The sequence below is a fragment of the Zingiber officinale genome, chromosome 6B, assembly GCF_018446385.1.
Source record: "Zingiber officinale cultivar Zhangliang chromosome 6B, Zo_v1.1, whole genome shotgun sequence".
In the NCBI taxonomy this organism is placed as follows: domain Eukaryota; kingdom Viridiplantae; phylum Streptophyta; class Magnoliopsida; order Zingiberales; family Zingiberaceae; genus Zingiber; species Zingiber officinale.
In genome coordinates, this window is record NC_055996.1 from 62,909,055 (window position 1) to 62,981,143 (window position 72,089).

A 72,089-nucleotide genomic window follows, 5' to 3' on the forward strand; every position below is an offset into this window, starting at 1 on the left:
TGGCTAACACGTTGCATCACGCTACCCATGAGCGGACCAATGAAGCCAAACAAAGTCCCTACTGCAACACACATTGCCTGAATCGACCACTAACCCATGAGTGGTGGTGTGTGCAGTTTCATGTAACTGGCGATGTGCTCAACAATAATGGAGCAGACTATCGCACAACATGCAATCATGATGCATGACACTAAGCATAGCAATAAACTGATCAACATAACCATATCCATATATATAAAATGAGTACCGTAATATCGATGGTCAAATACGAAGATCTAAAGTATACAGGTCAGATAAGATATCAAAACCTAGGTCCTCAACATAACAAGTATGGTATGTCACTATCTCTCTGAGCATATATATATATAATCATGTGGGTACTAGCATAAAATGCATATCAAGTGAGCAAACAAACATGTAACAGGTATCCGGTAGTGACGTACCGAAACAAGGACGAACATAATTATTACTAAAGGCTATAACCTACTAGACATATCAACAAGACATATCAAAAAGATAAGTCAAGGTACCCGCCTCCGATAAGAGGATCGTATCCGGTCCAACCCGATGTCAAGATGCTCGTCTCGCGTCAAAGTCCTGTGTCACCAATATATATACATTTTTATTTAGCTACAACTCAAACGAATAGCTAAATAAAAATCCTTAAGAACAATTTAGGGAAAAACCCTAATCAATATAAACATTAACCCTAGCTAAATTTAATCCTTTGTTCAACTAGGATTAGTTTCCTCAACCCGGATCATTCAATTATACAATTTAATTTAAATCTAAACCTAACTTCACTTGAACCACCAACTATATAATGAATCAAACTTATTCAAACAAACTCACCCAAATGTTTCATGAGCATACACTTTACCTTATCCTCAGTCGTTCTTGAGCAAAAAAAAACTGCTGGATGGGGGGTTTTGCCGCATAGTTAGGGTTGTTGGCTGCTAGAAACAAAACAAGCAACCCAAATCAGTAAATTCCCTTCCAAATCAGGTTCCCAAACTAAACTAAGATAGGTCATCAAAGCTTGTATCAAGAATTCATTACCCAATTGACCTCCTCCTCCGGTTGTAACCCACTGTTGCTGGCAATAGCGTCACCTGCAGTGGTCGGCCAGTGACCACAATCCACGACGTTGATCAGAGCAGAAATGGGGAAAAACTAAGGCACGGCTTGGTCCTCCCTGATGACCAACAACCGGCGCTGAGGCAGAGGAGTGGCACCCGACGGTGCTAGGGCACAGGCAGGAGTGGTCAGTGGCAAGGGGAAATCGGGATGTCAGCACTAGGGCAGAGAACCCGGTTAGGAGAAGAAAAGGGCAATGTCCGGCTGATCAAATCTAGGGCTCGGCTCTCCAGTGAAGAGGAGGCGGCCGGTGCTAGGGCGGAAGATAGCAATCAGCATCTGCGTTGGCTAGAGGAGAGGAGAGGTGGCTCTTGTCGCCGGCGGCAGAAGAAGAAGGGTTCGGCCGGCTGCCGGCGCTCGAGAGAAAAGAAGAAGAAATCGCCGCAGCGGTTAGGGCTACGGCGTCGGCAGAGGAGAGGAAAAGGAAGGGACCGGCTGCTGGCGATGGATCGTCGAAGGTGTGTGGGCGGTGGCGGCTGAGGAGGGTGTCGGGGAAGAGATGGCGTACGTTTAGGGCAAAAGGGAAACGACGATTAGGGGGAAATAGAAAAGAAAAAGGAAAAGATAAAAATAAATAAAAAAAAACTTTTCCTTGCTTAAATGGGGTAGCCTAAACAGGCTTTCCCGGGCCCCATTTTTATCCCCGTTAACTCGTCCATACGAGCTCCGAAAAATTCCTGAAAAATTTCTAAAAATTTTAAAAAATTCCCTTATCATTATTCGCCATTTTTTGATATTTTACATTCTCCCCCACTAATAAAAATTTGGTCTCCAAATTTTGATATCTACCATCAGCAAGTACTAGCAAATGCTAAACAGTATAAATGCTGAACGGAACCATTAAATCACATACCTCAAGTGAAAAGATGGGGGTATCGAGCTCGGATCATATCCTCGAGCTCTCAAGTAGTCTCCTCGTCCAAATGATGTTGCCATCCGACTTTAACCAGCCGGATAGTCTTGTTCCGCAACTGACGCTCTTCCCAGTCTAAAATCAGTACCGGAATCTCCTCATAAGTGACGTCGGGCGGAATAGGAACTGAGATATCTGTCAACACATGTGTCGGGTCCGGTATATACCTCCTCAGCCTAAACACATGGAATACGTTATGAACTACTACCAGGGACGATGGTGGTGCCAACCGGTAACCTACCGCTCCAATTCTTTCCCAGATCTGGAAAGATCCAATGTATCGTGGAGCTAACTAATCTCTGCAGTCAAAACTCTCCACCCTTTTCATGGGTGAAACCCGCAAAAATACATGGTCGCCTGCAGAGAACTCTAAGAGTCTCCAACTCTGGTCTGCATAACCCTTCTGGCAGTCTTATGCCTCTGACATCCTCCGTCTGATAGTATGGACCAACTCTGCCTCACGCTGAGCTTTATGAGGTACCCACAACTGGGCCTCCCCAACCTTATCCCAAAGGATAGGTGTCCGACAAGACCTACCATACAACGCTTCAAACGGTGCCATCTGGATAGCCGAATAAAAGCTATTGTTGTAGGCGAACTCTACCAATGGCAAATGGTCCTCCCAACTACCTCCAAAATCCAATACACATCACCTCAGCAAATCCCCTAGAGTCTGAATGGTCCGCTTTGACTGTCCATCTGTCTGTGAATGGAAAGCTATATTGAAACGGAGCTGAGTGCCTAAGACCTTCTTTAGACTCTGCCAGAATCGAGACATGAACCGTGGTTCTCTGTCCGAAATAATAGTCAACGGAACACCATGTAATTCGATGATCTTTCGGTAATACAGATCAGCCAATCGATCCAGAGAATCAGTCTTTCGGATCGCTAAGAAGTGCGCAGATTTGGTTAATCGATCGACGATTACCCAAATCACGTCATGACCTCGTCGTGTCCTCGGCAAACTCATCCCAAAGTCCATGGTAATATGTTCCCATTTCCACTCAGGAATAGGAACCCGCTAAAATAATCCGGCAGGTATCTGGTGCTTTGTCTTCACCTGCTGACAGACAAGACCTCTCGCTACAAATTACGCGATGTTTTTTTTTTTCATACCGTTCCACCAATAGAAACGCCTCAAATCTTGGTACATACGGGTACCGCCTGGGTGGACAGCAAATCATGAGCGATGAGCCTCCGGAAGTAACTCCTATAAGACCGGATGAGACTGAAGTACGCATAATCTGCCTCGGAAGTGTATAACACCCTCCTCGTCTCATGTGAACTCGGTCTGCTGCCCGTAAGCAATCTGGCTGCAAATAAACTGCAAATACTGATCAGCAGCCTAGGGCTCTCGGATCCTCGTCCTGATCGACGACTGAGCAACCATGGTAACCAAAGTACCCTGCTCTGTCTGTCCTTACCCCTCAAGGCCCAACTTGGAGAAACCTTGAATCACGTCTGTGACCACAACTCGGTGGCAAGCTAAAGTCCCTCTGGACTTCCTGCTAAGTGCATCGACAACCACATTAGCTTTTCCTCGGGTGATAGCTAAAGGTCCAGACATAGCCTTCAGGAACTTCATCCATCTCCTCTGTCGGAGATTAAGTTCCTTCTAAGTAAACAGATACTTGAGACTCTTATGGTTAATGAGAATCTCAAATGTAACGTCATATAAATAATGTCGTCCAAATCTTCAGGGCAAAAATAATGGCGACTAGCTCTAGATCATGTACAGGGTAGTTCTTCTCATGCTCCTTCAACCGACGAGAAGCATAGGAGACTACTCTATTGTGTCGTATCATAATAGCGCTCAAATCTTGAATAGATGTGTCGGTGTAGAGAACATATCCGTCCTCTACAGAAGGTAAAACCAAAATCGAAGCCGACACTAGTCTCCGCTTCAGTTCCTAGAAACTGGTCTTGCAATCCTCAGTCCAAGTGAACTTCACGCCTTTCCTGGTCAGGCGTGTAAGTAGCATAGCAATCCGTGAGAAACCCTCAACGTATCTCCGGAAATATCGAGCCAAACAAAGGAAGTTGCGAGCCTCTTCTATAGACTCCGTCTACTACCAACAGTAACAACCTCGATCTCCTGTGGAATCACGGTATACTCCTACTGGTCACCATATGTTCCAAAAATCTCACAGAAGACAATCCCAAAACGCACTACTGAACTTCGCATATAGATGTTCCCATCGAAACATATCTAGAACTATGCAAAATAGTGTGTGTGACTCACCGCGGATCCGAAATAGTTCACAACATCGTCAACAAAGACAATGGAAACCGATCCAAACATTCTGGGAATACCAAAATCATCAAGTCTCTGAAAACATCTAAGGCTCCACAAGCCCTAATGGTAAAACCGAGACACATAATGTCCGTATCACAGACATTCCTAACCATAAGATCTCTGATAATAAATTGGAAATCTAATCACCAACAACATAAATCACCTAAGAATAGATCCTCTAGTGTGAGAGCAACGCTCCATCACACAAAATACCACATATATGGAAGCAACGCTCTACCACAAGAAATCCTCCATATGTGGGAGCAACGCTCAACCACAAATAATCTGAAATAGGTATCTGTAATAAATATGGGAGCAATGCTCCGCTATAAGCAATCCACAATAGGGGGGAGTAACGCTCCACCACAGACAATCCATAACATGTGTGGGAGCAACGCTCCACCACCAACAATACATAAGTGCCCAAGGCACCAAACTATCCAGCTAGAGACTGCACGAGATCTCTCTACCACAGATCACTGTGGGTATCCTAGGGTATAACAACCTAGTAAGCGAATCAAATCCATAGCCAACTCTATCATCATCCTAGTGGGTCAGTCACCCACTAATAGGAGAAGTAGTTGACAGGGTAACACAAACAATAACATAATGTAGACACCAAGCATTCTACATTCAACATAGGTAGAATCCTCATGATGCTACCCACCATACACCTGGCATACACAACACATGTATGATCGACATAATCCTCCAATTAATACACACTAAACATACACATAACACAGGTAAAAAAAATCAGTGTGATACCCTCAACATTACATACCGAACTCGTGTGCATAAATCATCGTAGGTATAACCGACAATACACCTCAAACAACACTCACATGACATATATACGCCTATGCCAAGAGTATAATCAACATCAACTTCCAATAAAGCATACTAAACCCAGGTGCACTCACATATCAAACATAAGCAACAAGATACCTCAGATACCACACCAAACACATCTCAGATTAAATCGATACGATACCTCCAATAAAACACTCAAACACATGTGCACATATCACGACACAAATTAAATTGATAAGATACCTCCAGTAAAACACCTAACCACAGGTGCACATCCCACAACATAGATTAAATCGACAAGATACTTTCAATAATCAAATCAGACACGTACAACAACCACTTAGGTATAATCCACTAGAAGCCTACAATAACCACAACTGGATGTAAATACTCATACTAACTGCAAATGAACTATCTATCACACAACACATACTAATCATGTATACACACAACGTAGACATGCATAATCAACATACTAGCTCAACGATACAATCAGACAGCCTACCATAAAACTCTTACAACACATAATAAGCATATGTACACCACATAGATATGCATAATCAGCATATTTAATCCAATCTACCACACAAACCCTATGCCGCATTCTAAGTTATCCTACAAGGTACATACAGTCTAAATTTAAAGTACCCACGGAATAGGATAAATCAATCCTCTAAAGACTGACCAAACCTACAACGATATACGGCTAATTCAGTCTTTTCCCACGTCAGTAAAAGTCATGTACTCCAATGTGCTCATAATATCCAACTAAGCACAAATATCCCAAAAATCAACATCGCTACAAAAAATATAGAGTATGACAGTCCTCTACTAATCGGACCAACAAAACTAAATCGGTCATTACTAACTAATCAAGAATACACTAATTCTCCACAAGCAGCTAAGGTATATCGATCCACGACTACCCAATCAATAAGTGCAAAACAGACTTCTACTTACCGATCTAACATGAGTAAATCAATTATCTACTAACTAAAATAGAATGGTATTCTACTGGCTAAGTCAAGCATGAATATATAAATACTATCCACTACTCAGCTAATAATAGTAGAGGCTGGTATGTGCCTCCATCTCCTATCCAACTAGTAATAACAGAAACTAAAACTACAGGGGGTATGATATGAAAATTACCAGAGACTGTAACCCTTAATCTCTATCAAGGTCGATCATCATCAGGGTTTTACCTAATACATAAAATATATGCTATCTCAACTAGACAGGTACTAGTAAAGAGGGCTAATACATGCCATAAACTGCAATAGTCAACGGTGCATATACTAACAAAAAGGTAGGATAACAGTATACCAACATACCTCCTATAGCTTGGAGATGTCCTGCCGCTGCCAGGTCCCAAATCTGAAAAGTCACATCGAGAAAACCAAATCACGAAATCCGAAACACAAGGAAAATAAGACTCGTAAGTCGAGCTCTGATACCAAATAAATTGGTATCAGATAAATCTCGAAAATCCAAAACACATAGCAAGTATCGTATACCTGCTCTGATACCACTAAATTGTCACACCCCGAGGGAGTCCCTGTCCGAAGAAATTTCGGCAGCACCTCCCCTGTACGGGTGACAATCTGAAGCAATTCTACATACAAAATATACATCAGCAACAAGCGGCTGAAATATACACACAACCACGCAGTTTGTATCATCAGCCCACTCGGCTGGAACAAAAATAAACAACCACGCAGTTATATATATATTTAACAGCCTACTAAGCTGTACTAAAAACCACAAACACAACGGAAAAGGACAACACATACAACCCAAAACTAAAACTGCTAGCCGGCTAGGCATACACAACACAACAATATAACAACTCCGGAAACAAAATCGGAATACTACACTAATTACACCAATTATAAATACCGAAGTAAAAATACACAAAAGCGTAGATATGTTTTCTGATGTGATGTGGGGACCGGCAGCCAGGATATTTCAAGCGTCTCCATAAACAACCTAGTACATGAAAAAGATAGTGTCCACGGGGGTGAGTTCAACAACTCAGCAGATACCTAGTTGACATGTATAGTAATCTATAACAAATAGTAATAACTATGGAGTACAGTCTCCTGAACAAAAGAAGGTAATGCATAATAGAAAAGGATGAAGAGTACTGTACTCACCAGGGCCACCTATCCGAATAATCAGGTCGTCAGACCGGAAGTGTCATAAATCCTCTATGCATGTTAAACATATGCATCCATCCAAATGCAACATATAAGTGCAGCAAACACAAGCAGTAAATGCATAAATACGTATGATGCCAATGATGCATCCTGGTCACCCCTTACGTCAGTCAGTCATCTCACACACAATGGTGAGACCGAGTGGGTAGGGCTGTGACAACCATGCACTCTGTCGTCACTACTCCTGATGAGTGACCGAGTGGACGGATGCTGTCGGAGTACATCTATCCTCCTACCCCAAATCATAAATGGGGGAGCGCAATGCTCTTAACTCCCGGTACACGATGTCAGGGAGGAATCTCTGCTGGCTAACACGTTGCATCACGCTACCCATGAGCGGACCAACGGAGCCAAACAAAGTCCCTACTGCAACACAGACTGCCTGAATCGACCACTAACCCATGAGTGGTGGTGTGTGCAGTTCCATGTAACTGACGATGTGCTCAACAATAATGGAGCGGACTATCGCACAGCATGCAATCATGATGCATGACACTAAGCATAGCAATAAACTGATCAACATAACCATATCCATATATATAAAATGAGTACCGTAATATCGATGGTCAAATACGAAGATCTAAAGTACACAGGTCAGATAAGATATCAAAACCTAGGTCCTCAACATAACAAGCATGGTATGTCACTATCTCTCTGAGCATATATATATATATATATATATAATCATGTGGGTACTAGCATAAAATGCATATCAAGTGAGCAAACAAACATGTAACAGGTATCCGGTAGTGACGTACCGAAACGAGGACGAACATAATTATTACTAAAGGCTATAACCTACTAGACATATCAACAAGACATATCAAAAAGATAAGTCAAGGTACCCGCCTCCGATAAGAGGATCGTATCCGGTCCAACCCGATGTCAAGATGCTCGTCTCGCGTCAAAGTCCTGTGTCACCAATATATATACATTTTTATTTAGCTACAACTCAAACGAATAGCTAAATAAAAATCCTTAAGAACAATTTAGGGAAAAACCCTAATCAATATAAACATTAACCCTAGCTAAATTTAATCCTTTGTTCAACTAGGATTAGTTTCCTCAACCCGGATCATTCAATTATACAATTTAATTTAAATCTAAACCTAACTTCACTTGAACCACCAACTATATAATGAATCAAACTTATTCAAACAAACTCACCCAAATGTATCATGAGCATACACTTTACCTTATCCTCAGTCGTTCTTGAGCAAAAAAAAACTGCTGGATGGTTTGCCGCACAGTTAGGGTTGTTGGCTGCTAGAAACAAAATAAGCAACCCAAATCAGTAAATTTCCTTCCAAATCAGGTTCCCAAACTAAACTAAGATAGGTCATCAAAGCTTGTATCAAGAATTCATTACCCAATTGACCTCCTCCTCCGGTTGTAACCCACTGTTGCTGGCAATAGCGTCACCTGCAGTGGTCGGCCAGTGACCACAATCCACGACGTTGATCAGAGTAGAAATGGGGAAAAACTAAGGCACGGCTTGGTCCTCCCTGATGAGCAACAACCGGCGCTGAGGTAGAGGAGTGGCACCCGACGGTGCTAGGGCACAGGCAGGAGTGGTCGGTGGCAAGGGGAAATCGGGATATCAGCACTAGGGCAGAGAACCCGGTCAGGAGAAGAAGATGGCGATGTCCGGCTGATCAAATCTAGGGCTCGGCTCTCCAATGAAGAGGAGGCGCCCGGCGCTAGGGCGGAAGATAGCAATCAGCATCTGCGTTGGCTAGAGGAGAGGAGAGGTTGCTCTTGTCACCGGTGGCAGAAGAAGAAGGGTTCGGCCGACTGCCGGCGCTCGAGAGAAAAGAAGAAGAAATCGTCGCAGCGGTTAGGGCTACGGCGTTGGCGCGCGTCGGTAGAGGAGAGGAAAAGGAAGGGATCGGCTGCCGGCGATGGATCGTCGAAGGTGTGTGGGCGGTGGCGGCTGAGGGGGGCGTCGGGGAAGAGATGGCGCAGGTTTAGGGCAAAAGGGAAACGACGATTAGGGGGAAATAGAAAAGAAAAAGGAAAAGATAAAAATAAATTAAAAAAAAACTTTTCCTCGCTTAAATGTGGTAGCCTAAACAGGCTTTCCCGGGCCTCATTTTTATCCCCGTTAACTCGTCCATACGAGCTTCGAAAAATTTCTGAAAAATTTCTAAAAATTTCAGAAAATTCCCTTATCATTATTCGCCATTTTTTGGTATTTTACAACAACGCTCGTGAACAATGTTCGTGAACAACATTCGTGAATTATATTCGTGAACAATGTTCACGAACCATATTTATTAATAAACCTTTTTCAATATGATAAATAAACAATAAAATAAAAAAAATAAATAAATTTAAATTATCAATCTTAATAACCAATCAAATAATTAAAAGTTTCAAACAAACTTGAATCGAAAGCTTGATAACATCTAAACAAATCAAGCTCAAGGCAAGCTCAAGCCAAGCTTGAATTGAGAGCTTGATAACATCTAAACTAACCAAGCTCAAATCAAGTTTTAAACAAGCTCAAACTCATAAAAAATAAACCAAGCTAAGTTTGAACACTCATTTCAAAAGTTTGGTTCATTTTAAGCTCGACTTGGTTCAGCTCGACTATCTTATTAAACAAGCTTGAACACCCCAAAGCTCGGCTTGGCTCGGCCTGTTTACGACCCTAATTTTCCCTAATATTTGTTTTCGCTTTTGTTTCCACATGATTATTTTTTTTTCTCTTTAAGTTATTTCATTTTTCAATCTGCCAAATTTATATCTGACAAATTTTGATTTATACTAATTTAAATATGTAAAGAAATTACGAGTGTGATCTAAGTAACAATTATAATGGTTTTAAAATAATTTCAACCAATTTAAAATAATTTTAATAAAATTTAAATAATTTTAATTAAGTTGATAAAAAATATTTTGATATAATAGTATTCTTTGTATACTAATTGTGATAGTTGATTTTTTTTTTTTTTTGTATTACATAGAGCGTTCTTTTATTTTTATTTTTTAAATATCATTTTCCTGATTTTCATAATTTATTTGATTTTTGCTTAACTTTCTTAACAATTTCACTGGAGGGTAAAATGTAAATTATCAAACTATGAGTATAAATGACAACATTTGAAACATTTCACGGAACAATATAAACACGCTAGGGTTTTTGGGAAGAGAAGATCGAAATCTCTGAAGGAGAGACGATGAAGAGGCTATATCATGCCTCCTTCTTCTGCAAAACCGTGTCTTCCACTCGTTCTCCTCTCTCCCACGATGCTGCCCTCCTCTTTGCCGTCTTCCCTTACTCGGCCTCTGCCACCGCCGCCGGCACCGCATCCACCACTGGGAATCACATGTTCATGGCCCAATACCTCATCGACTCATGTGGCTTCAACCAGGAGAAGGCTACTGAGGCCTCGAAGCTTCTCAACGGCATCCAATCCAGGCAGCAGCCCGACTCCGTCCTTGCTTTCCTCAAAAGTTACGGCTTCGATGACGCATCAGTAAAAAGGCTCCTACTTTACTTCCCCAAATGTCTTCTTTTGGACGTAGAGAAGGCACTTGCACCAAAATTCCGAGCTTTCGAAGATCTGGGTCTCTCCCCATCAGACATCGTCCACCTCGTCTGGTCGAATCCCTCCACTGTCAAATGCAAACACGAACGCACTGTATCTAAGATCGAATTTTGGCAAGGCCTTCTCAGGTCCAAGGCTGCGCTGGTGAAGTTGTTCAAGGAAAACCGAGGGATTCTTTCATGCAATATTGAGAAGAAGATCCAGCCCAACCTTGATTTGCTTCGGGAATGCGGCTTGGACGGCCCAAAGCTTGCCTCTATCTTGTGGCATCGCCCACTGATGGTGGCACAGAATGCTGATTTCTTGAAGTCGTTGATCAGTCGCGCTGAGGATTTGGGAGTGCCACGGACATCGGGGATGTTCCATCGCACTCTCTGTGCACTCTTCACGGTCAGTCCAGAGAAGTTCAAGAGGCAAATGGAATTGTTCCGGAGCTTTGGGTGGTCAGAGGATGATTTTGTTGTGGCATTCCGGAAATGTCCTACCTTCCTACAGAAGTCTTTGATGACTTTGCAGAGAAAAATGGAGTTCCTGATAAATGAGGCTGGATATGCTTCTTCTTACATAGCTATACGTCCAATTCTATTGGAGAGAAGGTTGATTCCGAGACATCGGATCTTGGCAACCTTGAAGTCTAGGGGGTGCTGTGAAAGTGATTACAAAGTTGCAACATACATGGTGATTTCAGAGGCCAAATTCATAGAGAAGTACATTATGGTCTACAAGGACAGGTATCCAGATCTGAGTGAACTCTATGCAAGCTTAAAGCACTCTAATGCTTCTGATTCTGGACTTCAATGAGGTAAGTCATTTTTCCCGCTATGAGTTATAGTTCATGTTGTCATTTTTCACTGAATGGCTTCTCCTCTGTCAAACTGTAAGCTAATATTTATGCCAACAAGCATGAAGATAAGAAGCATTCACAGAATCATGATCTTGATTTTGCTTGTCAACATGCACGAAGATAAGAACAATTCATAGGATCATGATCTTGATTTTATGTGTCAATTGAGCCAAAAGCTCTCAGATTCATCACTTGCTATGTTAGACAATTGTTACTGCAAGAGACATCCTTCCTTTATGAACATTGAGTCATCTCTCCTTGTTTGAGTTGTGGTTACTCATTGATAGGCTCTGTTGAATGTTGCATGGTTGTCTCCTAACATAATTTTATTAAAGGGAGAGAAACCACTGCCACATTGATGAAATGATTCGAACAAGAATCGACACATTGGTTCTTTTTTCTCCATTTCATTTTGAATTTGAACTGTATTCATCCAAAGGTGCATGTATGGTTCCTAATGGACTAAAGAATAGGATTTTGTCCTAATCAACCGACTTTATTGAGAAAGATTATCTTTTTTAGGACAAGAGGTCAACGAGAAGATCTCGAATACTATTGTTGGTGTCATGGTATATCTCAGTAAAGAAGATTAGACTAGGGATCCTTATTTATTTATAAACTCTCCGATGAGTAATATTAGGAATAGCTATTTTTATATGTTTGATACTGAATAGCTCTAATCTTTTAGAACACTACACTACTTGTGAGTTTGTGACTTAACAATCCTAGATTAATAAAAGGCGACTTGGAACCCTTGGGAACACTACCCTACTTGCAATATGGATTAACTTGAGTCAAATTACTGTTATAAATTCTAATGATGTTTTATGTTACCTAGCTGACCTTTTTTAGAAGGTTTTACTAATTTTAACTCATTTAAAATTATTTAAAAATATATAATTGATAGTAATCAGATGATCTCCTGAGCACCCAACCTTGGTGCTCAGGTTTCAGGTTCCACCGAGCACCCAACCTTGGTGCTCAGGTTTCAGGTTCCACCGAGCACCCAACCTTGGTGCTCAGGTTCCAAGATAGACTGAGCACCCAACCCTTATGCTAAGATTTCAGGTTCCACTTAACACTCAACGCCAGTGCACAGATTTTGAGTTCCACTTAACACCCAGCCTCGGTGCTCATATTCTAGGTTCCACTAAGAATCCAGTGTTAAGATTCTAAGTTAAACCAAACACCCGTATTATAGGAAAATAGTCTTTCTTCGTACAAGCAGAGGCGGCTCTTCTCTAAGAAGCTCTTCTTATTTTCCAATCTTTTGCTTCTTATTCTTCTTCCCGTAAAATCTAGATCTCTCTTATCGATGATTAACTTGAACATCGGAATGATCATACTGATTGAGTCAGTCAATCCCTAATCTGTGTTATCTCTCACACTACCGGATTTCATCGGCAATCTCACTTCTCGAAGAGGAGCCCGAGCAATCAAGAAAGAGACACCATTAATAATTATTTTATATTAGAATTTATTGGCCTAAATGTGATATCATACCGTTACTTTGGATTTATAAGGTTTTTTTTTCTCTTAATTGCTGCAAAAAGGTTGGAACCGTCAACCCAGCGGCCCCCTCACCCCGGCCCCACAAGTATGAGAGGGAGTAAATCACGGTGAATACGGGCCCAGCTATGACATGACGGTCTCAGGTGTTTAGCACGGACAGATATTGATGTTATCGCAATTGCTGCCGCAGACCCTCGACCTCTCGACTCATGCTGCAAGAATCCATGTCATAACCAGTTGATCCCGCCCGTGGGGGCCTTTTTTTTTCTCTTAATTGTTTATATATCTAGGGGATTTTTAAGTTCTCATATAATGAAAAAAAATGATACTTTTTCAAAGGTTAAATTGCAAAATATAGTAAATTTAGAGAAAGCAAGGTAAGATGGAAGTTGGGACTTTGCTTTATAAGTTTTATAGACAATTAATTATAGATTTGTGGCCATAAATAATAATAATAATAATAATAATAATAATAATAATAATAATAATAATAATAATTATTATTATTATTATTATTATTATTATTATTGATCTGGTGGTAAGGGTGGAACCCGCCTTATAGAAGGTCATCGCCATATGGAGGGTCATAGTCAAAGTGATCAATGTCCTGGGCACTCGTCCAATCGGGGGAACCAGCTTCCCGGTCGGCATGAAGAATAACCGATTCGACGCTTCGACAGCTCGACCAAATATTGAGCTTTCGATGCTCAAAAAGCTCAAGCTTGGAAGGACGAAGGTCGAGCGACTGTCTCGCTCGGTTAAACGGTAGACGCAACCCCGACCAAGCAGGCAGGGCTCCCTTCCTCGACAGGACGGAGCCGGACAGCAGACCATTGGCCGAGCGGACGCTCGGCTCGACCACGATATCGCCCGGACAACGGACTGGCCGAGCGACTCTCCTGCTCGGCCCAATAACGGACAAAAGGAGCAGTTGGGAATATCTTCCTAGGGTCTAGTGTCGCCGACAGGCGGCATGGTTGACAGCATGGTCAGACAGAGAATCATACGGTGGAAGCTTCCACTGTCACGTCAGGGATATGCTCGGGCTGTTAAGGTATGACGTCAGGCACGCTTTTCTGACACATCCTTTCCAAGTATGCCCTGAGAAGCGTGCACGCTTAGGGAAGCATGCATGTGCCTATCGGGAGCCCTATATAAGGACCCCCGACTTCGACGGAGGTATGTTCACTTTGACTATAGCTATAGTTACATTGCTACTCTTTTTCATTCGCTTGTCGCTGGTGACTGACTTGAGCGTTGGAGGATCATCGCCGGGGAAGTCCTCCCAGGCTCGGCACTAATGACTTGTGGTTGCAGGCTTAGCTCGTCGAAGGCCCACGTCATTTTTAGTCTACGTCCAGTCAATGTGAGCGCCATCTCCCCAACGCCTGTCGAATCGACTCTCGGACAGGATTAAATTTGGCACCGTCTGTGGGAAAGTGCCTGCATCCGAGTCGAGAAGATGGAAGAAGCTGGACAATTTCACACCGTGACGCTCACTCAGGAGGAGCTCGACACACTCATACAAGTACGAGCGACAAAAATAGTCGAGCAGCAGTAGCAAAGTGCATTGGTCGATCGGCTAGTGCAATAGGCGACATCAGCCTCGGGAGGCCGAGCGGCGCAGGAAGACCGGTCGGAACAACTGTCCATCTGGGGACAGAATAAAGGGCCGACCGACACGCAAGGGGAGGCACCGCCCACCCCAATTCCATTCCACCGGGCTTTGTTCCAGATACCCTCTGAGATCGCGCAAGCGAACCAAGAGCGAGGTTCTTCGTGAGATGAAGCACCCGTTCGAGACGCGAGGAAAGGCAAAGCGCCGAAAGCTGATTTGTCTTTCGAGCATATCAACCGTCAATTCTCCGAAGCGATACTACAAGATCTGCTACCGGGACACTACGCTTCTCTGGCGTTTGGAGAGTATAACGGATCAACCGACCCAGACGACCATCTTGGTAAGTTCGACAACGCCGCTACTCTTTATTAATACACGGATGGAGTCAAATGTCAAGTCTTCCTCACTACATTATCCGGCTCGACACAACGCTGGTTTCTGGTTTCGGAGGTTGCCGGACGGGTCGATTCGGAGTTTTAGGAACTTCCGAACGACTTTCCTCCACCACTTTGCGTGCAGCAGGCGCTATCAGAAGACAAGCGTCAGTTTGTTCTCCATGAAGCAAGGGCCAAGAGAGACTCTCCGAGCTTACATCCAACACTTCAACCAGGTAGCGATGGATATTCCCTCAGTCTCGTCCGAGACCATGATGAACGCGTTCACGCAAGGGCTCGTGGGCGAGGACTTCTTCCAATCGCTCGTCAGGAAGCCGCCCCGAGATTATGACATATGTTGAAGAAGACCAACGAATATATAAACGTGGAGAAAACCCAGATGACCAGAAGGAAGGAAATGCCATCAAAACCATCGGTGTCGGCCGAGTGAAGGTCGTCGACCAGCCACCAGTCGTCAAGAGGGCCTCGAGCCGAAAGAGCACTGCCACATCAGGAAGCAATGCCACACGTCATCCAGCATGTGGCCTTTGAGTGGCTAAAGCCAAAGGGAAAGGTATGGACTCCTATGTTCTGTGCTTTCCATCAGTCGGTAACCCACAACACCCGCGATTGTCGCGGATTCCCCTCGGTCGCTCAAACGACCCCTAGAAGTTATCATCGTCGATCGCCTTCCCTCGACTGACGACATAGGCGTCAGAGCACCAGACGACGGGTGGAGACCAGATGATCACCCGAGCGGCAGCACCATCATCAACCAAGGAGTGACGACCATCTCCGAGCATCACATGAACGAGGCAGATCATCTGCTCGGGAGGATGAGAACAGAAACAATGCCGCTCAGGGGAGATCAACATCATAGTTGGTGGACCGACCAGCGGAGACTCCAATCGAGCCCGAAAATCATACACTTGGAGGCTGGAGATCCACGCCGTAGGTTGCAGTCAAGAGAGGGCAAGCAGACCCGAGATCAGCTTCAACCCCAGGGATCTCGAGGGAATTGAAGTGCCGCACGAAGACACCCTCGTTATCCGAGCAGTAATTTTCAACTATACTATTCACCACATATTCATTGACACAGGAAGCTCGGTCAACATCATTTTCAAGAAGGCGTTCAATCAGCTCTAGATCGACCGTGCCGAGTTGCTGCTGATGACGAACCCTCTGTACGGGTTCACCGGCAATGAGGTTCAGCTGATCGACCAAACAAGGTTGGCCATATCACTCGGAGAGGAGCCACTTCGGAGGACGCGAACTTCCAACTTCATCGTAGTAGACGCTCCCTCCGCCTACAATGTCATTCTGGGTCGACCGACCCTCAATGAGTTCCGAGCGGTAGTGTCAACCTACTGCTAGAAGATCAAGTTCCCAGTCGAAAACCAGGTCGGGGAAGTCAAAGGGGATCAGCTGGCTGCTCGACGCTGCTACGTGGAGATGGTCAAGACAGAAGCCAAGTCTGCTCGGAAGACACTGTTGGGACAGATGTGCCCGCTAGAGGGGGGGTGAATAGCGTCTCACCCAAAACTTTACTTCCTATAATGTTAGTGCACAGCGGAATACAAAAACAAAGTAACAAATACAAAAGTTAACCTAAAAACAATAAAGAAGAAGACAACAAACCAAACACAAACCCTAACACAAGGCGTTTACGTGGTTCGGAGATAACTTGCTCCTACTCCACGGCGTGTCCGTAAGGTGGACGATTCCTCAATCCGTCGGTGGATTAGTCCCCGGCAAACTCCGGCTAGCTCAACCTCCTTGTGGGTGGAGAAACCTCACCACAACTCCAACCAAGATCTCTTGGACACAAGGGAAACCTTGAGCACTTAGTGACTACTAATTAGACTTTAACCAAGTCTAATTTCGTCAGCTCAAACCAAGCTCCCAAGCTTTGGTTTTATAGCCCGCGGGTTGAAAACCCCGCCTACCAGTCGACTGCTAAAACATGCAGTCGACTGTCCTCTGTGGAAATTTGACCGTTACACCTCAACGACTCGATTTCACACATTCTGTTTGCTGCCAGTCGACTGCTACAGTAACGCTACAGTACTGCTACAGTAACGCTACAGTACTGCTACAGTAAACCCTAATTTTTGGGATTTTATCTCGAGTACATTCACTCAGCACTCGTTCTCACTCGACCAACCTAGACCTAGCCTTCTAGCCTCCTCCATCAGCTTTGCGTCCCTCGGATGCCTCCCCATCCTTCACGTCTTGCCTTCTGGAGCTTCCATCGACCTTGTCATTATTGTCGGGTCTTCCTTTGCCAAGAGGTCGTGCCTCCGGGACTTCATCCATTACCAAGTCACACTTGGACTTACGTTGCCAAGACTACATGCTTGGACTTACACCGCCAAGACTCATCCTTGGACTTTCCTCCTTTGTCAAGATCACACTTGGACTTACGTTGCCAAGACTACATGCTTGGACTTACACCGTCAAGACTCACCCTTGGACTTTCCTTGTTGTACCTGTATCCTGCACACTTACAATGCATATCAAATACAACAATAAACCTAACTTAAACCTTTGCCCAAACATCAAAACCTAGGGCCACTAGATTGCTCCAACAGACACCTCGGCTAGAGGTATACGCCATAACCGAAAAACCTCTTAGTTTGGTTTATGAGGAAAAGGAAGAAGTGCAGATACATATTGGCCGAGTGGAGGCGACGACCTTTATAGCGTCCGATATGGGGGCCGAGCAAAAAGCCGAACTGATCAACTGCCTCAAGTAGAACCATGACGTTTTTGCATGGTCAATGCACGAGTTGCCCTGCATCTCTCCGAGCGTCGCGCAACATGAACTCCACGTTCGACCGGACGCTAGACCGTTAAAGCAGAGAAAAAGAGACTTCAGTGCTGAACAGAACTTGATCATTCGGGCGGAAGTTGAGAAGCTCCTGGAGGTCGACCACATATGGGAGGTTCAGCTCCTGAGCTGGCTCGCGAACGTGGTGCTCGTCTCCAAGCCAGGCAACAAATGGCGGGTTTGCATCGACTTTCGGGACTTAAACAAGGCATGCACGAAAGACTTCTATCCCTTGTCCCGGATCGATCAGATGGTAGACTCCACTGCCGGGTGCGAGCTGATATGTATATTGGACGCGTATCAGGGGTACCACCAAGTGCCGTTCGCCAAGGAGGATCAAGAGAAGATTAGCTTTATTATGGCTGTTGGAACCTACTGTTATAACATGATGTCGTTCGGACTGAAGAACGCCGGAGCTACCTATCAGAGGCTGATGAACAAGGTGTTCTGGCGGCAGATCGAACGCAATATGGAGGTATATGTCGATGACATATTGATCAAATCCCTCTGTGTGGCTGACCTCTGCGTAGATATTAGGGAAACCTGCCAGACACTTAGGACTTACAGAATCAAGCTAAATTCGAACAAGTGTCTGTTCGACGCAAGAAGCGGGCGTTTCTTGGGCTATATAGTCACCGAGCGGGGCATTGAGGCGAACCCCATCAAAGTAAATGCACTGCAAGATATGCCGCCTTCAAGAAATTTAAAGGAAGCTCAGCGTCTCATCGGTCTGATAACAACATTATCTCGGTTCATCTCCAAGTCATCCAATCGGAGCCTATCCTTCTTCAAGATATTACGTCAAGCCACCAAATTCCAGTGAAACGAAGAGTGCGACCGAGCCTTTGAGGAACTCAAGGCGTATCTGAACTCGCTGCCTGTACTGGCTAAGCCAACTGTCGGTGAGCCACTTCGAATCAATCTGTCCTCGACCGAGCATGCTGTCGGCTCGGCGTTGGTTCGGTAGAACGGTGAAGAACAACCAGTGTATTTCCTGAGTCATATTTTAAAAGATGTTGAATCCCACTACACTAGTCTCGAGAATTTTGCCTTTGCGTTTGTTCTGGCCGCTCGAAGGCTATGTCCATATTTCCTCGTGCACATAATCATCATGATGACCAACAGTCCTCTGGGGAGAGTCCTCCTCAATCTAGAAGCGTCAGGACGGCTGATCAAGTGGACAACAGAACTCAGCGAATTTGACATCCAGTATCAGCCCCGAACGACCATTAAGGTGCAGTCCTTGGCGGACTTCGTTACTGAAGTACAGAATCCCGAGCCAGAAGCTACTTGGAGGATATATGTGGATGGATCGTCCACTCGGCAAGGAAGCGAGATTGGTATACTACTGATCTCCCCCAGGAAGAGCGGATGCATTTGTTCGTTCGGCTGGATTATCGAGCGACCAACAAAGAGGCCGAATATGAAGCACTCATAGCAGGCTTGCAGGCCGCCCGACATGTTGGAGCCGTCGATGTTTTAATTCACTCGGATTCTCAATTAGCCGCTCAGCAGCTTATCAGGACATTCGAGATAAATAACACTCGGCTCAAGCTCTACGTGGAGGTCTTCGAAAAGCTGAAGGCCAATTTCTGAGAGGTATTATACAAAAGATTCCCCGAGCAGAGAACCAGACGGCGGACGAGCTGGCCAAACTAGCCAGCTCACTATCATCCATTGTTATCACAAAGCCGATTGAGCAGGTGTCTTTGGTGGCGCATATTGATCGGATGGAGGGACTTACTTTCCTAGGCGATTGGAGGACGACATTGATAGAGTTTTTACGATCGGGAGCTACATCGTTCGATCAAGAGGAGGCCTGACTAAGAAAAAGGGTCAGTCGGTTCACACTGGTTGGGGACCAGCTCTACAAGAAGGCTTTTTCTAGGCCGCTGCTTAAGTGCGTTGGATCGGAAGACACCGACTACATACTACAAGAAGCACACCATGGCTCCTGTGGAGGACATCTGGGCGGTCGGTCGCTGGCGAGGAAGATCTTGCTGCTTGGATATTTCTAGCCGACCTTACAAGCAGACGTCGTTCGGACAGTGGTCACCTGCCCGTCCTGTCAGAAGTACCATAACCTTTCGCACCGACTTACTGAAGAAATGAAGGCTTCCAGTATTATGCCCGTTCGACCAATGAGGTATGGATATCGTGGGGCCCTTATCCATGGCGACAGGGCAGCGGAAGTTCTTGCTTGTCGCAGTGGATTATTTATCCAAATGGGTCGAAGCCGAGCCGCTGGCGAGAATAACCGAGCAGATGGTCCAGAAGTTTATTTGACATCACATCATCTGACGGTTCGGGATTCCGCATCGTCTCGTCTCAGATAATGGTAGACAGTTCGTCGGGCAGAAACTTAAAGAATGGTGCGAGGGGTATGACATTCAGCAGACCTTCACCTCCGTAGCATACCCTCAAAGCAACGGACATGCCGAAATCGCCAATCGGGAGATCCTGCGGATCTTGCAGGTTCAGCTCGACCACGTCGGAGAAAGCCGGGTGGACGAGCTCCCCGACGTGCTATGGGCAATCCGCACGACTCCGAAGGAAGGTACGGGAGTAACCCCATTTCACTTGGTGTATGGAGGCGAAGCGGTCGTCCCCGTCGAGATCGGAGTCGAGTCCGACCGGATACAGAACTATAGCGAGGACAACGCCGAGCGGAGGCTATTGGAGCTGGACTTGGTGGATGAGGTGCGCGCTAAGGCCGTTGTTCGGTTGATAGCCTACAGGCAAAGAATGCGACAAAACTACAATAGGAGGGTGATTCTGAGGTCGTTCCAGGTCGGGGACCTTGTATGGAAGAAGGTAAAGTCGGTCGGCGATGTCACCAAACTGGAGGCTCCCTAGGTCGGACCCTTCAAGGTCGTGGAAAAGCTCCGCTCGAACGCATATTACCTAGAGGATGAGGGCGGGAGGCGACTTGAGCGTCTATGGAGCGCAAACCATCTTCAGTCGTACCGAGCCGGATGAGAGGTGCGCTGATGTAATTAATGTATTTTCTATATCCCTACGCCCTTTAAAATGTAGGGTTGAAATCAAAAGCAAATGCTTGCCAAAGTCTTTGTCGATCGACAACACAAATCGTCGAGCGGCGACGTTAAACCCAGGTCTCCACTGACGGTCGAGCGACGACCTTAAACTCCTGCCTTAGAAGACCGTCGAGCGGCGACGTTAAATCTTAGAATCGAGCGGTGACTATAAACCCCAGAGGTGTGACCCTAATGAGTTCAATAATGGATATGTATCGTCCATCCGGGATTGAAAGACCAAAAGCTTAATCAGAAGGCAAGCAAATATGTGAAAAATCGCCAAACAACTTTATTGATAACGAGCAAAAAGCTGCCGAGTGGCAGTTAAACATGTAACACTTTGTTACAGAAGCCCTCCTCGAGTTACAGAAGCCCTCCTCACTCGATGTAATCAAAAGCTTCGTCAGGAATAGAGTTGAGGAGTTGGATGTGGTCGACAGCGTTAGCAGGCAAGGCTTCAGGGAGATGGTCGTTCGCCTTCAGCTGGGTGATCGTCGCGTCGATGGCCAATTCAAACGATCGGATGATCCGTGTGGACGCCTTCACGAGGAACTGGTCTGAGCGGAGGTATCCCTGCTTCATGGCCGTGAAGCGGCTCAGCTCGACGTCCTGTTAAGTCTTCAGGGCCGTGCGGGAAGTCTCCAGAGAATCCTCAAGGGCCTTCACTTGCCCTTGAAGAGCGGTCTCCCGTGTTGAACGACTCTCTCGCTTGACAGCCAAAAGGTTCTCTACCCTCTTGAGCTTCTCGGCTAAGTTCTGAGCTTCCTGGTTCTTCAAATCCAGGTCAGCTATAATTCGATTATTTTTTGTGGTGGCCAGCTCGATCTTCTGGTCACAGGATTTCACCTGGATCTCAAGCCGACCCATCATGATCGTCCGGTCAGAGGAGATCTTTTGCTCAGCCTCCAGAAGCTTCTTGGTCTTGGCCAGATCGGGGCCTGCAGCTTGGCAATTGAAGGCCCTTGGGAGGAAGAAGCTCCACGAAAAATCTTGAGCTTCTTAAGCTCCTCCTCTACCAGCGCCAGGCGGTTGCACATCGCAACACTCTCCACCCAGTACTGCATTCGAACGGAAGAATGTTAGTGCTGAACGAAGGTAAATCATGAATAGATAGAAAACTTACGCCGGTGGCCATTTGCATGTGGCTGTTGCCAAGCAGCCCGGGAGGCATCGTCGCAACACGCCTCCTGGCTTCCTCCCAGACCTTAGCGAGCGGCCCGCGGATGTGTATCTGATGTTCGGGAGTCTACGGTTAATCGTTGGTCGCCAGGAACTCCTCCGTTGGGAGGTGGAGAATGAACGTTACGGATCGGCGGCCACTCGGAGCTGACTGAGAAGAAACCGCGGGGCCAGAAGCTTGGGAGGTCGAGGCCGGAAGGATGCCAGATCGTAAGACCCTCTGCCGAGCCGGAGGAAGAGAGGAAAGTGGTTGGACTGCGATCGGTTCAGGCGGTAGATCGACAAACAAGGGGGTTCGATCGAAGGAAATGACCTCGACTGTCTCAGGAACGATTGGAGAGGAGGTGCCACCTCGCTCGGGAGAGCGCACCACCGAAGTAGCCGATCGGGATGGGGTGGTCGTGCGGCGTCTCTTGCGCCCAATCAAGGGAACATCGCCAGAAGACCCCAACCCTTCTTCCCAAGCGGCAGGCTGGGACTCAAAAGGAAGCGGATCCCCGGCTGGTTCTGTGTGGGGCGTCTGGCCGGCGACACCCTCTTCTTCAGTTTGTGCTGCCTCGCTCTCACCCTCGTGAGAGCCGACCGAAGTCAGACTGAGGCTTGCCATCTCTTTTGCTGTTGATGTCTCGTTCTCGACCTGCTTGACCTTCATAATCCCGACGGCTAAGGAGCGCATCATGATATCGACTGCAGAAGAAAGAAAGAATCAGTTAGACTCGAAAGAAGAAAGAAGAGAAAATTTCATACCTAGGCTGCTCGGGGGTTTTGTCCGGATTGGACTCAGCCCGAATGTATACATCACCCCCTCCGGCAGCAACTAATGGATGTTGAATTTCTGGCCGGCCAGCAGGTTGGCTGCATGGAGATAGTCTTGTAGGCTCTTATACTTCAGTAGTTTTGGTTGAGGCGGGAGCCCGACTTGCCACATGGTCCGGAAGCTCGGCCACTCAGGGAGACGCATATAGAAAAAGTAATCTTTCCAATGTTTATTGGAAGATGACATTTTGTCGAAGAAGACCAAGCCGACCCGAGATTGGAAGAGATAGGTGCCCATCTCGGACTGGTTAGGGTAATAGAAGTAGTGGAATACATGAGGTGTGAGGGGAATACCATGCACCTTGAACAGTACAACGACACCGCACAAGAGGCGAAAAGAATTAGGGATGAGCTGCGCCAAAGGGACACGAAAATAATTGTAGACTTCGGTTATGAAAGGATGGATTGGGAAGCACAGACCGGCCACGAATTGGTCGCGGAAAAAACAGACAGTGCCGATCGGCGGGTCATTGGGCCGATCGGATGGGGAGATTAGGATTATTTCATGGTCAGAAGGAATGTCAAAGGCGTTAACGAGGCTCGCAGCGTCGTCCGCGTTGAACAGAGTCTCCATGGTGTTGTATCAGAGATCGGTAGCGGGGTCGGACGACCGCGATGAACTAGCCATCGTCGGTAAACAAAAAAACAGGAAGATGGACGGAAAAAGGGGACGGGAAAACTCCAAAGCTGGAGCAAGGAAGCAACTGACGGAGCAAGAAAAAGAATCAGGCAGGAGTAAGGTCAAAGAGCTTACAGACGGGGATCACTAGGGGAAGAAGCCGAGGTTTGCCGGAGCACTCGACACGCGCAGTATCGCCGGAGCACACGGGAAAGACGCCAACGATCGAGCACACAATCCAAAGTACATATCCGACCGTTGAATTTGAACTGTTGAACGTCACATCACCCCTGTCGCTTCGATCGTGCGGTGATGGCGGTAATACCACATGGCACCCACTTACAGGAAGGCTTTAATGGCGGAATTTGCATGAATTCCGAGGAGATTTGGACGAGGTTAGCATTGACCGCACGGGTCACGCCCATCCGAAGACGCCAAAGGAGAAATTACCCAAGTGTAAATCCTCATGGTGTCGAACGACCTAGGAGATCAGCCCTACGTGGGCCGATCGGGACGCAACCAGCCCTTGGCCGATCGGCCAATCGGCCACCAAACTACTTGTCCAGTTAGTCGGACTTGCAACCTCCTTCGATTAGACTTGAGAGGGAGGCACGTGATCTGGTGGTAAGGGTGGGGTCTGCCTTTTAGAAGGTCATCGCCATATGGAGGGTCATAGTCAAAGTGGTTAACGTCCTGTGCACTCGTCCAATCGGGCGAACCACCTTCTCGGTCGGTATGAAGAATAGCCGATCCGACGCTTCGATAGCTCAGCCATATATCGAGCTTCCGACGCTCAAAAAGCTCAAGCATGGAAGGATGAAGGCCGAGCGACCGTCTCGCTTGGTTAAACGGTGGACGCAACCCTGACCATGCAGGTAGGGCTCCTTCGCTCGACAGGACGGCGCCGGACAGCAGATCATTGGCCAAGCGGACGCTCGGCCCGACCACGATATCGCCCGGACAACGGATTGGCTGAGCGGCTCTTCCGCTTGGTTCAATAACGGACAAAATGAGCAGTTGAGAATATCTTCCTAGGGACCAGTGGGCATGGTCAGACAGAGAATCGTATGGTGGAAGTTTCTACTGTCACGTCAGGTATATGCTCGGGCTGTTAAGGTATGACGTCAGACACACTTTTATGACATATTCTTTTTAGGTATGCCCTGAGAAGCGTGTATGCTTGGGGAAGAGTGCATGCCCCTCTCGGGAGCCCTCTATAAGGACCCCCAGACTTCGACGGAGGTATGTTCACTTTGACTGTAGCTATAGTTACATTGCTGTTCTTTTTCATTCGCTTACCGCCAGTGACTGACTTGAGCATCGGAGGGTCATCGCCAGGGAACCCCTCCCTGGCGATGCACTAACGACTTGTGGTTCCAGGCTTAGCTCGTCGGAGGTTCACGTCATCTTCAGTCTATGCCCAGTTAACATGAGCGTCATCTTCTCAACATCCGTTGACTCGACTTTCGGACATGATCAATAATAATGAATAGTTTTAAAGGGAGTTGTTGTCAATTATAAATTATCATTATTATTAGATAATCTTCCTCTGACTCGTTTAAATCTTGATTCTCATGGGCATAAAATATTAATTTTGACATGGAAGAAATTGGAAATAAAAAATTACTACCTCCGTTTCGTCGAGATAAAGAAATAAACATAATTTTTATTTATGTAAAGGTGTAAGTAAGATTAAAGAAAAATAATTTATTTTTAAGTCAAAGATTGATTTGATAGATTTGTTATGTATATAGTATATTAATAATATATTTGTTAAGTTTGAAAATTGTTATACATTTACTAAAATTTGTTTTTAAAAAGCAAAAAATGTAACTTTTAAGATAAATTTAGTATTTCAGTAGGTGTAAAATGTAAATTATTAAATTCTATAGATAGAATGATGAATTTTCTCAAAAATAAAATAAATGAAAAGACAAACAAGTATCGTCTTTGACCTCAACCCGCAGCATGCCAACCTAGGGTTTTGGAAGAATAAATCGAACTATGGAAATAGTAAATATTGATGGAGAAATATTAAAATAGTAAATATTGTAAATATTGATGGAGAAGCTGTATTACTTCTCCCTCTTCTCCGCAACCCTCGCTCCATCGTTCCACCAGCAGCGGCATCGCATCCTCCACCGCGAAGCACATGCAATATGACAGAAACTCATATGCTATCTCGTGGACAATCTGCGAAAAGATGAGAATGAGAGGATAGGATGATCATTATGAGAGGATCAACTTCCAATAAAAATAGAATTGATTAACTAATGATATTACTTAATCATAAGAGTATGTTTAGTTCAAGGATATCACATGTAATCTAAGATATCTGTGTTTGTTTCGAGATTTTTCTTGATTTCAAATTTTTTTTCGAATTTGAAACGTTAGCAAAAATCATCAATTTTGGCATCAAATCTGGGATTAGAAAACCATGGGTCATCTAAAGTTTTTCTCGACTTGGAGGTTAAATAATTTTTTTTTTTTTAAATTACCCTCGGAAGGATTGGAGCACAACAAGGCAGTGCGGTGCGAAGATTCGCTCCGAAGCTTCATGTGGCATGCGGTGGAGTGGTGGCCGGAGGTGGCGGTGGCGGGCGGCAACAGTGGGTGGTGGGCGGTGTCAGATCGACAACGGGGTGGTGCGGAGGTGGCAGCAGGTAGCGGCGCTGCATTCCTTCACGCGTGCAGATCATTGCAAAGCTTTGTGGGGTCGGAGATGGTAGCAACGGCAGTGGGCGGTAGGCGGTGGGTGGCAGTGGCCCGTGGAAGTGGCAGGGGCAACTGTGGGTAGCGACGGGCTGGCGGTGGGCAGTGGCAGCACAATGGCCGTAGGTGGCAGCGACGGACGATGGTGGGTGGCGAGCGACGAGCGACAGCAGGCGACGGGCAGTAAGTGGGTGGTGAAGGGACAGCGGAAGGGGAGGAAGATGAAGATGGTATTTTTTGTTTTTTGTTTTTAATTTTTGAACTTAGGTATTTAATTAAAACTTTAGTTAATTATATCAATCAACTTCTATATATAATTGGTGATATGGATTATGATAGGTCGGTCTGTTAGATGACGTAGAGGTCACAGTTGAGAGAGAAAGGAGAGTCTCATAGCTGGGTGAATGTATGATTAATAGGATAATGACCAAATAAAATGTTTTCCGCAGGCACTTGGTCGGACAAAGCCCGACCGAGCGTAAAGACACTTAGAAATTGTGAAAGTTAGTTAAATTTGATTGTCGAATTTGATGATTTATTGTCATGATTGGATTCTTGGATTACATGTGATTACAACTTGATGATGGATTTCATGTTGGTAGATTGAGATGATAATTGTTTATATACATAGTGAGGATATTTTTGAGCCTATTATTCCTATTGATGTGCGATGCACTTGTGGTTAATGCTACTCTAGAACTTGCTTAATTCTTTCGAGACCACATTATCATAGGTTTGCATGATTTTTATGAAGGCTATCTTACTTTCTTTTATTCATTCCTTTTGTTATCACATGTTTCTTGAATAAAATTCATATCATTTATCATATCATTCTTTTCTCTCTTCCATTTATTTCCATTTATTTCACTCTCTTATTCTCATGGATGTGGATATTTTTGGATATACATGATGAGTATTTTGCTCGGAACGGTCAAAAGTTTAAGTGTGGGGGAGAGAAATAGCTTAGTAGAATTTAGAAGAGGCATAGGTGAGTCATGCTTGATCACCATAGGTAAACCATGCTATTTATCTTTTTATTTGAGCTATTGATGATGTTGTATAGTGATGCACATCGTGTTGAAAAAAAAAAAGAAAAAAATACAGAAATGAAAAAAAAGCTCAAAACAGAAAACAGAAATGAAAATGAGAAAAAAAAAACAAAACATGAACAGAAAAGTGAAAAGAAAAAAATAAGAAAAAGAAAAAAGAGCTTTTGACATGATGTGCTATTATTGTATTCATATGTGGTAGAATTTTTTGTTAGTGATAATCTTTATTATAGCGACATTGAGATTTTGTTACATATCATTATTGTATTTTCATTGAAAAGCTATAGTCGAGGTTGTCTACATGTTTATTAGATTTGTGAAAAACTTTGATATGTGATATTTTGTATTCATTTGTGGTAGAATTTTTGTGAGTGACAATTTTTACTTTAGCGATATTGAGATATCATTGTATATCATGTGTATATTTTTAGTGTGAAATGCTAGAGTAGGAGTTGTTCACATTTTTATTGTATTGATGAAAGGTGATAGAATTTTTTGTGAGTAACAATCTTTATGGTAGTAAAATTTGGATTTTATTATAGATCATGAGTGAATGTTTATTGGAAAGTTATCGTAGAGATTGTTCATATTTTTATTGAGTTTTTAGAGTTATCTTGGAAGTTGGATGAGATACTTTTGGGGCATTATTTTCTTGTACTGATCTATGTAACGTTCCATTATGTCCATGTCTTCCACCATTACCTTGCTTAATCTTTCTTATTGTTTTTCTTACACTATTATTTGCTTTGATTCATGTTTCCCTTATATTTCAAATAATGTCTTCATTATTTTATTGTGCACTCTTATATATATGGTGGTGAAGATTAGAAGAAAAGCAAGCATATGGTAGTGCATAATCCATGAGTAGCTTGAGTGAGCTCCATTATTACATGTATATGAGAAGAGAGCCACAAACACTTTCCTTGTGAGGTTATTTTATTATCATTTTCAGTTTATCTATTATGGATTGAAGTTATCATGTTTGTTAATTAATGTATGAATTGAATTCATGATTGCTTGGGTCATTTGAATTGGACAATCCTAGATAACTTTCTTTTCACTATTTTCTATATATGATTGAGAATTGCTAAGGGATTACATCTTAGTTATTTTCTTGTTTTATTTACATGCTCGAGACGAGCAAGAATAAGTGTGAGGGATTTGTTAATCGACATTTGGACATATTATTTTATTATTATAACTCGGTGTTTTTACTATCTTGTATATCCAATTATATGTTTTTAGTGTGTTTCATGTGGTTGGATCGTTGTTAGTCTCCATTTTAATTCTTGTATATTTTATAGATATTTTGGATATTATTTGATTATATTGCATTTTGCAGAAATTGAGGGAGACAATAATTGAGGAAAAGAACATTGGTTTGATCTAATTTGATTTGGTTCATTTGCTAAATATTTAGAGGGAAAGAATTGGAGAAGAAGCCCAAGATTTCAAGTCACATCAAGAGCCCAAATCTAAAGCCCAATTTGAGAAGCCCAAATTCAAATCCCTAACTTCAATTGTCGGTCTGGTTCAATGCACCGGTTCAGTTGAAGCTTGAATGGCACCCGGTTCAATTACAACTTAAAGGGAGAAATGAGGTACAGTGCAGCTTGGCTCAGGCTTTTCTTTTCTCCTGCTTGCATTTTCTTCTCCCGACAGCCGCAACCCCCAAGTTCCTCATCTCGCGATCTTCTTCAATCTGGCAACGACAACATCTCTGAAAGCTTCTGTGAGCAGCGACGGCTTATACTAGGCTCATCTTCTCCGGCGAAGCGTTTCTACGCCAGAGGGGTGAGTCCCCTTTACTCTTCAAGGCGGCAACGACACGATGAGCTCAGATTTAGGGATTTCTTGTCAGTAGAGCATTGCCCTCCGGTAAGGTCCCGAGTTGTGGACTTCTGCTGACGGCGTTCCGAATGCTGGCATGATCCCAGCAACCTCAGTCTTCAATTTCGGCATAGTAATTTCTGTTTTGGTTTTTGTGTGGTTTCTATTGATGTTATAATTGTGTATTGATTCTTGTTGTTCATTGTTCAAATCAGTTGTGTTGTTGTTCACTGGGGCTGGCGTTCCAAATCTGGGTCTCCGTGTGAAGGCGGAGGTAGTCGATTGGTGGTTGATCGCAAGAAGAGTAGTTTGGATAGTGTAGTTTACTTTAGTTGTTACTACTTTCGTGTATTTAGTTGTTACTACTTTCGTGTTTGATTTAGTGTTATTTCCTTATGATGCATGTTAGATTATTATTTTTAGTACTTTTTTTTAGTTTCACTATGCATAATTGTTGATTCTTTATCATAGTGTGACAATGTGATGTAGGTTATCAATCATGCATAGTAAGATTTCGTTTAATCGCTGTTAAGTTCGTTTAGTTTAATTGCACTTGTCTTTGTTTGATTGCTGCTTTCTTTATGCATGTTTCTTTTGTAGAAGGGATCCTCACAACATAGAGTGACACTGCATTGTGAGTTCATATTTGCTGGTTAGTTAAGATTTTCTTATTTGCATTAGGTGTAGAAATTCCAAAACAAAATCCCGTTATTCGATTTCGTCTGAGAGCAAACGTCCTATCACTGTTTCCACGTGAGTGACGACCCGGACCTCTACTATACTACCTTAGTGTATGTTAAGGAGTTCCGTTGAGTATAAATGAATAAATTTAATGTGAGCGAGTGATAGTCGCGATTCATATCAGTCACCCACTCATAGGAGACTTAATTGACAAGGTATATATATCACAATCACTGTCAACTCTCTCAATATCATAGTATGCCACTCACTAGTAGAAGACTTAGTTGATATGTCACTATCAACTCTCTCAACATTACAGTCAGTCATCTACTCGTAAGAGACTTAATTGACAGGATATACCATCAATGACACAATGTAGACACTCAACATAGGTAGAATCATCATGACACTACCAATAATACACCTGACACATGTGCACACACAATAGGCATGTGAGAACACACAGCATAGGTATGATCGGCGTGATCTTTCAATAGTACACACTAGACACGTGTGTACACACCACACAGGTATAATCAACATGATACCTCCAATAATACACACTCGATGCACACACAACACAGGTATAATCAACATGATACCTCCAATAGTACACACTCAATGCACATACAACACAGGTATAATTAATATGATACCTCTAACAGTACACATTGGACACGTGTACACATAACAACGTAGGTATAATCGACAATACACCTCCAATAATACTTACCCGACATATATGCACATACACCATGAGTAGAATCAACATAATACTTCTAATATAACATAATAGACATGAGTGCACATAGAAAATAGATATAATCATCAAAACACCTCCAATAATACTCACCATACATGTACGTACATACAACCTTAGTATAATCAATATAATACTTCCAATAAAACATAATAGACACATGTGCACACACAAAATAGATATAATCGACAGGATACTTCCAATACAACTCACCCAACAATGTATGCACAACACACATAAATCCAGAAATATGATCCATCAATCACATATACCTATATCCATGAAAAGATCCAACATGAAAAGATCCAACATGTGTCTACCAACAACATCTATAATACATAGCAACACCTACATATGTGTGCACACTAATATATGCATAATTAGCATGATAACTCCTATATCACATACCAATCTCATGTGTACGCTACTGCATGTAAATAATCTAAATGTAAATTCCTATTGTACACACCATACACGTATACATCCTACACAATAGAAATATCAAATAATGAGACTGTATAGACAATAAAAGATCATCTCTAAGATCAAGCATATAAGTATCAAACTCAGGAAAAATATGAGTGGAGTCAAGATAAAGCAACATAATTCATAAGTTAATCCATGCACTAAGTTTAAAGAACTATAGAGGCCATGGAAGAAGTACACACCTTTAATGTGTAGCTCGTTTCCAATAAATCTCACGTTGATACGCTTGTCTCAAATCAAAGTTTTGTAATCACTTGTACAATTTAGCTAATTCTATCATGTGTCATTTAGCTAACTTAAATCCAAATCCAATTAGAAAACCCTAAACCATCCCACTTTTAACCTCAAAATACCCTAACCATTCCACAATCTAATTAGATTAGCTTTATACATGCATCATCCAAATCAACTTGTCATTCAATCCATAGTATCAGCTACTAGACACGATAGGGACATGAACGAACCAATCTTACCCCAACCCGGAGGTGACTGATGGTGATACACGGTTGTCAACAAAGGTTTACTGCTACCCCTACTCCTTCACTTGCTTGCCAAACAACCCAACGTTACATTTTAGCTAGCAAATCCAATGCAACGATAGAATTCAAATTGTTTCAAATATGAGATTAACTTGTCTTACCTTCAATCCACAACACGCGATGAAGAAAATCCCTTGATCTGATGAAGAGGCAAGATAGAAATCCAATGTGGAATTTGTATCCCTCTCTTGGTCGGTAGTGGCTATTCTCGATGATCGGATGACTCCAAGCAAGTGTTCGGTCATACCTTGAAGGCGAAAGGAGAAGCAAAGGGTGGCTAGAAGAGGGACGATGGCGACCGACAGTGAGTAGATCGGAGCAGCGCTGGTCAGTAGTCGCGTTATGAGGGAGAAATCATGAGGGAGAGAGGGCTCGGAAGATGGGGCGACATCACTGGCCTAACCGCGTGGCCTCCAGCGATGGCGTGGAGGCAGTGGCGCTAGGGCATGACTCGAAGGGGTAGCGGTTCTGTATCGGCGATGATCCAGCAGTGGTGATGTGAGTGGAGAGAGTGACGGTGAATGGGTGTGACCAACAACAACCTCGACGACCGACGGTGGCTGCTTCGAGAATGCAAAGGCACTAACAGGTGCTCCGTTGGTCTGCAACAAAGACGAGATCAATGAGAAGGAGAGGGGATCGGGAAGATGTGCAATGCGACGGTGAGAGGAGAAGGAAAAGGAGAATCGAGATTTTAGGGCACAGTAATTTTAATTATATACTTAGGTTTAATTAATTAAATTTTAAGTTAATTTCTCAATCAACTCTCAATTAAGGGATATTCAAAGAGGCTTTCTCCTAGCCCAATCCACCTATTCCTCCTTTAAAACGAGTCATACGGGCTCTATTTAAATCCTGAAAATTTTCTAAAAATTTCTGAAAAAATTAATAAGGTTATTTCTCCATAACACTTATTATTTAATTTGTTATTACAATAAAACATTTCGTCAACAGAAATAATTTTAATATGAGTAGATTTAAGTGATCATGTAGGAGTGAAAAATGAGAAATATGATAAGATGCATAGGGTTATGAGATTGGAACAAGATATGCATAAGAGAATACTATATTGGATTTCTCGATAACATATGATCTTTTACTAGCTAATATGTTTTTTTTTAAGACTAAAGAAGAATACTTGGTCACTTTCAAAAGTGAAAATAATAAATCATAAATTGACTTTATTTTCAAAAGATATTTGTTTAAGCGCGCTTCATTTAAGTACTGTCTGGGTGGCACTCCTGACTACGCCTTGCTCCTAGATGTCTCTAGGAGCCAGGCACGTGCTTTTCACAACTATAATTGTGACTTGAGTTGCATAATTTTCCAAGAGTAACACGAGGCAAATCTACCAGCTTCTATATATATCACAAGTGAGGTGAACTTGGCTCAACTTGATGTTCCCTCTCAGTTTTGTTTGTGCTCAGAAGGGAAGCAAATCAATTTCCAACAAATAAAAAAATGTAGGATAATTTGTTAGCTTGAGTGTTTTTGCTTTTATTTTTTTATTTTTCCTTTTTTGAAAAATAAAATTCAAATTTGAGCAATTAAAATTAAGAGTTGACAGTATTAAACGATGAAGCGAACCAAATTCAATCAATAATGATAACATTCAGACATAACACTATATGATTTAAGTATGTGAATAGGTAACATGCCCTCATAGGTATAGTTAAATTGGTACTCAGGTAAAGTTTGTCAATAGAGAGGTATGGTTTGATTTTTAATAGGTGCAAATAGCTTAATGTTATTTCGTGCCCCTATTTAGAAAGACCATTCAGTTAAAATTAAATAAGCCTCTTTAATTTATCCTTTTTTTAAGTGTATAGAGTCATCCTGGAAAGACCGCAAACATGATGATTTTATCTTTATCAATATAGTGAATAGGTAATATGGATTAACTCGGGTAAAATTACTTTTAAAATTTTTAATGATGGTTTATTTTAAGAAGGGTTTGCTAATTTTAACTCATTTAAAATTAGTTTAAAATATATAATAATGATATCATATCGTTTCTTTGGATTTATAAGGTCAGTTTTGTCTTAATCGCTTGTATGTCTAGGAAACTTTTAAGTCCGAAAAAAATGATATGTTTTGAAACGTTAACTTGCAAAATGAGGAAAATTTAGAGAAATACGGTAAGGATGGAAGTTGGAACTTGTGCCAGAAATGTTTCAGACAATTAACTATTAGATCTATAGCAATAAATGTGAATGTAATAATAATAATAATAATAAAACTTGATCGTCAGAAGTCAAAGAGACGTGACAATCAGAAATTAAGGAGATATGACAGTCAATAGTCAAGGAGACGTGATAGTCATAAGTCAAGAGAACATGACAGTCATAATTAGGAGGACGTGACAGTCAGCAACTAGTGAGAGAAAGGGTAGGACCGTTCGGTGTCATCGGATGTCTAATGCCAGGTCAAGTACTTACAGATTAGGATCCCAGATCTGAATCATGGTGCGCAATCGGAGTGATGCCTGACCTAGATCTGACTGGTCGGGTTTTCATGGTACGGTTATATTTAGGCTTGATTTTCTCAGTAGGCCAACTCTCGATCAGCTCTTGAGCGATCTCACCATATCTCTCCCTTCCCTTCAAGACTTAGGCCAGAGATTATACCTGATATATAGATCATCCCGAGCTGTCCTAGTCATACCTGGGTGGGACACAAGGTGTTATACGACAACAAGGTTAGGGAATCGTAACCGTCTGTATGTCAAGAAATATTCCAATCGTCTGCGGTCATCTGCGAATGGAATCTTCTTCTAGTCTACAAGAGGATGTCACACGTCCTCCATCACCAGACATGTCTTGATACCCGATATTCCCTTACATCAATCAGGCTCCAGAGGTATACATTGTCATATAAAAAGGGAGGTCCTCTCCCTTTAGTAGGTACGCTCTCTTACACATTCTTATCTTCTACTTTCCTTTCTCCTTCGTACATTGTTCTTCTAGGAAAAAAGTACTTGTCTTGAGCATCGGAGGACCTACTCCGGAGACTTTTTCCCTTGTTTCTGGCCTTTAACGTTCCGTGAGCTTGTCTGAGTGTGTGCATAGCTCAAGTACCACCAGCTTAGTTACCGCCGTCCGTCAGCACCACGTGGGGATCCGTTCTCGAGGGCACACACGATTCGAATAAGATCAAATAATAATATTATTATTAATAATATTAGCACTTTAAGGGTGTGATTCTCTCTTTACTATAAATTATTAATTTCATCAATTGATAAATTTGCAGTCGTGATTTTGTAGTTTATCATGTTGCATACTTACCTCATGTTTCTCACCGTTAGCTTCACAGTGAAATAAAGAGTATTTATCATGATGATCAAATCATCCTTTTAGATGGGAGAAATTTCATTATTCAAGAGATTATTCCCGAGAATTTGATCTCGACTCTCTTATGATACTTTATCATCTAAGTACCAACTCGACTACGCTACTAAAGGTAATTTTTTTTACCAGCAATAGTTATGGTTGTAATTTTATGATCGATTATAGTTACCTTACCGTTGGTGAAATCACGTTTTACACCATCAGTGTTTTGTCTATTTTCGGGGTCGACTGACCTTCAAACAATCTCTCTAAATCTCAAAGCTCTCCTTTTAATGACCGACCTCTCTAGCTTGACCTTGTATTCTTGCTCAACTAATATGGATCTATTTAATGACTTCTCCAACTCAACTTAGACTCCTATATATCTATATTTACTTAGGAAGGCTCACATACATCTCTAATTTGACATTGTTGTTAGTTAGAGCCCTAGAGCCAATCATATGATGATTATTGTATAGACTCATTGTATCATATTCCTATATATATAAATGTTTTTGTTTTGGTTATTATACTTACTTGTATTGGTGCCAAATAACTAAGTATAATAGTGTCCTTGAGTAGAAGATTCTTACCTATATCAATCTATTGGTTGAATCGATAGTGAGATGATATAGGAAACGCTACTCTTAATCATTCCTAGTCAAGTATTAACATTCAGTTACAATGTTAATGTGATGAGACTAGCATGTAGGTCAACTCGATGACTTGATCTCACAAGTCATAGATATAGAGATATCAAGTTGACACATGGGTATGCATTGGAGAATGTATACTAAATGACCCACCATGAGAAAGTATCATGGATCGTTATATGAGTGTCATATGTTTTCTCATGTGGCTATTAGTATGACAACTATTCCTTGGACCTGAAGTCACCATGGTTCCCTACATAAGGAGTTGCATACTTTGGCTTCGTCTAACGTCACCCGTAACTGGGTGGACTATAAAGGCGATTATTGGGTATGTAACAAATTATGCGGAGGGATGTGAGTGATGTAGATGAGATCTATCCCTCCTATATGACTGGAGTGACATCATTATTCTTGATAGAGTGAGACCACTAAGTGCACGGTCATGCCCAAATAAGTCAATATGAGATATTGAGCTCATTTGATTAGAGTGAGTCTACTTGGAGTTCAAGATTTAGATTAATTAGAAGATGACACGGTCTATGCCTCACATTGATCAATCTAGATGTCAAGGATAGAAGGACATTGTCATATATTGTGAAGAGTCACAATTAGTAGTCACAAGGTGATGTTGGATCTCAACATTCTTGTAACTTGGGTAGTAATGATGTGTTGCTAGATACCGCTCATTGCTTATGCTTCTAAATGAGTTTAGGAGCATTGTCAACGTTACAAGAACCTATAGGGTCACACACAAAGGGCAATTAGAAGGAGATTCGGTTCATATGATGAACCAAGAGGATTAGGTTCATGTGATGAACCAAATTTGATTAAGAGTAATCCAAATTAGATTAATTGAGCAAGACTCGATTGAGTTAGACTTGAGTTAGACTCAAGTGAGGCTAGACTTGAGTTAGACTCAAGTGAGGCTAGACTTGAGCTAGACTCAAGTGAGGCTTAATGATGATATTTTTTGAATTTTGAATTCAATGATAAATGGAATTCAATTTGAATTTTATATTCAAATTTCGAATGAGTTTCAAAATGACCATTTAAATGAAGAATGAATATTAATTAAATATTTATTTAGGCTCATTAATGAGGCTCATTAATGGTGTTAACGAGTATTAAGTATTTTCATTAGATGAAAATACTTAAGCCATTTTTTACTCTTAATTTTATGATCGATCATTATTATTCCTCGCTTCTTCTTCTCTCCCTCTCCTCCTCCTTGGCCGAAACCCTCAAAGAGTGCTAGCACCCTCTAAGGTTTCTTCTCCACCTAATTGTTCATGTGGATACACATAGAGGGGTATTCACTTGACACCCTTGAGATCCGGCATTTTCTTAGACGAGCGGGATAAGCGAAGGGCTTCACATCAAAAGTAGAAACTCCTAAACATGTAGATCTAAAGTAGATCTTGGATTAGAAAACACGTACATGAAAATTTAATATTCACACGAATTTGGTGGCATGAGATTTCGAGATTTTCGCAACGCAAAAAGTGATTTTTGCGACCCAAAAGACCCTACACTTGTACCCTTTCTTCTTTGCTATTAGAAAAGTTCTTTGTCAGTCGATCTATCCAACTCGGCCTCGTTCTCTTTCAACTCTGCTATTAGGGAAGTTCTTAGGTGGACAACCTCTCCAACCTGGGTTTGTTCATCTCCATTAGGAATAATTTTTTTTTATAGTCGGCGTCTTCAATGATCCTTTTCAACTCATCCTAATTACTCATAGGGGTCAACTTTAGCATCCTAATGACCTGAATACCCTAATTACCCTAATTGAGTCTCGTATATCTCGGCTAGACCTGAAGGGGTCCTACTCCTCGAACTGATCTCAAGTCTCAACTTCAAGCTCTTCCAGTTCTTCCCTTTGAGTACTATGAGCTCCCCAAGCTCTTTGAGCTCCCCAAACTTTCTACTCCGAGCTCCCAAGCTTTCCTCTCAAAATTCAATATGTTACAGGTCATCTCAAGCCGGCCATACTTTGTGCAGTTGTTGGCCACAAGCAGTCAGTCCACAATCATTATTTTTGTTGTTAATAGCTAATAATAACATAGCAGTTGACATTAATGGAGGCAACTAGAATTAATAGTCATTGAGCTAAGATTAATAACTTGACAATTGAGATTAACGGTGGCGGTTGGAATTAATGACTAGACAATTGAATGATCCATAATTTCTTAATAATCATGGTCTCCATAATTTCTTAATAATCATGGTCTCCATAATTTCTTAATAATCATGGTCACTAGCTCCATTGATTTTTTTTTTCAACCTATACCTATAAATATCAAGATATATTCGAATGTTGTATGTTATACTTGTTGGAAGAAGCAATATGTTGTCAGATATTTACAGGATATTAGATGAATTTAAACTACATTGAATTAAATTCAACTTATAGTCGAAATAACCTGAGCGGATAATCTCAGGTTGCCAGCAGGGACTGATTGCTACTATGTGCTGAAGAGCGGACTGAATCGCCGAGCGGGCAGATCAGCCGAGCTGCAGGTCTGTGTTGCTGAGCGGGCAGATCGACTGAGCTGCAGGTCTGTGTTGCAGAGCGACAGATCGGCTGAGCTACAAGTCTGTGTTGCAGAGCGGCAGATTGGCTGAGCAACAGGTTTGTGTTACAAAGCGACAGAGCAGCAGGTTTGTGTTACAGAGCGGTAGGTCTGTGTTGTAGAGCGGCAGATTGGCTGAGCAACAAGTTTGTGTTGCAGAGCGACAGATTGGTTGAGTAGCAGGTTTGCGTTACAGAGTGGCAGATTGGCTAAGCAGCAGGTCTGCATTAGAGAGTGGCAGAGCAGCAGGTCTGTGTTACAGAGTGGCAGAGAAGCAGATCTGTGTTACAGAGCAGCAGAGCAGCAGGTCTGTGTTACAGAGTGGCAAAAGGACTGAGGCCTACGAGAGTATCAGTTTCCTTGAAATAGATTCGTCCCACCTCCGGTTGTGCTTCAAGGTTTACAGGGTCATATGTTTCCCAAGATACAACAGTTGACCGTGATTCCTACCAAGCACTGGTGGTCACGGTGAAATGAGTGACACCCGATTGCTATCACGGGCACTCTACCGAGCAAGAGTTGCCCGACAGAGGAGTAGGGGAATGAAGACGGAGAGCTTCTGCTTGTTTTTCGAGTGTGTAAACCTGTGATCGCAGACTCCTTATATAGGAGTTCAAATTAACGGCAGTGTTAATGGTCGATTAATGACCATTACTTGTTGAGAGATGAAATATCCACCGTTTCACTCGTTATCAATTGATTATTTTGATTCTGTATTAATTTTGAATTTAATGCATCCGTCCGTTATACAGTAACTATTTAAGTAGCATATATTTATTTAATAATGACAACGGTGTAGTAGCTATTTAAGTAATTGCGATAAATATTTTAAAATAATTTTAAAAGATTTTAAGTAATTTGATAAGTTGATAAAAAAAATATTTTTAGATAATAATATTTAATTTAGGATTGTGTTTTAAATGTCAAACAATGTAAAAGAATTAAATAAATTAAAAATCTTAATTTTAATCCGATGCATTTTGAATTTTTTTTATAACCTTTTGAATAAAGTGTTGGTTGCTACTCGGAAAGCCTAGAGGTTCCACTGTACAAAAATTTTGTACAAAGGTCTGAACCTTTTCCTAGCTACCATGTGTTCTTTTAAATTAAATTTTGGATCGCCTGCGGAACTTAACACGTTTGATCCAAAACTTAATCTATTCGTTCTTTTAGGTTTTGACTTGGGTCTCCTGCGGAACTTAACACGTTCAACCCAAATCACCTTAAGTTATTAATTCCATTAAATATTAATTTCCATAATTGGTTCCCAGTACTGATGTGGCGAGGCACATGACCTTCTTGGATATGGGAGCAACCACCACCGACTAGACAAAACCTTTTATGGAAAGCTAATATTTAATTTCCTAAAATAACTTTAGGTTAACCGAAAAGAACAATCAAATCACAAGGAAAAAGAAAACAAAAGAACACAACATCGAAAAACATATTCGAAATACTAGAATCGCATGCCTCTTGTATTTGGTATTATTTCCAAAAATAACTAGTATGATGCGGAAAGAAAAATTACTAGTTATACCTTTTAGAAAGACCTCTTGATCTTCTACCGTATTCCTCTTCTAACCTCGGACGTTGTGTGGGCAACGATCTTCCGAGATGAGAAACCACCAAAGCACCTTCTTCTCCTTTCTTCAAGTTTCGGCCAAGCACTATGCTTCCAAGAGATGAAGATCTTTTTCCACCAATCAAGCTCCAAGGGATGTAAGCTTTCTCTCCTTCTTCTCCAAGCTAAAATCCGGCCACCACTTGATCTTCAAGGAGGAAGAGAGGTCCGGCCACAAGATGGAGAGAAGAGAAAAGAAGGAGGCCGGCCACACCAAGGAAGAAAAGAGGGAGAAAATAATAGAGGTTGTTCACCATGAAGCCTTCTCTACCCCCTCTTTTATAATCCTTGGTCTTGGCAAATAAGGAAATTTAATTAAAAACTTCCTTAATTCTTTTGTCATGAAAAGGAAAAATTTATTTTAATTAAAATAATTTTTCTTCTCACTTAAACATGGACGGCCACTTATTTCCTCAAATCAAGGAGAGTTTTAATTAAACAAGAATTAAAACTTCCTAATTTGTTTCCAGAAATTTATAAAAATTTCTCCAATAATTTTATCCCTTCATGATTGGTTTATAAAAAGGAAATTTAATAAATTAAAATCTTTCTTTTAAACATGTGGATAAAAAGAAAGTTATCTCTAAAAATTAAAATCTCTTTCAATCTACAAATAAGGAAAGATATCAAATCTTTTCTTAATCTTTTGTAGAAACTTATAAAAGAGAATATTTAATTTTTAAACTCTCTTTTAAATCATGAATATGTTTAAAAAGGAAAGTTTTCTTAAAATTTAAAATCCTCCTTTAATCAACAAATAAGGAAAGATTTCAAATTTTAAACTCTCTTTTAATCATGTAGATGATTTACAAATAAGGAAAGTTTTTACCAAAAATTAAAACCACTCTTTTAAACTACAAATAAGGAAAGAGATTAATCTCTTCTCTTAATCTTTTGTAGAAAGTTATAAAAGGAAATTTTAATTTTTTTAACTCTCTTTTAAAATCATGATATCCACATAAGAAATAATTTTAATAAAAATCCTTTTTAATATTCTAGTGGCCGACCACCTAAGCTTGGGACCCAAGCTTTGGCCGGCCACCTACATGGCTCATCCACTTGGACTTGGCCGGCCCTAGCTTGGGTTCCAAGCTAGCTTGGCCGGCCCCATTGGATGGGTAAGAAGGTGGGTATGCGGTGGGTATAAATCTCTATATACTAGAGGCTACGATAGGGACCGAGAGGAGGAATTGGTTTTGGTCTCCCGATGAAATTAAGCATCCCGTGTTCGCCCCGAACACACAACTTAATTTCATCAATAATAATTCATTCCACTAAAGAACTATTATTGAACTACCGCACCAATCCCAAATTACATTTTGGGCTCCTTCTTATTATGAGTGTGTTAGTCTCCCTGTGTTTAAGATAACAATGTCCACTAATTAAGTAAGTTCTTGACAACTCACTTAATTAATATCTAGCTCAAGAGTAGTACCACTCAACTTCATCGTCATGTCGGACTAAGTCCACTGCGGGGTTTAACATGACAATCCTTATGAGCTCCTCTTGGGGACATTCTCAACCTAGATCACTAGGACACAGTTTCTTTCTATAATCAACAACACACACTATAAGTGATATCATTTCCCAACTTATCGGGCTTATTGATTCATCGAACTAAATCTCACCCATTGATAAATTAAAGAAATAAATATCAAATATATGTGCTCGTTATTATATTAGGATTAAGAGCACACACTTCCATAATAACTGAGGTCTTTGTTTTTTTATAAAGTCAGTATAAAAGAAACGACCTCTAATGATCCTACTCAATACACTCTAAGTGTACTAGTGTAATTATATAGTTAAGATAAACTAATACCTAATTACACTACGACCTTCCAATGGTTTGTTCCTTTCCATTATGGTCGTGAGCTACTGTTTATAATTTATAAGGTACTGATAACATGATCCTCTGTGTGTGACACCACACACCATGTTATCTACAATATAAATTAATTGAACAACTACATTTATCATAAATGTAGATATTTGACCAATGTGATTCTTATTTCTAGATAAATGTTTATACCAAAAGCTAGGCTTTTAGTATACACTCTAACATAAAGAAGGGTTCAAAGAGTTATAAAAAAAAAGGTAAATTGTCCAAAAACTCCCTGCATATAAATTTAATTTTCTCCTCAATTAGGAAAAAATTATTCTCACTCTCTACCTATAAACTTTTCTCTGCTTCAATTCCCTTTCAACTTTCTAATTACTCTTATTTTTTAGGTAAAAAGTCTAAAATGTAGTATAATTCCTCTTAAATTTAACATCATTTAACTAGAATCTAGTATATTTTCTATTAATTAGACAACTCCGATCGATTAGGAAACGATTGGTTTATTGTGAGGGAACAAAATGAATAAAAAGTCTAAAATAAGGTATAATTTCTCCTAAATTCAATATCATTTAACTACAATTGAATATATTTTATCATTTGGTATCAATCGGCAATCAATTAGTTTGTCATGAGTGAACAGAAGGTAAAAAAGTTCGAAATAGGATATAATTTCTCTTAAATTTAGCACAATTTAATTAAAATCGAGTATATTTTTTTATCCAATTGAGCATGACTCAATTGGATAGAAAATATACTCGATTCTAGTTAAATGGTGTTAAATTTAGATGAAATTATATCTCATTTTAGATTTTTTTACCTAAAAAATATGGATAATTAGATAAATTGATGTACATTGGGCAGTTGAAGTAAAGAAAAATTTGTATGCAGAGAGTTGGAATAATTTTTTTTTTCTAATGTAGAGACTGTGGAGGAAATTAAATTTACAAATAAAGATTTTAGGATAATTTGCTGCTACAAAAAACTTGCACAAAGAAAAAACTCACTATATTTTTAAATATAAGCATGGGTATGAGATGTGGGCATATGATGATGTTTTATTCTTACATGCACTTGCTATTGCTATTTTAAATAGTTTATTCAATTTATTTTAGAGGTTAATGTGAATGAATCATGATTATGTAAACTTATCCCTTATATTCAATTTACTTAGGTGGATGAATTTAAAAACTAAGAAAAATTTTCTACATGAAAATATTTTGTCATTTATTTCATAAAAAAGAATGGATTATTAATTCTTTCTGTTGTTTACTCATTATCAAATAATCGACAAATGGATTCATGAATTCATCCATGGATTAATGTGTTAACCGATTTCTATCCATCCAAAATTTGATGAAACACCTTGATAGATCGTTTGAAGCGATAGAAGGGGGGGTGAATATTGCACTTTTTAAAACTAATCTTTTCTTTTGTATCAAAGTCGTGCACAGCGGAAAGTAAAAAGAGACAGATTGTTTACTTCGTTCGGAGCCTAGCTCGACTCCTACTAGAAGACTCGTGGTCCTTGACCGCACTGGTGAGCAAACCACTATAACTCTTCTTTCCGAAATTCTTCGGAAAGAATCAGAATGTACAATGGAGCAAGATAGTAACACCCTACTATCTTGCTTAAATGAATTACAAATGCAAGCTTTAAAATAAATTTTACCGACAAATAAAATGGAGATTTAGCTTAGGTCGGCACTTTCCGAATGATGTAGCTTGCTGCACAGATGAAGACGAGACGATTGCAGAGCAGGAATTTTGATAAGAAAAGTTGTTATATTGGCCTCTGTCTTCGAGTCTGAATTTATAGGTGTACTGGAGGTTCGGTCGACCGATCCCACTGTTCGGTCGACCGAACCCGCTCCCTTCCTTCCTAGCTGAAGTTCGAAGCTAGCTCGATCTTTTGCATTTACTGGTCTTTAATGATTCGGTCGACCGAACCCCTTTTTCAGTCGACCGAACAAGCCTTTTCCTTGTTCGTCAGAATCTGCCGTGATCTTGATTTAATGCAGCTTTAATGTTGATTAGATCGATCGACCGATCTCTGGGTACAGTCGACCGATCAGCCCATCTTTCCTTTGCTGCTGATCGGTGATGATAAGCTGGCTTTGCTGAGTCACTAGGTTCAGTCGACCGATCTTACTGTTCGGTCGATCGATCCGGCTTTGATATGATTCTGGCTCAATTCTGATCTTAACTGACTTATGTGCTGATCTTACTTGGTTCGGTCGACCGATCCAACTTAACCTGCAAGACAGTGTTAAAAATAACCTGCAACACAGATGTTAAACCAAAACAACCTGCAACACAGATATTAGCACAATAGTATAATAATGAGAAATAAAAGAACAGTAGAACTGTTCTTGATCTCAACTTGGAAACCTTCCCGGTTTCTTCAGTTGGATCAGCGACCTAAGGTTGTTCCCTTCAGGAACCCAACCTCACTGTCGCTCCTCCAGTTTGTTTTCCTCAACCTACCTGCCAAACTTTAATCCTCCAGATCTAGTTTGGACTTTTCACTCAACCTTGATCGGCTCCCCAGGACTTTTCCTTCGATCTTCGGTCCTCCAGACCTCTCGATCACTCTGCCAAGCCTCGACCCACTTGGACTTGCACCTGGGTTCCACGACCTGCTAAGATTTCTTCGCCTAGCCTCCAGCTAGGACTTTCTCGGTTGAGAAAACATCCTGCAGACTCAATCAACTTGTTAGATCATAACGAGACTTAACTTGAACATTTGACAACATCAAAACTCAGGTTTGATTCTGGTGCAGCTTGCACCAACAATCTCCCCCTTTTTGATGTTTGGCAACGAAGGTTTAAAGTTAAGTTAAAAATAAGCAACAAGTAAATAAACAAACAATTTAAGTTTTAAGTTTTCCCTTTGAGTTAACTAACTCCCCCTGAATTCACTATCTCTCCCCTTTTGATACATATCAAAAATAGGGGCAGAACCAAAAATCAAGTAAATTTTGAAAAGACTTATCAAAGAATTTACTAATATTTAGAAAAATATTAAAAATATACTAAATCAAGAATTTCAAAAATTACATGTTGAAAAGAATAAAATTTGAAAGATATTTTGAAAATTAAAATATTTGAAGTTTTGAAAAGAATAAAATTTTAAAACAACATTATGAAAAATATATTTTGAATTTTGAAAAACATTTTGAAAAAAGAAAATATTTTGAAAAGAATGAATTTTTTAAACAACATTATGAAAAATATACTTTGAAATTTGAAAATCATTTTGAAAAGAAAATATTTTGAAAAGAACGAATTTTTTAAACAACATTATGAAAAATATACTTTGAAATTTGAAAATCATTTTGAAAAAAGAAAATATTTTGAAAAGAATGAATATTTTTAAAAAATATTTTGAAAAGAATTTTTTTTTATATTTTGAAAGAAAAAATATTTTGAAAATAATTTGATCAAAATAGTATAAGGTTAAAAATATTGTTTTGAAGCTCCCCCTAAAATTGATAAATTCCTAAAGTCCAAGCAAGGATATAGAAAAACTAAGGAAAAATTGTCCTTATGATGAAATGTCTAACCCTTGTCCAAGACTAGCTATCACAAGATAGTTGCAATTTGACTCAGGTTGGTCAATTTGAGTATTTAGTACTAACCAGGTTTTTACCAGCTAGTTAACTCAAATTGATCAATATATGTTTTTAAAGCCCAGATTTATAGCGATGCACTGACATAAGCATCTAAAATCTAGGGCTAAGACCTAAGTATCTCACCCATTCTAAGTTTATAAACAAGGGATCCTACTGTGCTTGTGAGATGCTGCTCCTAGAACTATAGGATCATGCAATTCTACGGTAAGACCTAGGCTATTCCAGAAAATGAAAAATAATTTCAAAGAATTTTGAAAAAAAATTTAAATGGGAATTTTTACAAAAATAAATTTGAGGGATTTGGGGTAAAAAAAAAGATTTCTTGAGGGATTATTGCATGAAGCCTAAAGTGGTACTTCATCTTCTAACAAACTCTAACAAACTGGGGACCGTCTCATGATTACGGAGGTTATATGAGGTAGTATAAAAAAGGGGGCGCTCTCCATTGGCAAGGTATACAAACCCTAACATCCAAAACTCTGCTTCCAAGTACTTTCATTACTGTACTTCTTCTTCAACTTCGACCTTTGAGAGAAGAACTGACTTGAGTGTCGAAGGGCCTAGCCAGGGATCCCCATCCCGGTCTTAGGTTGCTAACGCCTTGTTGGCTCGTCTCACTGTGCGTAGGATCATTGAGGAGCTCTTACAAATCTCCAGGAGTTCATGCTCTTACAAAACTCTCATTCATCGGAGGCAACACACCTTTTCGTAGATTTCAGAGAAGATTAATTGGAATAGATTAATTAGATATAATCTAAAATCTAATAAAATTATCTAAAAAATTCTAAAATAATAAAAAATATATCCAATTATATTTATTTATATATGACTAATAATAATAATAATAATATTATTATTATTATTAAATCAAAGATAATACAGTGAAATATCACATTAAATTATGTACTACAACTTCCAAATAAATAAGATTTTATTACATTACTTAAATTGAACAAAACATTCTCTGGTTATGTTTCATTCCCCATAACTTTGATTATGTGATTATTAGATAATCACATAACTAAAATTATACGTGATAACTTAAACTAAACACACAATAAAAGATTATATAACGTCTCTTTAAATAGGTCCGTAAAGGTATCTTTTCAAAAAAAAAAAAAAAACTAACAAATTATTCTAATAGAAAAGGGGAAAAAAAATCAAATAACTTATTATGGAAAATTAAATATAAACCTATCCTAAAAAATGATAAAGATAAGGTTTTAAAAGATTTATTTGAATGGATTCCTTAAAGGATGATATTATTCCACCGTACTTCAAAATAACCTTATACTTATTTGGCAATAAATTCTAAAAAAATTCTTGAAGTGACATATGACTCTCATGTTGCATCATTAATAGGTAAGTTGTCCCACTGAATTAATACTTCTATTGTCGTTTGATTGTTTTTCTTCACATGTCTTCTTTCTAAAATAGCATGATGTTGAAACATAATTTTACCATCAAAATTCATTTTAGGAAGATATTGTTGAGGAGTAGATTTGTCGTCTAATTTATTTTTTAAACAAGACACATAAATATAGGATGCTTTTAGAATCTTGTGGACGCTTCAAGCGATAAGTAATAAGTCTAATATGCTCTAACACCTTAAAAGGATCGTAAAATTTTGGTGACAACTTCATAGAGGATGGAAGTATGGATTGAAATATACTTGTATAGTTGAATTCTTAGAAAAAAAAATTCAATATTTTATTGCAAATTCTATTTCTGAGCAATGTTTGTTTGTTAATTACTTCATTCTTGCTTATGCATTGCATAAGTTATTTTTCAAAATTACAATATTTGGTCCCTTGCACGTAAGCAAATATTTTTTAAAATTGTAATATTTGGTCCCTTGCATGTAGGTTTTGCTTGACTTGATGTATGTTTGTTAATCCATGTGTGTATGAGTTGATTTATTGACAAGATAATTATTGTTTGTTGCTACTCGGAAAACCTAATGGTTCAACTGTACAAAAATTTTGTACAAAGGTCTGAACATTTTCCTAGCTACCATGTGTTCTTTTAAATTAAATTTTGGATCGCCTGTGGAACTTAACACGTTTGATCCAAAACTTAATATATTTGTTCTTTTAGGTTTAGACTTGGATCTCCTGCGGAACTTAACACGTTCGATCCAAATCACCTAAGTTATTAATTCCATTAAATATTAATTTCCATAATTGGTTCCCAGTACTGACGTGGCGAGGCACATGGCCTTCTTGGATATGGGAACAACCACCACCGACTAGACAAAACCTTTTAAGGAAAGCTAATATTTAATTTCCTAAAATAACTTTAGGTTAACCGAAAGGAACAATCAAATCACAAGGAAAAGAAGAAAACATAAGAACACTACATCGAAAACAAATTCAAAATACTAGAATCGTAAGCCTCTTGTATTTGGTATTATTTTCAAAAATAACTAGTATGATGCGGAAAGGAAAAATTACTAGTTATACCTTTTAGAAAGACCTCTTGATCTTCTACCGTATTCCTCTTCTAACTTCGGACGTTGTGTGGGCAACGATCTTCCGAGATGAGAAACCACCAAAGCACCTTCTTCTCCTCCTTGCTAGGTTCGGCCAAAACAAAAGCTTCACCAAGGATGAAGAAAACCACCAACCAAGCTCCAAGGGATGCAAGGGATGCTACGCATTTATTTTTCTGATTTTCTATTTCACCATTTGTAAGTTATCAAACATGTTAGACTTATGAGTTTGTGTGAGATGGAGTTACTCTTAATTTTGAAGTTGATTTTGAAAATTAAAAATCTTTAACTTTAACTTTTGAATTTTCATATTGAATTTAAGAAAAATATTTAAGTTTAGATTTTGAAAAAATTTTAAGTTTGAATTTCAAAAATACTTAAGTTTGAAAATTTTTAAATTTTAAAACTTTAAGATTTAAAAATAGTTAGGATTAATTAACATTATGAATTGAAAGTAATTAAGATTTTAAAATTTAAAAATTAAGATTAATTAAAAATAATTAAGATTTTGAATTTTGAAGATTAATTAAAAATAATTAAGATTTTGATTTTTGAAGATTAATTGAAATTTTGAATTTTGGAAATTAATTGAAAATAATTAAGATTTTGAATTTTGATAATTAATTGAAAATAATTAAGTTTTTGAATTTTGATTCGATTTAGTTAAGTTTAGGCTAAGTTTGATTAATTTGAATTATATTGCGTTGTTTTAAAGTGAAGTTTAAACTAATTTTAAAACTAAATCCATTTCACCTTTTTCTATATTATCAATCATAGAATCTTATAGATTTTGTGAGTTGATTAATTTTATTCTTTAATTTAGAGTTACATTTAAGGATTGATTTACATTTGAGTTAAGCTAAGGTTTTATAGGCGAGATCCTCTGGTCCGCAAATTATGGACCAGAGGATGATCCACTACTTGTGATTGGTGGATTATGATAGACCCCATCTATTTAAGTGATGGGGTCCATTGAAATAGACCAATCCATAAAGTGGACCATCCTCTGGTCTGCAAACTACGGATCAGAGGATCCGTGCTCAAGATTTTAACAGTTAGTCAATTAAATATTATTTTAATAATTAACTTCCAAGCTGTGACGAGGCATTAGACCTTTTTAAATATTGGAGCAACAACCACTTTCTAGACAAAATCTCTTAAAGAAATTAAATATTTAATTTTTTTTCTTTTGAAAATGCTAGGTCTAACAAGTCAAGTATGAATCAAGTCTAAGTTCTTATCTATCCTAATCTAAGCATATATAAAAAGAAAGCAATAAATCAAGCATCAATCAAGTTTATCTAATAAAAATGGTCTTTCTATTGGTTCTCCCTGAATTATAGCCTTGATAAGGTCCATCAAGGAAGTAAATTTGATTCTTGGGAATCCAATATTGATCAAGTCCAACTTGATTAGTCAAATTAGACTTGGGGACCCATGCTTGGACTAAGTTTCTATTTGATCGATTTAAAAGAGACAAGTAAGATCTAAATTTATGTTTAGCCATATACCCAAGTCCGGATCGACTGTATATGACTCCTTGTTGTCCAAGAATCAGATCAAGATTCTTGGAACCTAAAGTGAATCATTTCAATGAGTCCTTGAGTTCTTTGACTTGAGAGAGCCCGCTTGGACACCCCTTAAGAGAACACGTCTGGTCACCCCTTAAGGTCACCGATCGACTGAGAATGTTTAAAGTCTCTGGTCGCCCCTTAAGGGAGCCCGCTTGGTTATCCCTTAAGATCGCTGATCGACTGAGAAGGTTTAAAGTCTCCGGTCGCCCCTTAAGAGAGTTCGCCTGACCATCCCTTAAGGTCACCGATCGACTGTTGAGGGAGAACCAATCCACTCACTCGGGAAAATGCGTATACTTTTTTAGATAACATTGCCTGCACTTTTCATTAATTATATAAAAAAGTTGGACACAATATATGAATGAGTTACAAGCGTACTTGCTGTTGGTGCAATCGACCTAAGTTTGATCGGTACGATCATGGTTTTGATGTGTGTGTCAAAGAGTTTAAGTTAGACTTTCATATTATTTCGATATGTGTTTGAGTCATGCAGGACTTGATGTAACACATGGGGAACTTGGTGTGACCAAGTTTGAGAATCTCATCCAAGGGCTTGGATCCTTGAGTCGGTGAAGGATGGTGTGGAAGATATTCGAGGGACCGTCGGACGAGGAGTAATGAAGTTGAACCGAGGAAAACAGACTTCAAGGCAACGTGAAGGATGACATGGAGAGAAGCTGCGCGCTCGAGTGCATTTGAGGGACGAAGGCTGAGGAAAAGGGCTTCAAGGGTGACTCTGGAGAGGATGAGTGTGAGTGTGTAACCAGGACCAGTCAGCTGATGGAAGTTGTAGTCGACTGGTCCAGTTGACTGTTCAGTCGACTGGGAGCAAACAAAAGCATTCTGTTCGCTCAACCAGCAACAATCAGTCGATTGGTACTTTCACCAGTCGACTGGTAAGTGACCATTGGCGATCATTGGCAGAAACCTTGACTCTGCCAAGTAATCGTTGGCTGTGTTCAACAGTTGCACCAGTCGACTGGTGTGCAAGAAATGAGTTGTCTTGTGATCAACTCTTTCCCCTCTATTTATTGGAAGCTTGGGGTATTGAAGGAGGTTACTGATCTTGTTGATAGACTCCTAATCTTGGCCTCCAAGCTTCCAAAGCCTAATACTCTTCTTCCAATTCTTATTCTCAATCTTGTAAAGAAGAAGAGTGTCTTGTGAGAGGTTTGCTCTACCGAGAAGGAGAAAGCTTTAAATGGAGATTGTCGGGGACTAATCCATGGACGGATTAAGGGTTGGTCCATCTCAAGGACAAGCTGTAGAGTAGGAGCAAGCAATCTTCGAACCACGTTGCATCGATCGTGTTAGAGTTTGTGTTCTATTCTTATTGTTTTCTTTAGTTAGTAGTATTTCCACTTGCGCACTAATGACTTGTAGAGAAGAAATCGATTTGGGCTGTCTATCCAATCCCTTTCTAGCCGACCATCCAATACTCAACACTTACCAGGTTTGATAAGGTTGTAAATGATTAACACTCCAAGGCCACTCAAGATCTCTCCCCTGTGTATCCTAGAGATAATAAGAGTCTAGGTGAGTTTTCTCACCACCTTGTAAGGTCATCCCCATTGCGGTTCTAGTTTATTAACATCCCCAATCGACTTGATGCGCTTTCAGACTAGATCACCCACTTAGAAGAATCTTGGTAAGACCTTTTTGTTATAATTTGTCTTATTCTCTAGTGATATGATATGAGCCGAGTCACCGCCTTGTCCCTCACTTCTTTTATCAGATCTAGTTCCATAAGACATCAACCAACATTATCTTCGTCATACAGATGTCTTCGATCGGATTCAACTCTAATTTCAATTGGGACCATTGCCTCACCATCATATACTAAATGAAAAGGAGTTATCCCTATTGCTTCTCGGGGAGTAGTACGATATACCCATAATACGTTGTGTAACTCATCTACCCAACTATCACCAACATGATCTAATTTAGTTTTAAGCCCTCTGATAATTTCTCTATTAATTACTTCAGCTTGACCATTACTTTGTGGATATGCCACAGAGGTGAAAGCCTGTGTAATATCATATTCTAAGCACCACTCTCTAATTTATATGGAATACCAAATCTATAGATAATATGATGCCATAGAAACTTGATAACTGTCTGTTCAGTAATCTTGACCAATGACTCAATTTCAAGGTTTCTGCCTGTAGGTTTTTGACTGCCTGTAGGTTTTTGACTGCCTTAAGATCGCTGATCGACTGAGAAGGTTTAAAGTCTCCGGTCGCCCCTTAAGAGAGTTCGCCTGACCATCCCTTAAGGTCACCGATCGACTGTTGAGGGAGAACCAATCCACTCACTCGGGAAAATGCGTATACTTTTTTAGATAACATTGCCTGCACTTTTCATTAATTATATAAAAAAGTTGGACACAATATATGAATGAGTTACAAGCGTACTTGCTGTTGGTGCAATCGACCTAAGTTTGATCGGTACGATCATGGTTTTGATGTGTGTGTCAAAGAGTTTAAGTTAGACTTTCATATTATTTCGATATGTGTTTGAGTCATGCAGGACTTGATGTAACACATGGGGAACTTGGTGTGACCAAGTTTGAGAATCTCATCCAAGGGCTTGGATCCTTGAGTCGGTGAAGGATGGTGTGGAAGATATTCGAGGGACCGTCGGACGAGGAGTAATGAAGTTGAACCGAGGAAAACAGACTTCAAGGCAACGTGAAGGATGACATGGAGAGAAGCTGCGCGCTCGAGTGCATTTGAGGGACGAAGGCTGAGGAAAAGGGCTTCAAGGGTGACTCTGGAGAGGATGAGTGTGAGTGTGTAACCAGGACCAGTCAGTTGATGGAAGTTGTAGTCGACTGGTCCAGTTGACTGTTCAGTCGACTGGGAGCAAACAAAAGCATTCTGTTCGCTCAACCAGCAACAATCAGTCGATTGGTACTTTCACCAGTCGACTGGTAAGTGACCATTGGCGATCATTGGCAGAAACCTTGACTCTGCCAAGTAATCGTTGGCTGTGTTCAACAGTTGCACCAGTCGACTGGTGTGCAAGAAATGAGTTGTCTTGTGATCAACTCTTTCCCCTCTATTTATTGGAAGCTTGGGGTATTGAAGGAGGTTACTGATCTTGTTGATAGACTCCTAATCTTGGCCTCCAAGCTTCCAAAGCCTAATACTCTTCTTCCAATTCTTATTCTCAATCTTGTAAAGAAGAAGAGTGTCTTGTGAGAGGTTTGCTCTACCGAGAAGGAGAAAGCTTTAAATGGAGATTGTCGGGGACTAATCCATGGACGGATTAAGGGTTGGTCCATCTCAAGGACAAGCTGTAGAGTAGGAGCAAGCAATCTTCGAACCACGTTGCATCGATCGTGTTAGAGTTTGTGTTCTATTCTTATTGTTTTCTTTAGTTAGTAGTATTTCCACTTGCGCACTAATGACTTGTAGAGAAGAAATCGATTTGGGGGGGGGGGGGGGCGCTGTCTATCCAATCCCCTTTCTAGCCGACCATCCAATACTCAACACTTACCAGGTTTGATAAGGTTGTAAATGATTAACACTCCAAGGCCACTCAAGATCTCTCCCCTGTGTATCCTAGAGATAATAAGAGTCTAGGTGAGTTTTCTCACCACCTTGTAAGGTCATCCCCATTGCGGTTCTAGTTTATTAACATCCCCAATCGACTTGATGCGCTTTCAGACTAGATCACCCACTTAGAAGAATCTTGGTAAGACCTTTTTGTTATAATTTGTCTTATTCTCTAGTGATATGATATGAGCCGAGTCACCGCCTTGTCCCTCACTTCTTTTATCAGATCTAGTTCCATAAGACATCAACCAACATTATCTTCGTCATACAGATGTCTTCGATCGGATTCAACTCTAATTTCAATTGGGACCATTGCCTCACCATCATATACTAAATGAAAAGGAGTTATCCCTATTGCTTCTCGGGGAGTAGTACGATATACCCATAATACGTTGTGTAACTCATCTACCCAACTATCACCAACATGATCTAATTTAGTTTTAAGCCCTCTGATAATTTCTCTATTAATTACTTCAGCTTGACCATTACTTTGTGGATATGCCACAGAGGTGAAAGCCTGTGTAATATCATATTCTAAGCACCACTCTCTAATTTATATGGAATACCAAATCTATAGATAATATGATGCCATAGAAACTTGATAACTGTCTGTTCAGTAATCTTGACCAATGACTCAATTTCAAGGTTTCTGCCTGTAGGTTTTTGACTGCCTGTAGGTTTCTGATAATGGGAGGCAATTTCAAGGCAGGAGAATAGAAGGGGGATTGGATAGACATCGCCCCCCCCCCCCCTAAAATCGATTTGTTCTCTATAAGTAATTAGTGCGCAAGTGGAAATACTACTAACTAAAGAAAATAATAAGAATAGAACACAAACTCTAACACGATCGATGTAACGTGGTTCGAAGATTGCTTGCTCCTACTCTACAACTTGTCCTTAAGGTGGACCAACCCTTAATTTGTCCATGGATTAGTCCCCGACAATCTCCATCTAAAGCTTTCTCCTTCTCGGTAGAGCAAACCTCTCACAAGACACTCTTCTTCTTTACAAGATTGAGAATAAGAATTGGAAGAAGAGTATTAGGCTTTGGAAGCTTGGAGGCCAAGACTAGGAGTCTATCAACAAGATCAGTAATCTCCTTCAATGCCCCAAGCTTCCAATATATAGAGAGGAAAGAGTTGATCACAAGACAACTCATTTCCTGTGCACCAGTCGACTGGCACTTCCATCAATCGATTGGTGCAACCGTTGAACACAGCCAATGACTACTTGGCAGAGTCAAGGTTTTTGCCAATGATCGCCAATGGTCACTTACCAGTCGACTAGTGAAAGTACCAATCGACTGGTCGTTGCTGGTTGAGCGAACAGAATGCTTTTGTTTGCTCCCAGTCGACTGAACAGTCAACTGGACCAGTCAACTGCAACTTCCATCAGTCGACTGGTCCTGGTTACACACTCACACTCATCCTCTCCAGAGTCACCCTTGAAGTCCTCTTCCTCAGCCTTCGTCCCTCAAATGCACTCGAGCGCGTGGCTTCTCTCCATGCCATCCTTCACGTTGCCTTGAAGTCTGTTTTCCTCGGTTCAACTTCATTGCTCCTAGTCCGGCGATCCCTCAAATATCTTCCACACCATCCTTCACCGACTCAAGGATCCAAGGTGTAGCCTTTTCCTGATCACCCTTAGTGAATTTCTCAAGAATCTTGTTTACATAATGGGACTGACTAAGAACAAGTCCTTTTGTTGTTCTAAGAATTTTGATTCCTAGAATCACATCAGCTAGACCCATGTCTTTCATGTCAAATCTTGAGTTCAATATATCTGATCCGGTGGTAAGGACGGGGGACCCTCATGGGAGGAGGGTCAAAGACACGTGGAGGTCAACCCCAAGTTCGCGCCGAACGAAGGATGCCGGGCCGAACGGAAGGATGCCCTGCTGAACGAAGGATGCCGGGCCGAACGGAAGGATGCCCTGTCGAACGGAAGGATGCCGGGCCGAATGGAAGGATGCCCTGCCGAACGAAGGATGCCGGGTCGAACGGAAGGATGCCGGGTGGAACGGAAGGATGCCTTGCCGAACGAAGGATGCCGGGCCGAACGGAAGGATGCCGGGTCGAACGAAGGATGCCGGGCCGAACGGAAGGATGCCCTGCCGAACGGAAGGATGCCGGGCCGAACGGAAGGATGCCCTGCCGAACGAAGGATGCGGGGCCGAACGGGAAGGATGCCCTGCCGAACGGAAGGATGCCGGGCCGAACGGAAGGATGCCGAGTCGACCTGACATTCGGCCAGGAGCTTCTCGGGCCGGACAGAAGACAACCCGACCATGTGCGGGTTTCCGACGCTCATAGTGAAAAGGGTCACCTGGCCGAGCGGATAGCCCGCTCGGCCGAAGCATAAAGCATCGTTGCTGTGGAACACTCTCAGCCGAGCACCCGGTCCAGCACGTATGACCAGCCGGACGAAAAGGGACTGCCGACTGGCCGGACACTCGCCATATAGTAAGGAGAACAGGACAAGGAAACATCCTCTGACAGCGGGTATGTCCGAGGAGCAGGCCATACGCAGGATCTTATGACAGGGGTCCGCTGTCCCGTCAAAGACGTGCTCGGACTGTAACAGTAAGGGGTCAGGTAAGCTTTTCTGACAAACCCATATGGAGGTATGGGCTAAGGACACGTATTCGCCTCGATATGTGTGCGTGAGTCCCTTTCCAGCACTATATAAAGGGCCTCACCCTTCACTAGAGGTACGCATTCTATAAGTTTTGGAGCCACTTTCTTGTTATCGAGCTTTGCCTGACTTGAGCGTCGGAGGGTCACCGCCGGGAACCCCTTCCCGGCCCGACTTCTGTGCAGGTTCACCGGAGTTTCGTACGACCAATAAGAGATCTACGTCAGCCGTTTGGAGAGCGCCACGTGCCCAGCGTCCGTTGATTCAGCTTTCGGACAGGATCAATTTGGCGCCGTCTGTGGGAACGCTCCTGCATCCGATCGGAAGCAATGGACGAGGCTGGACGACCGCACACGGTGATGCTCTCCACGAAGGAGCTCGACGCTCTAATCAAGGCAAGAGAAGCTAAGCTCGTGGAGCAACAGAGAGAGAATGCGCAAGCCGAGCGGCTGAAGCAACAAACAACGTCAGCATCAGGTGGCCGAGCGGAGGCAATGATCCCCGAGCGGATGCCTCCCCCGAGACAATGATCCAACTGACATTCAAGGGGGAGCACCGCCGAGCGGATGAAGATGGATTGGGACTTGGATCAACCATGAAGCGCAAATTATCTCTAGCCTTTCCGAGGTAGGGTGAAAGGTGCACCAATATAATGTGTGCTGTATATTTTCCGTTTGGCTGTATATTTGAAATGCAGGAAGCAAAATGTTAAAACGAAATTGGCATTATCTGCCGAGCGGCCTATCTCCATGATGTATAAGATCCGAGGCACCGACTCAATGTCGAAGACCCCGGGCCGATCGGCCGGGCGTAAAAATTATCCGAGCCAAGTCATCGAAGACGAAGACCCCTCGCCGCTCGGTAGGGCGTATGTCATCAGTGTTAAAGTTAGCCTTAAAGGCCGTCGAGCTCCGACGTTAAATATCGAGAGACGAGCCGGCGTCTATAAACCCGCCGAGCGGAAGACCGTCGAGCTCCGACGTTAAATATCGAGAGACGAGCCGGCGTCTATAAACCCGCCGAGCGGAAGACCGTCGAGCTCCAACGTTAAATATCGAGAGACGAGCCGGCGTCTATAAACCATCCGAGCGGAAGACCGTCGAGCTCCGACGTTAAATATCGAGAGACGAGCTGGCGTCTATAAACCCGCCGAGCGGAAGACCATCGAGCTCCGACGTTAAATATCGAGAGACGAGCCGACGTCTATAAACCCGCCGAACGGAAGACCGTCGAGCCGACGTTAAATATTGAGAGACGAGCCGGCGTCTATAAACCCGCCGAGCGGAAGACCGTCGAGCTCCGACGTTAAATATCGAGAGACGAGCCGGCGTCTATAAACCCGCCGAGCGGAAGACCGTCGAGCTCCAACGTTAAATATCGAGAGACGAGCCGACATCTATAAACCCGCCAAGCGGAAGACCGTCGAGCTCCGACGTTAAATATCGAGAGACGAGCCGGCGTCTATAAACCCGCCGAGCGGAAGACCGTCAAACTCCGACGTTAAATATCGAGAGACGAGTCGGCGTCTATAAACCCGCCGAGCGGAAGACCGTCGAGCTCCGACGTTAAAAATCGAGAGTCACGCCGGCGACTATAAACCCTCCGACCGGAAGACCGTCGAGCTCCGACGTTAAATATCGAGAGTCAGATCGGCGACTATAAACCCTCCGGCCGGAAGTAATGCTGTTTAGCGGTAATTCCAGTTAAAGCCATGCATGTATTCAACTAAGTGGGTCCGGCGGACCAAGTGTGCAAGCGGGCGGGTTACCAAGAGTACCCCGTAAACATCTGACGAAAATCCCATTTGTGAAACGAGATATATTCAGCCGAGCGGACTAGCTATACAAAATACTTCGTGAGAAATCCCTTGCAAAATGCAAGAGAGGTGGGATGAGAGGCGATTAACGAGGAGAAGCGGAGGATGGTTTCTTGGATGCGCCTCTCGACACTACGGGCGTCTAGTCAGTCGGACTATGGGCCTCCTTCGACTAGACTTGAAGGGGAGGCATGTGATCCGATGGTAAGGACGGGGTACCCTCATGGGAGGAGGGTCAAAGACACGTGGAGGTCAACCCCAAGTTCGCGCCGAACGGAAGGATGCCCTGCCGAACGAAGGATGCCGGGCCGAATGGAAGGATGCCCTGCCGAACGGAAGGATGCCGGGCTGAACGGAAGGATGTCGCGCCGAACGGAAGGATGCCCTGCCGAACGAAGGATGTCGGGCCGAACGGAGGATGCCGGGCCGAACGGACATTCGGCCAGGAGCTTCCCGGGCCGGACAGAAGACAACCCGACCATGGGCGGGTTTCCGACGCTCATAGTGAAAAGGGTCACCTGGCCGAGCGGATAGCCCGCTCGGCCGAAGCATAAAGCATCGTTGCTGTGGAACACTCTCAGCCGAGCACCCGGTCCAGCACGTATGACCGGCCGGACGAAAAGGGACTGCCGACCGGCCGGACACTCGCCATATAGTAAGGAGAACAGCACAAGGAAACATCCTCTGACAGCGGGTATGTCCGAGGAGCAGGCCATACGCAGGATCTTATGACAGGGGTCCGCTGTCCCGTCAAAGACGTGCTCGGACTGTAGCAGTATGGTGTCAGGTAAGCTCCTCTGACAAGCCCACACTACAGTATGGGAAGGGACACGTGCACACCTCGGTATGTGTGCACTCGCTGCTCCACTGCCCTCTATAAAGGCCCTCATCCTTCGCCGGAGGTACGCATTCTACAAGTTTTGGAGCCACTTTCTTGTTATCGAGCTTTGCCTGACTTGAGCGTCGGAGGGTCGCCGCCGGGAACCCCTTCCCGGCCCGACTTCTGTGCAGGTTCACCGGAGGCCCGTGCGAACAGTCCGAGATCTACGTCAGCAACCCGGAGAGCGCCACGTGCCCAGCATCCATTGATTCAGCATTCGGACAGGATCAATATCTTTAGTGAATTTGATTATCTTATCATTACTCCTAATGATAAATATGTCATCTACATATAGGTACAAGATGACGTAGTCATTCTCCATGACTTTCATGTAGACACATTTATCACATTTATTAATCTTGAATCTACATTCCTTCATGGCATTATCAAATTTCTCATGCCGCTGCTTTTGGTTCTTATTTCAAGTCATATATTGATTTCACCAATCTACAAACCTTGTTTTCTGTCCTGACATAGAAAATCCCTCAGGTTGCTTCATGTAAATTTCCTCTTCTAAATTCTCATTTAAAAAGGCAGTCTTTACATCCATTTGATGTATTTCGAGATTCCATAGAGCGATAATAGTCAACAATACTCTAATGAAAGTTATTCTCGATATCAGAGAATACGTATCAAAGTAATCAAGGCCTTCTTGTTGTCGATATCCTTTGATTACCAATTTGGCCTTATACTTATTAATTGTGCCACTTAACTTCATTTTCTTCTTGAAGATCCACTTGCAACCTAGTGGTTTACTGCCCTGAGGAAGATCCACAAGTTCCCAAGTGTGATTTTACAAGATAGAGTCTATCTCAGATGCAATTGCCTCTTTCTAGTGAGGTCCATCATATGAGCTTACTGCTTCTGAGTAACTCAAGGGCTCACTTTCTAACATAAAAGTGATAAAATCTAATCCGTAAGATTTTTCTACTTGAGCTCTTTTTCTCCGTCTAAGCTCAATCTTGACTGGTTCATCATAATCTTCTTCGCCTTGTGTTTCATATGCCCGTTTTGAGGAACTAACATCCTCTTGAGTCTTATACAAAAACACATGCTCGAAGAATGATGCATTTCTTGATTCTATTATCGAGTTCTTGTGTATCTTCGGTATTTGTGATTCATACACAACAAACTGATACACATTGCTATTTTGTGCATATCCAATAAATATGCAATCAACAATCTTTGGTCCTTTCTTCATCCTTTTCAGATCAGACACCAACACTTTGGCAAGACACCCCACATTCGTAAATATTTATAGGACGATTGTCTTCCATTCCACAACTCATAAGGGCTCTTGTTTATTTTCTTTTAGGGCACCTTATTTAAAAGGTAATTAGCTGTTAACACAACTTCCCCCCACATGAACTCTGGCAATCTAGAGCTCAATAGAAGAGCATTCATTATTTCCTTTAGAGTTTAATTTTTCTGCTCAGCAACTCCATTTTAAGGAGCTGTTGTTTCGTGTTTGATCTCATGTTCAACACACAACTCAGTAAATGGTGATACATATTCACCATCTTGGTGACTTCGAACCACCTTAATCTTTCTACTAAGTTGGTTTTTAACCTCATTCATATAGAGAGCAAATTTTTCTATAGCTTCATCCTTACTTTTGAAAAGATACACATAATAGTATTTTGTGTTATCATCTACAAAAGTGATGAAGTATTTATTCCCATCACGTGTTGGTGTACCTTTGAGGTTGCACACATCAGTGTGAATTAGCCTGAGTGGTTCGTTGCTTCTTTCAATATGTTGAAAAGATGACCTTGCCATTTTCGCTTCAACACAAATCTCACACTTGTGTTTTGGGTTAAGGTGGAATGTAGGTATGCTTTGCATGTTTATTAATCTATGTAACACATCGTAGTTAATATGTCCTGATCTACCATGTCACAAATATGAAGACTCAAGCATATAAGTGGAAGAACTTTCATTTTTATTTAGCTTAAGCCTAATAGTCATTACATTGAGCTTGAATAGTCCATTAGATACTAGCCCCTTCCTATAAACATTCAATTCTTGGACAATATAACTCTGTCTGACTCAAAAATAATACGAAAGCTATGCTTGCTTAACGGAGATCCGGACATTTGATTCTTTCGAATCTCCGGAACGTACAACACATTGTTCAGAGTAAGGTCCTTGCCCGATGCCATCTTCAACACCACTTTTCCTTGGCCCATGATGTCCGAAGTTGCTGAATTTCCCATGAATAGTTTGTCTCCAGTGACTTCTTCGAAGTTGTGGAGCAACTCCTTGTTTCAACACACATGTCTAGTGGCTCCAGTATCGATCCACCATTATTGTGGGTTTGAACCCACTAGGTTCAACTTAGAGATCACAACGCAGAGATTGTCCATTTCTGGTCTCTCTTTCAGGTTGGCCTTCTGCTTTTTCCTCGGCTTCCTATACTCTAAAGATTTGTTACCCACTCAGTCACAATTGATGCACTTCCCAGAGAAATTCTTCTTGCTGATGCCTCCTCTGGGTCCCATCTTGGAAGACTTGGGGTTCTTCCGTTTCAAGATTTGACCGTACTCGCCCACGTTGGCATTCACACTAGCCTGAGAAAACAACTTTCTCTCTGAACTCTTGTTATCTTCTTCAATGCGAAGTCTAACAATAAGTTCCTCCATATTCATCTCCTTCTACTTATGCTTTAGGCAGTTCTTGAAGTCCTTCCAGCTGGGAGGTAGCTTCTCAATGATAGGAGCCACCTGGAAGGTCTCACTCAGAACCATCCCTTCTGAGTGGCTCTTGTGTAAGACCACCTGAAGCTTATGGACTTGGATGATTATCATTTTGGAGTCAAACATCTTGTAGTTCAAGAATCAGCCCATGATAAACTTCTTGGCCCCTGCATCCTCCGTCTTGTACTTCTTGTCCAAGGACTCACACATCTCTTTAGCCATTCTCTTCATGCTATACACAGCGTACAACGAGTCGACAAGGCAGTTGAGGATGTAGTTTCGACAAAAGAACTCAGAATGAGTCCATGCCTCCACTGCACTGATGGTTTGCGCGTCAGTATCCTCAGCACGCTCGGGAGGGTCCTCGGTCAAGAACCGAGTTAGATTGAGCGTGGTCAAATAGAAGAGCATCTTCTACTGCCACCTCTTGAAGTTCAGTCCGTTGAACTTCTCTGGCTTTTCCATATGATTGATTGACACAGTTCCAATTGAGGCGGCGGGACCTTCACGTGTTGAGTCTGTTGCACCTTAACATTCCGTTTGGTGGCCATCTCAACAGAAGCGAATTTGTTTCAAGATTATTGGAGGAAACAATCTGCTGCCGGAGATTTACGGGGTATTAGCTAAATTTAAATACACTGAATTAAATTCACTTATTTGTTGAAATGACCCGAGCTCCGAGCAGCAAAGTCCAAGCGGACTTAATGGCCGGGCGGGCAAGCAGTAGATTGGCCGATCGGGAAGAGTGCAGAGCGGCCGACTGAGCAGTTAGACCGAGCGGGTGAACAACCAACCCCGTGTCCGAGTCACACAGTAGAGAGGTTGACCGGGTAGTAAGGCTGAGCAAGTTTGACTTGACAGAGAAGTCGACTGGGTTAGAGGCCGGTTGGGAGAGCAGAGAGGCTGAGCTATAGGTCGGTCGGGAAATAAAATAGGTCAAGCGAGAGGCCGATCGGGCAATCAGACAGGCCGATCGTTAGGTCGGTAGGGCGAAGTAACCGAGCAAGTGTTGCCGGTCGGGCGAGCTGGTGCCACCGGGCAAAGATGCCGAGCGGGCGAGCGGAGAGGCTAACCGGGCAGACGAAGAGGCTGACCGGGTGGACAAGGAGACCTACTGGGCGAGCAGACAGAGACCGAGCGAGCTGACCGAGGCTTGCGATTGACGCAGTTTCCTTGAAACATATTCGCCCCACCTCTGACTGTGTTTTGAGACTTTCTTGGGTGGTCTGTTTCCTAGGATACAATGGCTAACCGTGATTCCCACCAAGCACTAGTGGTCACGACGAACTGAGGGGTACCCGAACTATCACGGGAACTCCAGCCGAGCAAAAGTTGCACGATAGAGTAGGGAACGTAGGTGGAGAGCTTCTGTTGCTTTTCTATGTGCGTAACTTTTTGCCTGTGGTCACAACCTTCTTATGTAGGAGCTTGTACCAATGAGCAATGTTAATGATCGTTTAATGATCATTATTTGCCAACTGTGTAACGCCAGCGTTTCACTCGGCTGCATTAGTCTTTCTTTAATGCATCCGTTACATAAGCAACAAAAAGGTTTACGTGGCAAAATGTTGATTGTTCCACTTGGGCAAATTTTGCCCTGATCGATCAGGTCGTGCCTGCACACAAGTCAACATGGTTTAGTGCAATCCGGACCCTGAATTTACACTCCCCCTGCGCACCCACGCATGAGAGAGAGTCTCTCCCTCTGTATTTGTTCACATCATCAATGCATGTGAATCAATATAAACCAACCAACATGTCATAAAACTCCCAATGTAGGACTAAAGTTCCATTCATAATGGAGCCTCTTTCCTCTTCCACCTCTTCTCCATTTACATCACTTATATCCAACATAGGCTAGGTGAGTTGAATGGGTTGATCAAGTCAAATGAGATAGACAAGAAGGGTGGGCCAACAAGCCTATTGGTCTCTTGAGCCAATATAACAGGGTACATCTGTTAAGGCAAATTATACCCATGGTGCAAACTATAAGAGTCGGACAAAGTATTTTATATGGGATTTATTTCATTATTGTTATAATATTTATTCTCAATTTCCTAAAATATTCCTTCGAACCAACATATAAAAATACTTATTCATAACTATTTCATGAAATCGGATTAAGAACTATTATGGATTAAGAAATATTATTGTTTTACTGCTCTATTACGTTCTTTTGAAATGCAATTTCATTCCTTACAATTTTACTGCTCTATTACGTTCTTTAGGAATTCATGAACCAAATGTAATCAGCAAAAAAAGTCGGCTCAAATGAGTGACATTTTGGTTGGTGTTGAGTATAAGTCATCAGCACAAAGAAAGAAAAAAAGAATTATTACACATTTCTTCGGGAAAATAAATGAGGTCTTTTTCATATTTTTATTTATTTTGAACTATTTCTTTACAGATGGAAATGGCTATTACTGGATCCAGAATACCATCCTGTTATTTGTTCATGCAATCACAATCGTGTCCTATGACAATCTTCTCCTGTTGATGAACTGATAAATAGGAGCCCTGTCAGCAAGCACTACTTTTCCATCAGCCATTCGCGACATGTGCCATGCAGGGCCAAGAAACCATGATACCGCAGCCCCACCGAGCAATCCTCCCAGCTGAAACATGCAATATGGTTGTCTTATAATCGAGAATGATCAATTCAGACAGGATCAAAGAGTGCGATGCTGAAACATACATGACCCCAGTTGTCGATGCCCCGAGAAAGAAAACCAATAACCTGAGCAAATAGATAAGAAAAGGAAAAGGATATGTAGTATAAATCAAAGGGAAAGAATATGTGCTAGGAACTAATCAAGTACCATATTTAAGGCAATGACATGGGCAACATGAAGCAAATCCTCCTTTGCACCCCCGACAAGTTTTCTATGCCTCAAAACAAATACAGCATAGGAACCAACCTGTTCATATTCCCGGTGAAATGAGTTAGCAGACAGTAGAAGGTGTTCGGTCTGGCTTAAACAATGGTTGTTCATGGAGTAACTAATCCACTCATTGATATTTATTGTTATAGCTGCTAGCCTATAGTTGAACTTTTTTATTCCTGCAATATCATGTGAACCAAGAGTATCCATAGCAACTGTAGGTCAACTTAATCCATGATGCAATGAGGTGAAAAGATACTAGCTTACACTTTGATTAAGTTTTAAAGTTAGATTTAGTTAGATGCTGCAGTTTTATTATGACATACGAATGAGTCTTCTTTCACAAGTCATTTACAAAGAGAATGGTAAGTACCTTGTATGTGGTTATCTATGTAGAATATAAAACTACACATCAAAAATACTTACTAATCCAAATATAGCACCAGATGCACCAACAGAAGGTGATTGACTGAACCGGTAACTCATGACTGAACCTAGTTTCCTTGCCAAAAAGGGACTAAAATTAAAAAATTTGCCAAAAAGGGAGTAAACTTAAAAAACCAAAGGGGTGCTCAAAGATTTTGATATCAGAAGAGTGTAAAAGGATACTTACTTGCTATTGCTGAAGAGAAATATATCGCCAGAAATCGTCTAGAACCACTCATTTTCTCCACTGTAGGACCAACTGAGTTCAAAGAGTAACAATTAATCTGCACAACAATACTACTTAAGGACTTATCCATGAACTATGACGAGGAAAAAAGTTTTATGGACAAACCATAAGATGCCCAATGTTGGCATGAAGAAGAGCTGATGTTGCCAACCTCCATAGTTGTCCTTTATCAATCAAGCTATTCACCTATAAACATAATATATTGAACTTTAGGTATGTATTCCTCAATGTCTTAGGATTCTCTCAAGGTTCCAACCTTAGCTCCCCACAAAAGCAACTTCCCTTGTGTTGCAATTTGAGCTGCATAAACCCTAAAATGAAGATTTGAAACACTAAGTCGATCTCAAAAGTTGTATCACTATATTACACAGTAGATGAAAACAAATAACATCAAATAGACAATTACTCCTTTTAAATGCAAATCATACACAAGGGGACATTTTTCTACCGCACACTAGCAGCTCTGACATAGCAGTAAACAACAGTGAAATAAACAACATTTTTCTCGTAAGTCCTTGTCCCCGGAAAAAGTCTACAGTTTTTTTTACAGGAATGTACAGCCTGACAACTATCTCTTGTTGCAGAGATATATCTACCTTGTCTGATGTTCTCATATGAGGCTTAGCTTTCACGTAACTTTACCATTGCAACCCCTCGTTTGCCTTGAATAGATTAATTTAAGTTGTTAGCAAAATGACACCAGTTCTTTGTCATGGATATAAGTGAAACTCACTGTACCACTCAGATACTTTTTAATTCTGATCATAGCCTCTCAATCCCATTTTTTTTTTTTTTTCCAAATTTTCACATCTAATTAGATAACTTTCAAGAAAATCATTGTACAAGCAAGTTCAGAAGAAAAACAGGTAGTATAGTGACTACAAAATAAAATAGAACAGGCAAAAACAATCAGACGACTCTTATCCGATGTAGGTCGAAAATGGAAAAGAACCACCCCTGGTATCAACAAATTGTATTAAAATGTATCTCATATTTAACATCAAAATGAATAAAACTAAAAGCAAGGCATCGAGTTTATACAATGCTAGAGTTGATCAAGGAATGTGCTCCATCAAAAACCATTGAATTCCTTATAAAAGAAATAGATTGTACGTTCGTTTATCTATGCAATTACTAAGATCATGAATTGAGACGTTCGAAACAGATACACTAAACAGAAATCGATATGGAACTCACAGCACGTTAACGACCAGAAGGACATTGGTCAGCATTCTTCCATTAACGGGCTTCCCTCCAGAATTCCTTATCTGCATTCTTCCTTCGTTCACATATCCCCTCCCAAATTCCTTTCCGGTAAAGAAAGAGAAGCATGATGAGCACGAGGCCGAAAAAGAATCAGAGAGTTTCTCGAGAAAGGAAAAACTCTTTGAGGAATATCTTTTCCTGCACGCAAAATCCCTTTTTTGGTCCAGACTATAGCCATCCTAGCGGCATAAAAGGCAGAAACAGTTAGGAATTCTATTCTACCATAGAGAAAGGCGGCCGCTAACGGTCAGAAGCATAAGGAGATAGTACCGACGACGATGCGGGAGGATGAAAGACGACGTGGAGATTGGCGGAGTAGAGATCGCGGCAGTGCTTGCCCAAACGGAGAGAGGAGGCGACGACGAGGAGATGCGCCGGGGATGTGCTCCCGGAAGAATTGGAAGCTGGGAACCAGTGATGAGAAGAGTACGCCGCCATAAAACGAAGATCGGAACCCAGCGCAACGCCGGCGAGTGGACGACGGACAAGAAAAGGAGAAGACAGAGGTGTTCGAGATTAGGTTAGCTTTGGCCGCAACAAATTGCGAGGAAAAATTTCATTTGAACCCCTCATACTTTGGCATGTCATAGGGCAGGGCAGGGCCGGGTTCGGCTTGCAGACCTCGGTTTAGGCCGAATCCAACGTCTCAAATCGGCCGGATGAGCTCGAGATCAACCTTCCACGAACAATTAATCTCTCTAGCACATTTGAAAATTTATTGTATATAATGTCATAAATAATTATTATTTATACCCTTTAAACAAAGATTTTCTGGGTGGCTAAGCCAATGAATCCATTGGATGAACACATTATTGAATATATTTAATTACATATAAATATACAATCGGATAAACAATTGATCACAACGAGTTGAACCTTCCAACTTTTGAATCCATGTAGTTGTTTCAGAGAAAGAATGAGAAGAAGAGGAAACAGAGAGACACGAGAAAGAATGCGGGAAGAACAGTGAAGTCGTTGCTCGTATTGTTGTCGTTCTCATCCCGTCTCCGATAAGGGAAGTTTCCGGTTCGCGATGGCTGCTCTCCGAAAGGCCACAGGGTGAAGAAGGTGTTCCAGTTCCATCTTCCCCCGGGATGTGAGCTGGCACCTCTGTTTGCGCCGGCGGCAGTTGCGTTGTTCTCTTGCTGCCGGCTGCCGGGAAGCTGAAACCGGCACACCGGGCAGGAGTTGTGTAGGTTAAGCCACGGCACGATGCAGTCGGAGTGGTAGACGTGCTTGCAGGGCATTTGCTTTGCCTCCTCGCCGAGGGAGAATTCTTCCTTGCAGACAGGGCATTGGGAGCCGTCGGTGAGGTGGGCGTCGGCGATGTTAACCGTCGGAAGGGCACTGATGGCGGTGGATGGCGCCGGCGGTGGCCCCGGGCGGTCGTTCTGGGTGAGATCCTCGATCAACTCGTTCAAATTAGGCCCGGTGTAGAAGTCCTCCGGTCGTGCAACTGGTACCGTAGTAGGTGGTCTGCGTGGATTAGGATGGACGGGCCTCGGAAGGGAGACCAGGTACGGGGGAGGATGGCCACCGCGGGCGGTGGGATCATTGGAGTTGAGGCGGGGGAGGCGGTCGAGGTCAGAGTAACCGCGTCGATTGGGCGGGGGGAAGAGGGGGTGGTGGTGGAAGTGGTGGGGCTGCTGAGGAGGGAAGGGGTGTACGGGTGTGAACTCGATGACTAGACGAGGGCGGGGGAGATCGATCTCGTGGAGGAAGCGGCCGTAGCAGCGGGGGCAAAGGATGTCAGAGGAAGGAGAGCAGATGAGGCGGACGGCGCGGTGGCACTGGTAGCACCAAAAGAGGCGGCAAGTCCGAGGGGCAGCGGAGGGATGGCGCAGAGACATGGAACTGGGGCGGTCGATCGCCGACTTGTTTAGAAGAAAAAGAAGCAGTTGGGTTTTATGGGATGGAGAGTTGAGAGGAGGAGGAGGAGATGGGAAAGTATCGCTTAAGGAAGTAGCACGAAGCGATGCTGTTGGAGGTCGTTGCTTGTCAGCCGCCAAGAACAGGAAGCAGTTATTTTGAAGAAAAGCAAACCATTAATTATTATAAAAAGTAAGTTAATAAATTAAGAGACAATTTTTAAAAATCATCGTTAGTTTTTACTCTTTTTTTTAAATACTCTGATTTTTAATTTTAAGAAGACCCTTGCTTAAGACTAAAATATTTAGTTTACCCTTTTTTATGTTGTCAACAAACAAAACTTCCTTTTTAACATAAAAAAAAAAATAGGAACATTTTGATATTTACGTTCATGGATACTCAAATGTCTACGAATATACCCTAGCGTATAATGGGTTTTCTACCTTTAATGATGATCATCATATTTTGTCAGTGAACTCTTTAAATTTAAATCATTTTCTAATTCTTCCAACTTTACTCTTAAAGCTTGATTACCTAATTATAGCTGGCTTATTTAAAAGTTTTTCATGTTTACTTTATTAGGAATACAATTAAAATCTCATTAGAAATATATAAAAAAATTATAAGTTTAAAAGATAAAAATATTTTTATTGGTATGAAATTTTTTTAGGTAGAACTAAAAAATAAATTCATATCATTATATAAATAATTAAATTTTTTAATTCATAACATAATGCTCCTCAAAGTTTAGAATTTTTTTACTCCTTTTATCTTTATAATTTTTTATTAATTAAAATATCTAATTTGTTGAACCGATTAATCTAGGAGATAATTAATCTGATTATATAGAAATTTTCTACTCACCACTAGGTAAATCAATCAAAAAGTACCGATGAATCTTAGCGAGTAACCTAATAACATGATTGATTCGAGCACTACAAACATTTAAGAATATCCAACATGAAAATTAAACCACAATGCATGCATATACCATCCTACCGCTTTAGGATCGTATCATTGGCTCGAGAATTCCATATCTTTTTCTTGATAAGTGGGCACTTGTTATTGCTGTATCTTTTTTAATTACACTCAAAACACAATGTGCTGTTGATCTTTTTACTTGAATTGATGGTGCTGGTGGAATTTCTTACCAGAGCGCCACTTTAAATGATTTGGGCATTTATTTATAATTAGTATTTAATATTTATTTTTTTAAATTGATTAATTCCAAAGATGATCAAATCATATAAAAAATTTCTATTAATTATCAGGATAAATTAAAAGATGTTCATAATGATTTATTTATATAATCCACTTTTTCATATTACTATCCATTAGATGAAAAATCTTCTATAATTTACAGTAACTAAGTCTTACCTTGAGGTTTTTAGGATCTGTACTTGGAAGTCTAATTACTTGATCGTAACCTCAGGTCGGGCTCTTTCTTCTCACTCCTTCCAGAGATGGATGATTCCCTACTTGGCTCATCTAACAACGGTCATGTATCCTCATTGATAATCATCATGGAGTGAGCATCAAATTTTCTTCTCGTGTCAACTTGTAGAATTTTAAAAAGGATTAAGGAGGATTGCACGTTAGCAAAGGAAATTTTTAACTATGATTAGGTAAAGGAAAATCCAAATGAATCAAGAAAGACCACACGCTTACAAAAGGGAATTTCTAACTGTGGTTAGCTAAAGAAAAGTCCAAGTAGATTAAGGAGGACCACATGTTGACAAGAGAAAAGTTTTAACTGTGGTTAGAAAGAAGAAAATCCAAGTGAATCAAGGAGGACCGTATTTGGTGATCGAAAGCCCAATGGGAAGTTGACGGAGCCCAAATGGGTCAAAAGTTGACCAGACACTTGGTGAGTAAGTCCTAATAAGTCACGACTGACCAAATATTGGGCAAGGGAACCCTAGACTTGGATCAAGTAAGTTAGGGTTAGGCAATCAATTAGGGCAATCGATTGAGCCGAGTATAATCGATTGGGCTAATCGATTAGGGTCACCCCAATCGATTAGGATGGATTCCTAATTGATTGGGAGTTTTCGCGAAGAGAAATTACGAAAATAATGGTTGAATTGATTGACCTAATCGATTCAGCCATTGCTAATCGATTGGGTCAATCGATTTAGGCAGTGTTTTGTCGCAAGAAGAGAGAATTGATTGAGGCAATCGATTAAGAAGGTTTAATCGATTGGGCTAATCGATTAAAGCCTTTTTGCAAGAGTTTACAGAGTTTGAAAATCAATTGGTCAATCAATTAAGGCTCTCTGAATCGATTGAGATGACTCACCAATCGATTAGTGTTCGAAAAAGAGTTGTTCTGCAGATGCATGAATGGTCGGCTAACATGACAATCAATTAGGGAAAAGCCTAATCGATTAGAGGCGTCAAGTGAACCCTAGAAAAGGGTATTCACTGAGATTGGAAGAAAATCGCTCACGCTACTCTTCACCACCGGTTCTTGGGTGTTTAGGTGAATAAGTGTTGCTGTATTTTCCACCACCAAGAGGCTATTCAAAGTAAGAAGAAAGCAAGATAAGAAAAGGTTCATGTTGTAAATCATTTTTGATTTCTTTATAACCTAGGTTGCGGTTCTTGTTTGTATTTCTTGTATTTGAGCTTATAGTAGGTTTCTCCAACTCCGGTTTATTTTCGAGAATGAGTGTTTTTCATAATGGAGTGTGTGTGTGGATCTTTGGATTAGTCACCTCAAGAGGTGGTTATCAATTAAAATTCAAGTGTTGGAATTGGTGAGTCTTAGCTTCAAGATATCCGCTATAAATCATCATTGACGAAGCGATCAAAGCTATTCACCCCCTCTAGCTCCCAAAGTGCCCTAACAAGTGGTATCAGAGAGAGGTTACTCTTAATTGGACTAATTGCCAAGAGAGCAATGAACTAGAGGAAGAAGAAGAAGAAGTTTGAAGCTTGAAACCCTAATTTCAAAGTCAAGAAATTATCATTCAAGAAGCTTAAGTTCAAAAATGGTATGTCAAGATGATTTCAGATACTATATCCGAGCACCTCCACCATTCAGATTGGAAAACATCAATCTTTGGAAATCACGAGTCAAAAACTACTTCATGATAGAGATAGAGCAATGATTTGCTCTAATGGAGGGCTTTGAAGTTCCAATAGGCTCAAAGAGAAAATGGATCCAAGAGCAAAAGAAGTGCGAGGCAAATGACAAGGTGACCAAAATTTTGGTTATTTTATTTCCTAGCTCTATTTTATGCAAAATTGGAGAATACAAAGATGCAAATGAGTTATGGAGAAAATTGGTCAAGCTCTATGAAGATCCCTCCACTTTCCAAAATCAAGACAAATTCAAAGAGGGAGAATCATTGGATCAAGAGGAAGAGAATTCGGAAGTTAAAAGATGTTCAACATTTGAAGAAGAAGTTGAAGAGGCATCCACCTCAAGGATTGAGGGGGAACGTCAATCATTGACACCGGAGCAAGAAAAAGCTTCTACTTCTAGGTCACATGAAGAAGAGTCTTATGTCATTCCTGCAAGCAAAGAAAGTATAACAATTTTAATTTATAAAAATAAAAAATAGATTATTTACTTTGAGTGTAGGGAAAATAGACACTACAAGAGTAAGTGTTCAAAATTAGCCAAGAAGAAATGTCAAGTGACACTCAAGGTAAAAGGAAAAATCAAAGGATGCCAAACCCGTGATACACAAGGGCAAGGAACACATCATGTGTTTCTTGTGAAATAAAAAGGGGCACTATTGGAATCAATGCCCAAGGGAGAAGCATCAAAGAAAAGTTAAAGAAAGCTCAAGTCAAGGGGGAGCTTCCAAGGACAAGCCTAAGGTACCATCAGGAAATGGTATTTGTTTAAATAATGATAAAAAACATACTATAAATAATTTCTATCATTTTAATTCTATTTATCATGAAAATAGGAAGCATGAAAAATGTAGGAAAAATTATAAGTCATTTCATGTTAGAACGACTTACTTATGGATAGGAAGGTAGAAAATAATTTATATAAGAAATCAAAACAAGTTAAATATGTGCCTAAAAAGAAAAGTGTTTAAGGTAATAATAGAAAATCAAAATCTGAGGATTTAAAGATGGAAAATCAAGTTTTGAGGTCAAAACATGAGAAATTAGAAAAATCCCTTGAAAAAATGGAAAATTTGCTTAGGGGATCAAAAGAACAAAACCAAGGTTTAGGAAAGCTAGAGCCATCCAAGGGCAAGAAGGGTTTGAGGCATAAGCCTAAGTCCAAGGAAAAGGTGGTCTCTTATCATAGAGTTCTAT

At 41.3% G+C, this 72,089-nt stretch overlaps 3 protein-coding genes across 5 annotated transcripts; 1 reads left to right on the plus strand and 2 right to left on the minus strand.

Annotated features, from left to right (window-relative positions):
* The first annotated feature begins 10,501 nt into the window (after positions 1-10,501).
* LOC121992543 (transcription termination factor MTERF8, chloroplastic-like) lies at positions 10,502-29,766 on the plus strand. Of its 3 annotated transcripts, XR_006114943.1 has the most exons (3): positions 10,502-11,734; positions 28,866-29,486; positions 29,569-29,766. XR_006114943.1 is itself a non-coding variant. In XM_042547001.1 (2 exons), exon 1 carries the CDS (start codon positions 10,561-10,563, stop codon positions 11,731-11,733), a length of 1,173 nt encoding a protein of 390 aa, XP_042402935.1. In that variant the 5' UTR covers positions 10,502-10,560; the 3' UTR covers position 11,734; positions 28,866-29,766. The 3 variants fall into 3 exon arrangements, 2 of the variants coding, with proteins under 2 accessions (XP_042402935.1, XP_042402937.1); XM_042547001.1 differs by having other exon boundaries at positions 28,866-29,766; XM_042547003.1 differs by lacking the exons at positions 28,866-29,486; positions 29,569-29,766 and adding an exon at positions 11,815-12,019.
* A 33,598-nt stretch (positions 29,767-63,364) lies between these two features.
* LOC121992544 (RHOMBOID-like protein 10, chloroplastic) lies at positions 63,365-66,483 on the minus strand. The gene is made up of 9 exons (XM_042547004.1): positions 66,207-66,483; positions 65,868-66,115; positions 64,927-64,981; positions 64,776-64,856; positions 64,611-64,707; positions 64,424-64,491; positions 63,935-64,033; positions 63,811-63,852; positions 63,365-63,730 (listed from the first exon to the last, which is right to left on the minus strand). Exons 1-9 carry the CDS (start codon positions 66,372-66,374, stop codon positions 63,590-63,592), a joined length of 999 nt encoding a protein of 332 aa, XP_042402938.1. The 5' UTR covers positions 66,375-66,483; the 3' UTR covers positions 63,365-63,589.
* A 289-nt stretch (positions 66,484-66,772) lies between these two features.
* LOC121990225 (probable E3 ubiquitin-protein ligase RHC1A) lies at positions 66,773-67,807 on the minus strand. The gene has a single exon (XM_042544405.1). It carries the CDS (start codon positions 67,784-67,786, stop codon positions 66,842-66,844), a length of 945 nt encoding a protein of 314 aa, XP_042400339.1. The 5' UTR covers positions 67,787-67,807; the 3' UTR covers positions 66,773-66,841.
* Positions 67,808-72,089: the final 4,282 nt, after the last annotated feature.

Excerpts from the sequence above, each read along its gene's own strand:
- LOC121992543 (XM_042547001.1), top strand. The coding sequence starts at position 10,561 with ATGAAGAGGCTATATCATGCCTCCTTCTTCTGCAAAACCGTGTCTTCC.
- LOC121990225 (XM_042544405.1), bottom strand. The coding sequence starts at position 67,786 with ATGTCTCTGCGCCATCCCTCCGCTGCCCCTCGGACTTGCCGCCTCTTT.
- LOC121992544 (XM_042547004.1), bottom strand. The coding sequence starts at position 66,374 with ATGGCGGCGTACTCTTCTCATCACTGGTTCCCAGCTTCCAATTCTTCC. Across the intron at positions 64,982-65,867 it reads CTTCTGGTCGTTAACGTGCT|GGTTTATGCAGCTCAAATTG; the intron begins GTGAGTTCCATA and ends TCTTCATTTTAG. Across the intron at positions 64,857-64,926 it reads TGCTTTTGTGGGGAGCTAAG|GTGAATAGCTTGATTGATAA; the intron begins GTTGGAACCTTG and ends TTATGTTTATAG.